Source organism: Dryobates pubescens, chromosome 20 (assembly GCF_014839835.1).
Source record: "Dryobates pubescens isolate bDryPub1 chromosome 20, bDryPub1.pri, whole genome shotgun sequence".
In the NCBI taxonomy this organism is placed as follows: domain Eukaryota; kingdom Metazoa; phylum Chordata; class Aves; order Piciformes; family Picidae; genus Dryobates; species Dryobates pubescens.
Window position 1 is genome coordinate 16,561,407 of NC_071631.1, and position 68,071 is coordinate 16,629,477.

At 54.8% G+C, this 68,071-nt stretch overlaps 2 protein-coding genes across 5 annotated transcripts; both read left to right on the plus strand.

The window, feature by feature from the left end:
* The first annotated feature begins 1,273 nt into the window (after positions 1-1,273).
* MXRA7 (matrix remodeling associated 7) lies at positions 1,274-32,971 on the plus strand. Of its 4 annotated transcripts, XM_054170358.1 has the most exons (6): positions 1,278-2,082; positions 9,278-9,371; positions 11,007-11,069; positions 17,034-17,133; positions 19,519-19,599; positions 26,708-28,060. In XM_054170358.1, the coding sequence occupies exons 1-5, from the start codon at positions 1,402-1,404 to the stop codon at positions 19,550-19,552; spliced, it is 972 nt and encodes a 323-aa protein (XP_054026333.1). In that variant the 5' UTR covers positions 1,278-1,401; the 3' UTR covers positions 19,553-19,599; positions 26,708-28,060. The 4 variants fall into 4 exon arrangements, with proteins under 4 accessions (XP_009896335.2, XP_054026331.1, XP_054026332.1 ...); XM_054170356.1 differs by lacking the exons at positions 19,519-19,599; positions 26,708-28,060 and adding an exon at positions 31,534-32,970 and having other exon boundaries at positions 1,275-2,082; XM_054170357.1 differs by lacking the exon at positions 19,519-19,599 and having other exon boundaries at positions 1,277-2,082.
* Positions 32,972-46,040: 13,069 nt separating this feature from the next.
* Positions 46,041-67,679, plus strand: ST6GALNAC1 (ST6 N-acetylgalactosaminide alpha-2,6-sialyltransferase 1; the record flags this gene model as incomplete). The annotated part of the gene is made up of 9 exons (XM_054171101.1): positions 46,041-46,057; positions 57,548-58,184; positions 62,426-62,594; positions 63,267-63,438; positions 63,780-63,918; positions 64,215-64,315; positions 65,101-65,190; positions 66,541-66,640; positions 67,454-67,679. Coding segments are annotated over 9 exons (1,596 nt in total), but the record flags the coding sequence as incomplete, so codon positions are not given.
* Between the last annotated feature and the right edge of the window lie 392 nt (positions 67,680-68,071).

Here is a 68,071-nt window from a genome sequence, read left to right on the forward strand (position 1 = left end):
CAAACTTTGGGAAGCTGGTGCTTTCACCCAGCTAAAGAGTGGATTTGGCCAGGAAGGGAGAAGAAGGGACCAAACACACCTCAAAAGCCAATGCTGAACGATAGAGTGCTGTGACACTAGCAGTCTGTTGATGCTCTGGCTGAGCTCCAGAGCAGCTCTGATGGTGGGGGCCCAGGAAATGCAGGAGCAGGGGAGATAAGCAGCGTGGCTGGTGTTACTAAGAATACAGTTTTCCATACGCTAACGATTGCTGCCTGATAGGATTACCCATAAAGACAAACCCCAGTGCGGATCATGGCTTCACTTCCTTCCTCTCACCCTGGGAATTTAATCCTTTCTTTGTTCCTGTTGTTTTTAGCCACTCAATAAAACCCTCTGCTCCCAGAGATGCCTCCAAAGCCTTTTCCCTGGAAGAAACTCCGGGGGCGGATTCCCATGTTCGCTCCTCTCGCGTGCAGCCAGGAGAAGGCTTCGTGCTGGTTTTACCCTGGCAGCAATAGCTTAGGCCTTCTAATTTCAGCCTGCTTTGTAAAAGGTTGGCTAATCCTCCCAGCAGTCTCAAGAGGCAGGAAATCCTTGGTGGCAGAGTCTGGAAGGACCTGACAAGCCCTGGGCCAGTCTCCCAGCTTGTGATGACTTTTGGGCACATCCCTGGTTTTGAGCCTCCCGTTTCTCAGATCCCCTCAGCAGTGAGATGCTCAGGAGAAGGCTCTCGAAGCCCAGCACTTAACCTGGCGGGTGTGACACCAGTCTATGGCATAAATGTGCTACTGTTACTGCCCACAGCTCCCCGGGAAGGCAAAGTGACGGTCTGGAGCCTGGCTTGGGTGTGCTGCCAGATGCTCCTCGCTGAGGAGAGTCAGGACAGCCCTTCTCCGGCCCTGCCAGCTCCTCTGCTGCCCAGCCAAGGGCTAACAAGGTGTTAAATGCTCATTAAACAGGAGGTGGAGGCCGGTGAGAGTCTCTCTGCAGCGCTCACCAGGCTGCAGCTGCCCGCGGGGAGCACCTCAGGAGACAGGAACCTCCCCAAGACACTCAGGAACCGTGCCAGTCCATGTGCTGAGCGGCTTGGGAGCCACTTTCTGGCTGCAGGGCTGTGTTTAATGAGCCCTTCCTGTCCCAGCCGGCCGTGCATCAGGCAGAGCTCCGCTGCTTGCAGGACCTTTTCTCCCAAATCCCACCTGTGGGTGCGGGCAGGGGGGGTGGCTCCGGCTGCGTGCGGGAGGTGGGTGCCGAGGGCTGGGAGCGGGGGGGGGGCCGGGGCTGTGGGCAGGGCCCAGGCAGATGACGCCGGGCAAAGCCGGCAGAGCCTGCCCAGCCCCGCCGCAGCCCCAGCGGGCTGGTCGCGCTCCCTCCGCGGCCGCGCAGTCGGGTCGAGGCGGGCTCCGGTAGCAGGGCAGGATGGACGTGGCCATGGACTTGTACCTGGCTGTCCCGCTGCTCTTCACCGTCCTGGCCATCGTCCTCGCCTCCGTCTTCGTGAGGCTGCGGAGGGGCGAAGGGGAGCCGGCGGCGGAGCGGCCCCGGGAGCCGGCAGCGGCTGAGCCGGCCCGGGAGGGAGAAGAGGCGGCCAAGGAGCCGGAGGAGGAAGGCAGCCGGGTGCCGGTGGAGGAGGTCGGGGCGGGAGAGAAGGGGAAGGAGGAAGCTGGAAAGCAGCAGGAGACAGCGGCGGCGGAGGTGGGCCCCGCGGCCGAGCCCAGCCCCGCGGCTCCCGAGAGCATCCCCCAGCAGCCGCCGGCCCCCGAGAGCGTCCCCCGCCAGCCGCCGGTTCCCGAGAGCATTCCCCGCCAGCCGCCGGCCCCCGAGAGCGTCCCCCGCCAGCCGCCGGTTCCCGAGAGCATCCCCCGCCAGCCGCCGGTCCCCGAGAGCGTCCCCCGCCAGCCGCCGGTTCCCGAGAGCATCCCCCGCCAGCCTCCGGCCCCCGAGAGCGTCCCCCGCCAGCCTCCGGCCCCCGAGAGCGTCCCCCGGCAGGCACCGATCCCCGAGAGCATCCCTCGGCAGCCACCGATCCCCGAGAGCATCCCTCGGCAGCCGCCCACCGAGCCTCGGGAGCCCGGTCACAGGGACGATGCGGAGAGCAAGGTAAGGCCGGCTCCCCACGGAGGCTTTTCCCGTCCCCCGGACCTGGGGGTGTGTCCCCGTCCCCCAAGCCGCAGTGTCCTTTCTCGGGTGCCTCTGTTCCCTGGGGTTTCCTTCTAAAAAGGGGGGGTTGTCCCAGCAGAAGCCGGCGTTTGCACTCCGCTGGGGACAAGCCCCTTGTCCCGAGAGTGGCAGTGTGTATGTGGGGGGCGTTGCAGGCTTCCTTTCACCACCACCCCCCACCAAGGTACACTGTTAAAAATGATCAAGACAGAGAAGATTCAAGGAAAGAGATGTGCACGTTGGTCAGAGCCTCTCCTGCTGCATATCCAGTTCCTGGGGGTCTTCTCCTCCCATGAGCTAATCTAGGTGCTGGGGGGACACATTTATTCTTCCTGTTTGCACCCTCTTTCTGTGAGCAGGCAGCAAACTGTGCCCTTGCTGGCTGTCCTGGCCTGCCCCAGGGGAAGAGGCTGCTCTCCCTTCTACCCCCAGCAGAACACTGACCCCAATCTCTGACCCTTGGCTGAACTGGGGGGGCTAAGGGGGGCAGTGGTGCCTATAAGCACCCAGTAAATCCTCCTCCAGCACCAGATCTTGTTTAAAAATAAAAGGGTGACCCAGCACCTGTGGAAGGAGCCTGCTCCATTCTTGTCCAGCTTGCCTGGGACTCAGTGACAACCTGAGGTGCCTCAGCTCCGTGTGTGGGTGCCTTTCCCTTGGGGTGACCTCCTGTCCCAGAGCAGGGGAGTCTCAGGACCTGGGGAGCTCTGCATGGTCTGTGTGTGGGCAGTGTGTCAGGTGGGGAGCACAGCCCCAGGGCCTGCTGGCTATTCTTAGCAGCATTTGTAAACCTCAAGGACTGCATCCATGCTTGTGGGCAGCCTGCAGACAGCCCCTGCCTTGGGGAGCATCTCCGCTGACTCACTGGATGGCCCTGGGCAGGTCTCAGGGGGTTGTGCACTCCCCTCTGTACTGTGATGCTCTGCAAGGCCTAGGGTGAGCCCTGAGCTGCTCTTGGGACTGGGACAGGGATCTGCCTCCCTGTGCTCCTCCTCACTTCCCCGGCTTGTTTCCAAGCCCCAAAGCTCTCCCTCTTTCCTTCCCAGTGCTCCTTGGCTGTGGGTATGACTCTTGAGCAGCCCCCTCCTTTGTCCCAGCATCCTGGAAGGCACATCTGTCTCTCTGTCCCCGTGATTTATTTGGTGCCTTTGAGTACCAGGATCTCTGTCAAGCTGGAGAGTCCCCGGGCCTCTGTTAGCCAGCTGGGTCCCAGCAAGGCCATCTCAGCAGCTAAGCTGGCCACCCAGCTGGAGCTACTCTGGAGCCTGGGGAGCACCCAGGGATCTCTGGTGAAAGCAGCTCTGGGGAGCTCTCTGATGAAGTGCAGCACCCCATTGGGACAGCTGACTGTTTCCAGTGTGCCAGAGCTCTGCTGTCTTGCTAGCTTGAGTCTTGGTAATGTTTCTCCTCCCTGCTGGCTGCTCTTCAGTCATGATTTTGAACAGGCATTACTGCAATGTTTGTCACCTTCAGAGATGGGCTCAGCAACTTTATCCCCACTCAGGCACAGGATTTCACTTTCCTGGAGGCACAGGGAGTGTTGTGTGCCCTAGGAGCCTGGCTGGGCTCTGCTGGACTGGGGTCTCTGCTGGACTGGGGTTTCTGCTGCACTGCCCTCAGCCCCTTACAGCAGAGCAGAAGCAACACCAGAGCTGTGAAGGGTGCTGGCCAGTTTTTCCTCCTGTATGGACAAGGCAGGATGAGTTGCCCTGGCCCTGAGCAGCATCTCTTTGGGAAGGACAGGAACCAAGTGGTGGCTGTGATCTGGGGGGTGGTAAGCAGTGGGAAGGGGGAGGGATGCTTCTTACTGCTGAGTAAGTGCCGGGGAGCGCCGGCCCGCGCGTGATCCCAGCGCTGCCAGGGCTGCTGGGCACAGGCTGGCAGTGCCGCGGGGCTGGGTGGCACGGCGGAGGCAGTACGTGCGGCTCCGGCAGCACCGCACACGTGAGCGCTGGGAGCGGCTCCCAGCCTGCTGCTCCAGGGGCTGAGCCGGCTGCTCCCGGGGCTGACCCTGCAGGCAGAGCCGGGGAGGCCATCCGCAGCTCTGCAGGGGCTCGCCTGGATTCCCTGCTTTTGCTCCCTGCAAATATCCTCCAAGTTGCTGCCTCCTCCTCCTCCTCCGGCACTGCTGAGGCCGAAGCCCGGCAGATGTGGCAGGCAGGGAGGGGGCTGGCCTTGGGCAGTGCTCTGCAGGCAGCCGCTGATGGAAGCGTGCCCGACCAGCCCCAGCTTGGCTCGGCCGAGGGCTGCGGTCCCCTGATGTGACTCAGCAGCTGAGGCTCCCAGACAACATCCTCCCGCAGGCTCGGGGCGCCTTGGTGCACCAGCAAGCAAAGCACAGTCCCTGAGCTTTCTCTCCTTGTTCTCTCCCCCCTCCTCCCTGCTCAGCTCGCACTGCGCCAGGCTGGGTCAGGCTCTCCGCAGCCATTAACCACTCGACCAAAATGCTGACGGATGAACCCTCTCAGGGACGGCATCCTTGCCGTGTTTAATGGCTGGCTGGAGCGGTGTGCCCCGCTGCCTTTTTCCTTCCCTCCCTTCCCCTTGCCTCTGCGAGCCAGTGTCTGCTGGGGCAGACACCTCTTGCCAGGGCAGGGTGTGGTGTGAAACCAGATGGTAAAATCCGTGTGGATTCCCTGCCCCTCTCTGGGAGGAACAGGGCTGTTGGGTGCCCATGGCCATACAACGAAGCAGTGACAGAGCAGGGAAAGGAGCCCAGGAGCCCTTGTTTCTGTTAACTGCTGGTAGTGGTTCCCCTTGTCTCTGCTGGCTCCCGTCAAGGAAAGAAAAGTTAATTAGTGTGTCACTGCCTGCTCTCATCCCCGTCCCCGGCTCGCTCATGGGGAAGGCAGCGCTGTCAAAGCGATCTGCTGCTGAAAAGCTGTTGGGTGGGAACGGCAGCGTCGCTGGAGCTGCCGAGCCCGGGACTCGGGAGGAACAGCCAGGAAACTTCAGCTCTGTAGGGAGTGCCTGTGTCCTGGAAATGGCAGGGACGGGACAGGGCTCTCAGTGCTGCTCCAGAGCTGTTGCTGGGATGCCATTCCGGCCAGGATGCTCTGGAGATGGGAAGGGTGAGTGGGCAGCGCCAGGCTCTCAGCCCTGCACAGCAGCCTGGCTGCTTTGCCAAGGGTTAACTGCAGCTGGTGGCTTCAAACAGTGCAGGGTCAGGTGGGTGACTGTGGGAGGAGAGGACAGCTCTGGAGGGGATCTGGTAAGGGGGTGTTAGCAGTGGGATGCCCAGCTCAGCCCAGCCTTTGTGAGGATGTCACCTGGATGGCAAGGGCAGGAAAGGAATGTCACCTGCCACCTCTGTAAAGCTCCTGATGCCTTTCCCCTATGCCTCCCACCCTTGTCTGTGTTTTCCTTGGGGCTCTCCATGCCTCTGGACACACCAGGCAGCAGAAGCACAAACCAGGCAGCTCCCAGCTGGGACCCTCTTTAAATGTAGGAAGTTAGCATCTCCCTCCCGGATACCTCCAGCCTGCCTTCCCTGTGCCTGAGGGGAGAGCGTGTCTAATTAGTCTGGCTTTAATTAGAGGCTATGCAGTCTGTCTCTGGGCTGGCACAGGAGCTCCAGTGTCCTAGAGTGTGGTGGGAAGGGACAAGGAAGATGTTCTTCCCCTCATGGGCCCCTGCCAGTGGGATGCAGGGCTCCACCTGGACCTGTAAGGGCGTGGGTGTGCCCCAACCCTCGCCCAGTGCAGCCAGGGGCAGTACCAGATGCATCATATGCCACAGTGGCTGACGTGGGGCACCTCCCCAGGCAGCCTGTGCACTGTGCTGCCCCTCCTCTGCATCCCAGCCGCGGGGCTGAAGCACAGGGCCGGCGCCGGGATGTGCTGCGGGGCACGGTTGTGCTGGGGCTTTACTTTGTGTCCTCTACAGCAGGTCTGGGAGGTCAGGCTGCTGCCTGCTCCCTTCTGAGCTGGTTACAGCCCCGGGAGCCTGCCCAGAGCTGGTGCGCTGTTGGAGCAGAGCCTGTGAGCACTCTGCCTGCTGAAATGTCCCCCCGTGTGGAGGCTGCTGGGTGAGCCTCCGATGTGAGGGCAGGCAAAGCCCCGAGGTGGCCATGGGAGGCAGCAAGAGATGTCCTGGTGCCTGTGGTGTTCATTTCCCAGAGGCTGGAGCCAAAAGGGGAGAGCAGAGGATGGCTGAGCTGGCTGGGTGCAATGCCTGGGGTGCTGCACCATGTGATGGTGCCCATGTGAGGGGTGGGTGCTGCTGAGCTGGGACTCCTCAGCCTGCCATGGGGCTCCTCACCCCACCATGGGACGTGCTGGTGTTCTCCTTAGCAGACTTGCTGCTCTCTGACCCCTCACCAAGGGCTGGGTGGCCACAGGGCTTCAACAGGGCTCTGGCCACTCTGTGGCTTGTCCTTGTCTGCTGCAGTGACAAGGGGACAGATGGGAGCACATGCTCCCCAAGCTTCGGTGGGGGTCAGACCTGCACAGTGCTGCCTCCACACAAGGTATGTCCCTGCCATGTACCCCAGGGCTGGCAGGACCACTGCCCAGGATAGGAAACTGCTCTGCCTCTGTAGCAGCTGGCAGGAGGATGGAGAGCCACAGCAGTGGGGTGAAAGGGATCTGCTGGTGTAGGAGATGCTTTGCTACATTCTGCCCAATATTCCTTCCTTCTCTAGCCCCCTTCCTTCTCTAGCCCCCTTCCTTCTCTTGCCCCCTTCCTTCTCTTGCCCCCTTCCTTCTCTTGCCCCCTTCCATCTCTAGCCCCCTTCCTTCTCTTGCCCCCTTTTCCTTTTCCAAGGCTTCTTTCTTCTCCTTTCCTCTTGGCTTTTCCCTTTCTGGCTGGCTCTCTCCTGTCTGCTTTCTTTCCCTCTTGCAACCTCTTGCATCAGGCTTTGGAGCAGAAAGTGCAGCCATAAATGGCAACACACAGGGCCTGGGAGTTTAATCCAAGATAATTTTCTCCCCTTGCTTTGCAGCCTGGGATCTTCCCCTTTCCTGGAGCTGGAGTGGAGCACTCATTTGCCTCCATCCTGCCAGGGTTGTTCCTTCAGCTAAGGACAGGGAGAGGGACACACCAGCCCCCATTGTGTCCCTTCTGAGAAGGGGAAATCCATTGCTCAGAGAGGTCTGTGCTGGGGATGGAGGAAACGGGAAGGAACTGGCCAGAAATGAGCTGAAAAGCAGATGAGGAGGTGCTGGGGAGCCCAGCCTCCATCTCCCATAGGCCTGGGAGAGGGCTCCTGTGGTGGCAGAGCCACGAGGGGGGAATGTGGGAGGACAGCACCAAGTTCTTGCATCTGAACTGTCTGTCCCTGGGTGACACAGGGCTGTCCATGGTCACTGCTTCCCATGCCTGAAGTGTCCCTGGAGGGCTTGTCCTTGCTCCTGCTTTGGTCCAAATCCCCCACTGCTGGAGTCAGCTTCATGCATGCACTTCTTGTTTGTTGGCTGTGGAAGCTGAAGGACAAAAGCCTGCCTCTGATGATCCCACAAATGTTTCAGCTCTGAAGCCAAGAGCTGCCAAAAGCCAAGACTGTATGTAAGGTGACTGACTTGCTGGGGTTTAACCCTGTGGTGCTGGGTTCTGGGCTCTCCAGAGGCTGTGCAGAGCAGTGATTCAGACCTGTGATGTGCTGTGGAGCAGGCTGGCTCCATCCTGCCCACCAACAGGAGCAGGCAGGGGGCTCAGGGCACATTCCTGGTCCTGTGTGGCCTCGGGGCCAGGCAGCTGCCTCTGAACATGTCCCCATGCAGCAGTGTGATCTTTGTTTGCTGCAGCAGCTGGCCTGGGCAGCCTGTGTCAAGTCTCCTCCAGATGCTCTGGGATAATGACGTGCGTGGGCTCCCTGCAGAGCTTCTTGCTGCCTTTTTTGTCATGCAGGGAAGCTCTCCTCGTCGGCTTGCAGCCACGGAGAGATGCTGGCTTGCAGGCTGAAGGTCAGAGCACTCGAGTCCCTGCTTCTCCAGCAGCTCCTGCTGCCTTCTAGCCCTGGCCCCACACTTGCCTTGCCCCCCACTACTCGAAATAGTCTCCTTGCATTGTCCTGGGCTGTGCTTCTTCTAGAAGAGCGGTGCCTGGGATGCCATTGTGTCCTCTTTGGTTGCCAAGTCTCCCAAGTGTGGTTCTAATGCCTTCCTCCTCCTCCATTTTTGGGCTGCAGGATGCTGCCCTCTTGCAGAGCATCCCGTGGGTCTTGCCCCGTGGCTGCAAGGAGAGCTGCCACAGCAGCAACCACAGCCATGGCTGGGCGGAGGAGCCCTGACGTCTGGGGACAGGCTGCCTGGGGGACTTGGGATGCTGTCCTGTCTGCCCCAGCTGCCAGGGGCTGTGGGCACAGCCAGGCTCAGGGTGGGGGGTGTATCCCTGCTGATGGCTTCTCAAGGCAGCCCAGAGGCTGCTCCCAGCCTGGCACTGGCGCCTCCCTGCAAGGCCGAGGGACGCAATGTCCCTGCTCCCTGCCCACGCACATCCTCCTCCACGGCTGCCCTCCTGGCACAGCCAGCAAAGGTTCAGCTGAGAAGGGTTTGGGCTGGGAAGGGGCAGGGGAAGGAAAGCTTTGTACTGGGGGAGAGGCTGATGTGGGGCTGAGAGGGCAGGGAGCTCTCAGTTCTGGGACTGCAGCTGAGGGACAGGAGAATTTCAAGGGGGTTGTTACCCTGCAACGGTGAAAGCAGCTGGCAGGGAACCCTGCAAGTGCTACAGAGCTGAGCACACTGTGCTGTGCTTCTCCCCTGCCTTCCTGCCAGCCCTCATCTGCTGCATCAGCATCCTGGGGAGCTGCCTCCAGCCCTGCCAGGACACTCAGACATCTGTGCCCGGTGCTGGCCGAGCTGCTCCCCCTCACCCGTGGCTCCTCACGTCCCAGTCCCATGGGCTGGGGCTCCTGCAGGGCCTGGAAGAGGCGAGATTGAGAGTGGGGATTAGGAAGAAACTCTTTCCAGTGAGGGTGGTGAGACACTGGAACAGGTTGCCCAGGGAGGTTATGGATACCCTCTCCCTGGATGTATTCAAGGCCAGGTTGGATGGGGCTGTGAACAACCTGGGCTGGTGGAAGCTGTCCCTGCCCATGGCAGGGGGGTTGGAACTGGATGATCTTTAAGGTCCCTTCCAACCCAACCCATTCTATGACTCTATGATTTGTGCCCAAAGGTTTTTTTCCTCTTTCCAGATACCACCTTTGGGTGCCTCACCTGGGTCCAGCCATGGGCACACAGGGCAAGTGGAGGATGGATGTGACCATGCAGCACTTTCCAGCAAGGAGGTGTGTGGGACAGAGAACCAGGGGGTGGCACAAGGGACAGTGCAGCTGGTGTCCCTGCAGGGCTGGGTCATCATCTGCTGGTAGCAGTGGCTGTGGAGAGGAGGACAAAGGTTGCCTGCTGCACTCCCCAGGGCAGGACTGGGTGGGCTCTTAATGGCTTGGTCCATTTAAAGCAGAGAGAAGCAGTGGTGAGGCTGCAGCTGTGCTGTGGGGTGTGCAGAGAATCAGTGGGGCCATGCCAAGGGAGCCTGGAGGCTGTGGCGGTGTGGCAGCAGCGGCTGCAAGCAGCCCTGGTGAGGCAGATGGAGGGGAGGTCGAGACTGGGGCTGCAGCATGGGGGGAAGGGAGGTGCTGGCATCTGCCTCTAAGCCATCCAAGCAGAAATATGTTGAGCTGCAGTGAGCTGGCTGCCACGAGGAAGGGCTTCCCAGCACAGCCGTGGCGTGTGGCAGTCGCCGGCCAGCCTGGCATCCCCGGCATCTCTGCTCCCATCAGATGGGTCTTCCTCTGGGCTGCAGAAGAGATGCCTGCCTTCCTCAGAGGTTTGGCACCCAGATTTTCTACTTCTTTCCACTGGGAAATGCTCAGTTTGTAATGCCTAGGCAGAGAACAGGTTAAAATATCCCTTCCTGTGCCTGGTGTCAGGTGTCCCTGGGGGCATCCTGGCTCCCAGGGAGATGTGATGGGAAACTGCTGCCCAGGCCTTGTGGCTGAGTCACCAGGGCTGAGCATCCCCTCCCTGCTCCCTCCCTGAGGCTGCTCCTGTGGGTGCTTTCCCCACTGCCAGCCACCCCCAGAGGAGAGCTGGGTGTCCGGTGGGAAGTGCCCAAGTTTGGAAGCGGTGCCCAAAATAGCGGTGGCTGTGGAGGGCGGGGGTCTGGGTGCCAGCTCCTTCTGGGGAGCTGCAGAACAGGGTGGCAAGAAGAAGCCAAAGGGCTGTGAATAATGCACATTCCTCACTGATGACAAACTAACCTACTTCTGGGCTGCAGGCTGTGCTCCAGCAGTTTATCTCCTGTGCATTGCGGAGCCAGCGCCCTGCTCTGCACAGCCTCCTGCTCAGATCATCCTCATCCCATGGAACCACAGAATGGTCAGGGCTGGAAGGGACCTCAAGGCTCAGCCAGTTCCAACCCCCCTGCCATGGCCAGGGACACCTCACACTACAGCAGGCTGCTCACAGCCACATCCAGCCTGGCTGCAAACACCTCCAGGGATGAGGCTTCCACCACCTCCCTGGGCAACCTGTGCCAGTCTCTCACCACCCTCCTGGGGAAGAACTTCTTCCTGACATCTTACCTGAATCTACCCATTTCTAGTGTTGCTCCATTCCCCCCTGTCCTATCACTCCCTGACACCCTCAAAAGTCCCTCCCCAGCTTTCCTGGAGCCCCCTTCAGAGCCTGGAAGGCCACAATAAGGTCCCTGCCACCGACTAGGGGAAGGGAACCAGACTAATGAATCTGACTCATTAACAAGGATCCTTTTGGCCTGTTCTGTGAAGGAGGCAGGGAAGGGGTACCCAGCCCTCACCCCAGTCTCTGCCTCCCTGTCCTGTGGGCTCTGGTGTCCCAGCCAAATGTGGGCTATTTAGCACAGCACCTTCTCCTCATGGCTGCTCTGGTTTTGGCTCCTCCAGGAGGAAGACCTGGACTCAGAAAATGAGAAGCTGGAGGTGAGAGAGCCGGAGGATGAGGATGGTGAGTACCAAGCAAGCCAGCACTCTGCAAGGAGGGCACAGGCAGGTCTGAGGGGCTGAATCCCAAAGTGCTTGGGGATGGTCTCCTTCCTCCAGGACGTTCCTACCCTGGCAGCTGCCCCTCTCTTGTTCCCCAGATGCCCTTGGGCTGTTTGCCACGGGGTAGCTTTGTGATGAAGCTGCCCCAAAAGCTCCTTGCTCACATCCAGGAGGATCTCCGGGGGCTTTAGTCAGAGCCATGTTTAACTGATTAGCCAATTAGTTGATTGGAAAATGATTAATTGACTAATTGGAGTGACAACTGCCATGCTTGTAAGAAAATGAAGCAGATGGTGCCATGCAAGAGCGTGTGTCTGGAGGGGCCTCTGCTCTCCCGAGTGGGCCTGGAGAAGCTGAGATGTCCCCAGGAGCCTCTGCCTGGGGGTGGCTGGGGGCAGGAGGAGAGCTGGGGGTGTTCCCCCTTCCCTGCCCCACTTCCCTGCTTGCTCTTTGTAAGGTGCTGTGTGGCAATCCCCAGCTCAGGAGGATTACTCCTAATGCCAGAGAATCAAATTGTAATCCTGGTGCTGTGCCCAGGAGGTGGAGGGAGCGCCGCTGGGGCGGGGGCTCCCGAGAGACACTCACCCCACCCTGCTGGGCTTCCTCACACCACTGCTGGTCAGGGGGGGACCAGGTGGGACTGCAGCAGAGCTGGTTTGAGAAGGGATGGATGTATCCTGCCCAGTGGGTGCTCAATAATGCTGCTCTGCCAGGGTCTGTCTCCTTCAGCCCTGCTTGAGAGCTGCTCCAGCGCTGTTATGCACACCCTGAGGTGGCTGTGTCTTGGCATCTGAAAGAGAAAGCTTCTGGCCATGAGTCACGGCTAGCCCAGCACCCTCCCTAAGCATCTCCTGCAGACAGCCACCAACTCCCCTTCTGAATCACTTGCACCATTTCTGAAATGCTTTATCACAGGACTGGACACAGTGATGACTCATCCTGAGGAGGAGGCAAATGGTGTGCCCTGGGAATAGCAGCAGTGCCCTGGCTCTGCTGGGGAACAGCCTCACTCCTCCCTTCATGGCCCTGCTGAGCACAGAATCATAGAACCAACCAGGTTGGAAAAGACCTCAGAGATCATCAAGTCCAACCTATTACCTAATCCCTCCTGACAACTAAACCATGGCTCCAAGTGCCACAGCCAAGCCTTTATTGAACACCTCCAGGGATGGGGACTCCACCACCTCCCTGGGCAGCACATTCCTGTGGCCAATTATTCTTTCTGGCAAGAACTTTCTCCTCACCTCCAGCCTAAACCTCCCCTGGCACAGCTTGAGACTGTGTCCTCTTGTTCTGGTGCTGGTTGCCTGGGAGAAGAGACCAACCCCCACCTGGCTGCAACCTCCCTTCGGGTAGTTGTAGAGAGCAAGGAGGTCTCCCCTGAGCCTCCTCTTCTCCAGGCTAAGCAACCCCAGCTCCCTCAGCCTCTCCTCACAGGGCTGTGCTCCAGACCCCTCCCCAGCCTCATTGCCCTTCTCTGGACACATTCAAGTCTCTCAATGTCCTTCTTAAATTGAGGAGCCCAGAACTTGCTCAGGTCCTGGCTCAGCTCAAGCCGCTGAGCTGCTGCCCGGTGAGCCCACAAGGAGAGAGGGATCACAGAGGCTCTGTCAGCAGCCTGGGAAGCTGCTGGAGTGGCCAAAACCACCAAAGCAACTTTCTCCCATTTTCAGACACAGTGGCTGGCAGGGAGCTGGCAGGGAGCGTGCTGGAGTGAGCACACTGAGGGGAGAGGCTGGGCTCTTGGGGCTGCTCTTGCGCTGCCGGCCCCGAGTCACAGCGCTGCCAACGTGAGGGCAGAGCCATCAGACACAAATGTTTTCCTTAATGGGAACCCAGGGAGGCTCGAAGTAGGTCACCTGGTGTTTCTGTGGTGGTTCTGCTGGCCATGTGAAATCCCAGCCTCCCCTTTTCTGTGCCTTCCTTGGAGCTGGTTTTCAGCCTGCAGAAGAAAGTTGCTGAGCTCTGAGAGCAGCCAGAGGGTTCCAAAGCCACAGCCTGGCTCCTCTTGCAGCCACAGCACGTGGGCAGGGAGATGGGTAGGTTCCTGTCCTCCCCCTCCCCTTATTCTTTTCTGGTGGGGTGACAATTAAACTGCCCTTCTGGGGGCAGGCAAACCCCCCCAGTCTCCACTGACTTGGCAGAAAAAAGCCCCGTGGGGGAAATGATCTCCATTGTCCTTGCAGCAGGCAAGGCAGACAAGAGGTGAGCAAACAGCTCCTGCTCTGCAGCAGGGTAAGAAACAGGATGTTACACCCTCTGCTTTTATTCTTTCCCTGAATATCTCCCAGAGCAGCAGGCAGCTGAGTTCTCTTTCCATGCACTACTCTGGCCACCCAAGGGGCTGATAAGCCGCAGCATTCCTGCTCGTTTCCAGCTGGCCAGGCTCCTTTGGCTGCCCCTTCCGAGGGTTTTTCCCACCAAGGGCAGTGGGACACGGCCAGGCTGACCCTCCAGGGCTGTGGGACTGGAGTGCTGGTGTTTGGACACTCGTGAAGGTGCTAGCAAAGGGCTTGCCTCATCGTTCCCCCGGGAGCTCCCACGGCAGTTGGGGATTAGAAGGCGGCTCCGGATCGGGAGCTAAGCAGCAATCCAACAGGAATCCACCAGGGTGTCTCAGGCGAGCTCCCCGAGTTTAGGGACATGGAGAAGGACACAGAACTCTTGGAGTGAGTCCAGAGGAGGGCCACAAAGATGGCCCAAGGGCTGGAGCACCTCTGCTATGAGGATAGGCTGAGGGAGCTGGGGGTGTTCGGCCCAGAGGGACCTTAGAGCTGCCTTCCAAAACCTGGAGGGATCCTACAGGAGGGCTGGAGAGGGACTTCCCATGAGGGTGTCTAGAGGCAGGGCAAGGGGGAATGGTTTGAAGCTGAGGGACAACAGGGTTAGCCTGAATCTTAGGAAGAAGTTCTTCAGTACAAGGGTGGTGACACTCTGGAATAGGCTGCCCAGGGAGTTTGTGGATGCCTCCTCCCTGAAGATGCTCAAGGCCAGGCTGGATGAGGCCTTGAGCAGCCAAGTCTAGTTGAGAGGTGTCCCTGCTCATGGTGGGGAGGCTGGAGTAGATGAGCTCTGAGGTTCCTTCCAACCTGAGCCATTCTGGGATTCTGTGGCATAGAGAGGCAGGAGGGACAGTGGGTATGAGCAGGGGGCACAGTGGGTATGAGCAGGGGGCACAGTGGGTACGAGCAGGGGGCACAGTGGGTATGAGCAGGGGGCACAGTGGGTATGAGCAGGGGGCACAGTGGGTACGAGCAGGGGGCACAGTGGGTATGAGCAGGGGGCACAGTGGGTATGAGCAGAGGGCACAGTGGGTATGAGCAGGAGGGACAGTGGGTATGAGCAGGGGGGACGGTGGGTATGTGCAGAGGGCACAGTGGGTATGAGCAGGAGGGACAGTGGGTATGAGCAGAGGGCACAGTGGGTATGAGCAGGAGGGACAGTGGGTATGAGCAGGGGGGACGGTGGGTATGAGCAGGAGGGACAGTGGGTATGAGCAGGGGGCACAGTGGGTATGAGCAGGGGGCACAGTGGGTATGAGCAGGAGGGACAGTGGGTATGAGCAGGGGGCACAGTGGGTATGAGCAGGGGGGACAGTGGGTATGTGCAGAGGGCACAGTGGGTATGAGCAGGGGGCACAGTGAGTATGTGCAGAGGGCACAGTGGGTACGTGCAGAGGGCACAGTGGGTACGTGCAGGGGGCACAGTGGGTATGAGCAGGGGGCACAGTGGGTACGTGCAGAGGGCACAGTGGGTATGAGCAGGGGGCACACTGGGTATGAGCAGGGGGCACAGTGGGTACATGCAGGGAGGAGGGTTCTGTTGAGCCCCCAGCCCGCTGCCATGGCTGCAGGCAGGCTCCACGTGCTGGCAGCAGTGACCTTGCAGTGGGTGGCACACTCAGTTCTGAGCAGACCTTGTTTTGCAGCTCTCACATTTCCCCACCCACAGCATGAGGCCCTGAGCAGCCTTTTGCACGGAGGTCCCCAAGGTCTGGCAGAGCTCTGGCGGCAGCTGAGGTGTGTAGGAGCTTGGGGTTGGGCAGATCACTAATCAAGCAACTGACCTTGGGCACAAGGAGAAAATCCTTGGGGGCTGTATTGAGTGGGAAAGAGAGGGAAGGAAGCTGCTGCTGCTGAACCCTCTGGGTGTGGGGAGGGGAGGAGAGGGGCTGGGGGGGGTCATTTTGGCAGGTAGAGGAGGAGAGGCTTCACAGGATCACAGAATTGCCTGGACTGGAAGTGACTTAAGATCACAGAGCGCAACCAGCAGCCTGACACTGACAAGTCCTTGACTAAACCACATCCCTCAGCACCACAACTACACAGCTCTTGAATGCCTCCAGGGATGGGGACTCCACCACTTTCCTGGGCAGCTTATTCCAATGCCTGAGAACCCTTTCAGTGAAGAATAACATCCAGCCTGAGCTTCCCCTGCTGCAACTGGAGGCCCTTTCCTCTTGTCCTATCACTTGCTACCTGGGAGAAGAGACTGACCCCCGCCTTCCCACCACCTCCTTGCAGGGAGTTGTAGAGAGTGAGAAGGTCTCCCCTCAGCCTCCTTGTCTCCAGACTAAATGAATCACCTCTAATGAAGATGGTGCCTGTAACAGCAGTGGGGAGGATTGGAAGGGGCTTCCTAGGTGGCTGGGGAAAGAGGTTGGGTCCGTGGTAAATGCACAAGGTGAGGCTTTTACTCCTGCCACACAATCTGGGGGAGTTTCACCACTTTGGGGGGCTTGCTGCTGCTGGGAGGCATCATCTTGGGTGCAATTGGTCAGGGCCCTGCAGATAACACATCATCCTCTTGTGGAGCCCCCGGAGGTATGCCCAGGGCTCTGAGGCTCGGGGGGAGCAGCAGATGTTTCTGGGTGGATGTGGAAACGGCGATGCCGGGCGGCTCGACGTGAAGCAGCTGAGTCCTGCAGTCCTTGGGAGATGGAAGCTGCCAGATAAGCAGCCCACAGATAACCACTGAAGGCAGCCTCTCTTCCTGGGCTGACCTCCCCTGCTGTTGTCTTCTCCCCTCTGCAGGGAGATAAAGCAGGGGAGAGGTTTCTAAAAGCAAACAGTGCTCGGACAAAATCCGATTGGAGAGGGATCAGCCTTGGCTCAGGGTCCATGAGCTTTGGTGCTCTAATTAGCACAGGGCTGAGGCTGGGGAGCTGGGTACGAGAGCACCCCAAGGCCTGGAGAAGCAGACCTCAGCTTCCTCTTCAGATCCATTGGTTGGTGAGAGAGGGACTTGGCCCCAGCTGTGTTGGTGCTCCTGGGGCTCCCTCGGCTCAGCATCACTTGGATTGGCAATGTGGTACCTCCTTTTTGCACACCCTTTGTCCAGGGCTGCAGGAAAGCTGCTGGGCTGCATGGCCTGGGACAGCTTTGCTCATGGCACCATCTGTGAGCCCCAGGCAAGGAAAAGGGCCCCTGGATGAGCGAGAGGGAGGGAGAAGGAATGCAAGTCCGGGGAGGAGAAGCAGAAAATGCTGTGAGCTAATCAGGAGAGGATTAGCATCTCTTGATAAGCCAAGATGGGCCTGCAGGGCTCTGAATCCAGGAAGAGCAAGAGGTGCCATGCTGCAGGATTCACCTCCATCTGCTTCCAGCAGGGCTGCTCGCTCACAGCGAGCCCTGCTCCTTCCGGACACAGCTGCAGCCTGGACTCCTGCTGTCCTCTGGCCACCAACTCCTTGGCTCTCCACTGCACCCCACACAGCCTCCCTGACCCTGCCCAGGCCTTCTGGAGAGGGGAGCTGGATGAGGAGAGGTGTTCTGGGGTGGCCACAGAGTTTGGGGTGGGTGTGCAGGAGCAGGGGCCAACAAGCAGCTCGAGGGACCGAGCCCACTGCTGCTGATGGCTGCTCTGCAAAGGTCTCTGGCTGATGTGATCTCTTGCTCTCCTTTCTCTCTCCCTCCCCCTTCTCCAGCTTCAGATGAGATGTTCTCTTTTAAATACAGTCCTGGAAAGCTGAGGGGGAACCAGTATAAGTCAATGATGACCAAAGAAGAGCTGGAGGAAGAGCAAAGGTAAGCTGAGTTTCCTTTCTCTTCTTGGTGGCCAGCAAGCTGGGTGTGTTCAGACCTCTCTTGCCTCTCCCCATACTGCTTTGGCAGCCTAGGGCTCAGCATCTTACAGTGCACACCTCTTCCACCCAGGAAGCTGAGGACAAATAAAGGCACATTGACTTAGGAGATGGAGACACTGTCTCCCTGTATACCTCTGGAGCTGTCCCAGCTCCCTTCTCTGAAGCCTTAGACCAAAATTTCCAGCTGATGCAAGCTGGTGTGGTTCCCCTGATCCCATGAGAACCACACTGACCTGGCTCAATCACCCCTTTACCTGTGGATGGCCTCCAGACTGAGGACATGGACATAGCCCAGAAATTCTGGAGCAGGCTGAGTGAATGTGGAGCTTTAGAGTTCACTGTGGTGGGGCTGAGCCTGGAAAGGTCTGGCCCCAGGGCTGGCTCCTCAGCTCTAAGTGGAGGGGCCTGCTGGAGATGAAGAAGTGTCCATCTCACACCTCCTCCTAAAGTTTCCTCCTGAGCCTGAGCCCTGCATGAAGAAAGGAAGAGCCTGTCCTGTTCTAGCTCACATTTCCCAGCCTATCCATGGGGAACCAACCCAACCCTGGCACCCCCAGCTGTGCAGCCCTGCCCAAGCCAGTCTGTGCTGTCAGTGGGAAGTTCCTGCCCACGTGTAGAAGGAGTCCTTCAGCCCACACTAAAGCAGAGGCATTAAACCCCCAGCCAAGGGCTTTGCCTTCCAAGCAGGCTGCTCCCCAGCAGATGTGTGCAGCTCACACCCCTTCCCTCTTGGGATTTCCCAGTGGTGGCTCAACAAGCCTGGGAGATGATGTTCTCTCCATTGCTGTCCCAAGGGCTGTGAGACCAAACTCCCTGCCCAGTGGTGTGCACACCTGGGAGCTTGCCAGCCCTTGCCCATGATGCCATGGTCTAAGCACCACCACAACTTCCATGGTGTAGAGGCCTTATGTGGGCCAAGTGGCAAGCTGAGCACAGCAGGGAAGGCAAAGGCTGGAGGGATCACACCTTGCCCCTGAGCCAAGCATGCTCCTGCTGGCAAGCCTTGCCCTGAGGCCCCTGGGCAACATCTCTGTGTTGCCAGGGGCTGGGCAGGGCTGTTCTCCATGGCATCAGCAGGGCATTGCAGGGCAGTGACAGTCCAGAGAGCTGACCCTGACACACTGTGGTCCTGGGAAAGACCCAGGTGGTGCAGAGGGCTCAGTGCAGGCTGCCTTCACTGGCAGAGCCTGCAGGCATTCTTGCCACCCCAAACCCAAGGAGACCTGTCTTCCCCTTCTCCCCTGGCTTCTTGGCTCCCAGCTGTCTTCAGAGCTTGGGCTTCGCCAGCCTTGCAGCACTGCCAGGAGCAGAGATCTACAAGGGCTGTATGCTCTGCAGTAGAAATGAGCTGTGGTTTCCTCTGGCACAGGGTGGATTCTGCATTAATGGCAGCAGGAAAAACGTTTGCTTGCTTTCTTTTGTGATGTCTTTATTGTGCCTGAAAGCCCCCAGCCCCTCAACTGCTGGGCAGGTGCCACTGTGTGTTTCACCTGGGGAGGGGGGTGGTGGTGGAATGAGCTGGGTGAATGTGAGAGGAAACCCATGGGGCTCAGTGGAAGTTGCTTTTCAGGATCCTGCTAAGCACCAACACCAGAAAATCTACCTGCAAGAGGCAAACTCAAACTCCCTGCACCAGCAGCTCCATCCGAAGCACCTGAGCAACTGCTGCTTGGGTTCCCAGGGCCAGCAGCCCTGCAGGGCTTGGGCTGGCTCCTCTGTGGCACCACACGCTCCTGCTGTCACCTGGGGACACTGAGGGGAGGCAGGGGTGTTGTGCTGAGGAGTGTAGCACAGGCTGTGGGGGGCGATGGAGCTTTGCTGGGCACCAGGGACCTCTCAGGCATCGCTGCCCAGGGCTGGAGCGCTGCCAGGGTAGGGCAGTGCTCCTGGAACTGATGGGCAACAGGTCCCATGGAGGCTCTGGGCAGTCTTTCACGCTGAGGGCCGCTGGCAGCTGTGTTTCTCCTCCTGCTCCTTTGTTTTCTTCTCTCCCATATTTGTGTTGTTCATTTCTCTTAAGGCAGCTTTGTGATTTTTTCATTTTTTTTGTTCCTGTGTGTCTTGCTTTGTTGCTGGCTTAATTTTTTTCCTCCCCAAACCTTCACTGCAGCATCAGCAGCTTCTCATTTCAGGCCTGGCAGGTGGTGCAAGGGGGCAGGGCTGCTGCCAGGTAAGCTCCCAGGCGAGCTGAGCGCAGCAGCTCAGCCCACTCCTGCATCCTTCTCCCTCATCAGTCCCAATCCCTCCTCCCAACTCCATGCACCCCCCCCTCCCCAACCATGCTGCTGATCTGCTGTGACCCAGGTTTGCCACCTTTATGTTGCAGGATTGAGCTGACCTCTGATCTCACATCTCTGTAGCAAGTACCTTAGGTCCTCGGCCACAAACATTCTTGCAAACCCTTTTGGTAAGGACGCTCTTTGCTAGCGGTAGTGCTACCCCTGGTAACATCTGCTCATGTGGTTTGGGGGGCTGGGGGAAGCTGGGCTTCATTTTCTGGGGTGGGGAGGCTTTGTTTCTGAGCTGTAGATGACTGCCTGCCCCACCTCCCCCCCCCCACCTCCCTTCCCTCTCCCTCTTCATGACAGATGAACGAGTCCATTCCCCTCTGCCTCCATCTCGCTTGCCACGAGTGCTCTGAGGGGAGCAGGCACTCCTGGTTCAGATGCTCAGCTCTTCCATCTTGGGTGCCTGAAGGGGGGCATCCCATGCCCACTTATGTTGATGGAGTTGGAGAAGCAGGGCTGCTGAGTGAGGGGGTTGTTAGTCCTAAACTGAGCCAGGCTTAGCCTTTGCTTTTGGGCTGTCACTCCTCCAGTTTCCCAACGGAGCAGCAGGTCCCCAGGTGAAGCAGCTTGGAGACCTTCTTGTGGCCTCCCAGGATCTGAAGGGGGCTACAAGAAAGTTGGTCCTTTTAAGGTGCCAGGGAGGGATAGGACTGGGAGCAAAACTAGAAATGGGGAGATTCAGATTGGATGTTAGGAAGAAGTTGTTCCCGTTGAGGGTGGTGAGACTGGCACAGGTTGCCCAGGGAGGTGCTAGAAGCCTCCTGCCTGGAGGTGTTTGCAGCCAGGCTGGATGTGGCTCTGGGCAGCCTGCTGTAGTGTGAGGTGTCCCAGCCCATGGCAGGGGGGTTGGAGCTGGCTGAGCCTTGAGGTCCCTTCCAGCCCTGACCATTCTATGATTCCATGTAAGCAACATCCCAGAAGTGCAAAAGGGTCCCCAGGGCTCCCTTGGGGCAGCTTGTGTTGATCAGTGATCTGAGTGTCAGGGCAGGGACTCTGATTTTTGGAGGTGCCATTCATTGAAAGAATCCCCTGCCTCTCCCAGGGCTTCAGGCAGGAGAGGACAGGCATGCAGCAGACTGAGTTATTTAACCACCACCCCACTTCTGCTCTAACCTGCATCACTCCAGAAGCTGTGCTTGTCTTGCCAAGTATTCATTTGAATCTTGTGGCTTCAAACTGGAGCTAAATCTGGACTGAAAGGGGAAAGAATGTGACCTTTACTGAGTGATGCAACTTCCTGCTTCTGGTTATATCAGTCTTAAAAAAACAGAGGGACTGCTCAGGGAGGGAGGAGAACAGCCAACCTAGCTGGCAAATGCATCTGCTCAGGTGGTGGCTGTGCTGGATCACACCTGGTGGGTCACCAGTACTGCTGGAACAGAAGCACATAGCATTTGCTCCCCTGGGGGAGAAGAAAAGCCTGGGCAGGAAGGGGAAGGGTGCAAGGGAAGGATGCAGCCCTTGCCCAAGCCAGCACAATGTCTCTCCCAAATCCTTCTCTTCTGCACCTGAGGCTTTTGGCCACCTCTTGCCAGCTGCAGCTGCCACAGAGCAAAGTCCTAGGGATGTGACTCAGCAGTGCATCTCATCCCAGTTCAGACAGGGCTGAGCTGTGCAGGCATGAGACACAGCCCACAGGGGCTGGCTGCTAGGTGTTGCTGACCTGGCTGGGTGCCTTGTGCAGATGAGGGAGGAAGAGGAAGGGCTCCCCAGTGTGCCTTCAGGGCCTATCCTACATGGATGGATCAAAGTGGTCTCTGCCAGGTGCTCTTCAAGCCTCCCTTGATGGTTAAAGAGGGCAGTGAGGTTTTTTAGTGAGTTAGGCAGGAGGATGACCAGGACTCTGTTGAGCACTGACAGCTGCAGCTGGGCTCCACTCACAGGAGAAGAGAAAACCATCATGGAGAGGACTCCCTCGAGTCTCTCTTTCCATGAGGCAGAGCAGGTCCCAGCCAAGTCTTGGCTGGCTTCAGTGATGCCAAGGGGTTGAGCTCCCTGTGCTCTGCACTTGCCACTCCTCACTAGGTGTGTTGGCTGGAGAAAGGAGAGCAGACCCCATCTGACAGTCCCTGGAAAGGTCTCTCCTCTCTGTCCTTTCTCTTGTTTCTGGCATTTAGGAAGAGGTGAGGGTGGAGAGTCAGAAGCTGCCCCATGGGGCCTCAGCTAGAACATCCAAGTGAATGGCACCCAACTGTTCAGACATGCTCTGCAGCTTGCAGGTGCACTCATGCTGATCCCCCAGAGCACAGCTCAGTCTCTGTAAGGCTAAGGAGAAGCTTGGGATTGACTGCCCAGATTCCCTGGCTAATGGGCTCAGTTCCAACAGCCATTTGTCCCATTCTAGGAGCAAATTCTCCTGCCTCTCAATCCTCTCATCCCCTGGGCCAGCCACGGGTGGGCTGAGGAGACACTGCTTGAATCCAGACTAGATTTAAGCCCCAGGCTGAACTGCAAGCTGGACTATTTTGCCAGGAGAACTGGATGGCTGTAAATCTCATGCTCAGTTCTTTTCTTGGTGGCAATTTAGCAATGGAAACTGGGTTCAGAGTGCCTCTTGGTGACGAGGCACTGAATAAAGCTGGGCTTGGATCCTGGAGATTCAGCAAGGCAGGGTGCCCTGGACAGACTGGCTCTAAGGAGTGGCAGTGAGGAGAGACCTTTCCCTGCTCTGACTGACATTCTGGAACAAAGTGGGGATGCAGCTGTGGCTTGAGGGAGGACCCTGCTGAAGTCTGGGTTTGAATGAGACAATGCTCGTGCTGACAGCTGTGGAGCATGCAGGGCAGGAAGCAGCTGCAGGGCTTTCATCATTGTGCTCATAGACTTGGACCTGGTTTGAACATCTCCACTGCTGCTCCTCAGAAAAAAGAAGTGGGTGGACTGGACTGGAGGAAGCTGCATTTCAGGAGAGCTCTCCATCAGCATCTGTCCCTGCCCACCCCCTGCATTGCCATCACACAGCCCTGGCTCGCTTGCTTGCTCCCTCCTCTGTGTAGCATGGGGGCTGGGCCTCTTTCTCCTCCCTTTCCCTCACCCCCAACCCAGCAGCTTTGCTGTCCTGTCCTGTCCTGTCCTGCCCTGTCCTGTCCAGCATGGTGCTTCTTTTTGACTGTGGGGAAGTGGTAAGTTTGGGCTTTCTTTGGGGGTTTATTGTTTGTTTGCTTCTCATCTTCTGCAGCACAATAGTCACCCTGGGCTGAGGGAGGAGTGAGCAGCAAGGGGCTGCAAAGCCTAGGGCCATGGGGACTCTTCAGGTCAGCCTGGCCACTGCTTCACTGCAGCCACCAGCCATGGGGATGGCACTGACTGCTGTCAGCCACAAAGCATGAGGCAGGACTCTTTCCCACCTGCCTCTTGTGGGGCAGGGGCACCGTGTGTCTGGGGGGCCCTACTGAGCTCCCTCGGCTCTGCTGCTCCCTCCCTAGGTGCCAGACCCTGCTTGTATGAGGAGGGAGGCTCCTGTGGCACAGTGCTGTGCCCTGCCTCCACCACAGCCCCAGGGAAAAACTCCTCTGACCTAGGAGAGGTCTATGAACTTGAGCTCTGGCCCTATTAATAGTGCATCTGATTGAGTCCCCATCTGAGTCCCCATGATGCCTCCCTGAGCAGAGGGAGTCCAGGAGGGCTCCTTTCCCACCTCCTCCTCTCCTATCCCACAGAGGAAGCTTTGGCAGACTCCACAGTAGCCTTTGCAGGGTGTGAGTCTCTGCCCCTACCCTGGCATGAGATTTCAGACCAGGCAGCAGCACTGCTTGAGCTCCTGGGTCTTTTATTTTGGCTCAGGTCCTGAATTGTCCTAGCTTGTGGCTGCTTCTCCATGTCTCCCTCACCCAACACTCACCACTTGTCTTCATCTGCTTCTGCTTAATGCCCTGCAGCATGGGCAGCTCGCTGCTCTCTATCTGCAAACCCTCTGGGTGCCTGGCTCTGCCTCTCCTGCAGCTCCTCTGTGGCTGGGGGACACAAGGGCTGCAGGGAGCTGGAGCATCACACTAGGCTGGGTACAAGCTGGTAGCCAGGGAGCTGGAGCACTCAAGCTGAGTGCCGGAGGGGAAAGCAGGCTGGAACATCCATGGCTTCCCCCACTGCTGCAGCGTGGGGCTGGGGAGGGCAAGAGTGTTACAAGGGCATGAACATAGCCCTGAAGGAGGTCATGGTGGCCTCTCAGCTGAGCTAGCTGGGAGCTGGAACCACCTTCCTGGCTGTGGCTGGGATATATGAGAGGCTGGAAACCACGGTGGGCAATGCCCGCTCTGGGGTGACACAGTCCCCAGCCTCAGTGGCTTCTCACCAGGCCCCATCCTAAAGGCAATGGGACTTGTGCTCCCTGGCCATGCAGGTTCCAGCAGCCTTGACTGCTCTCCTGGTGTTCCTGAGGAGCAGGAGGTACTCCCTGAGGCTGAGTACACCTTTCAACTTCTCTGTCCCACCAGAAGAGCTTCAGATTTGTGTTGCTAGAAGCTGCCTTTGGTACCTCTCACCCTTCTGCTCTGCTCTTTAAGCACTGGCTCTCTGCCCCTGTTCTGCATTTAAGTCTTCTCTGTGGTTTATCTGTTGGTGGAAGCAACTGGCCCATGCCTTTGGGACTGCCAGGAAAGCTTAGATTCAGCATTCCTCATATTCTTCCTGCCTTACCCCAGTCTTGGACAAGACTGGCTCGTGGTCACTCCCAGAAATGAGCTGGTAGCTGTCTGCATGGTAAAGCAGTGGGAAGCAGTGGTGATAGAACCATCCCCAGCAGGGAGGTGGGAGGCAACTGCCTGGGGAGAGCATGACCACCCACTGCCAGGGCTGCCCAGCATCCAGGGCCTTCCTTCATTGCTCTTGATCCTCAAGGGTCAATCCTGGCCTGTCTGCATTGGGTAAGAAGAGTCTGGAGCCAGACTGCTACCTGCTCTCCTTGCCAGGATTTCAGACCAGAGGTGCCAAGCTGAACTCCTTCTGCCTCTGCCAAGGGAAGGAGCTGGGAATGCTCCATGCTTCTGAAAATCAGCTGAGTGCAACTGGTCCTGAAAAGGGCTCAAGCAATTACCAGGAGAAAGATGCTCTGGAACCTCCTTAGAGTGGGTCAGGGCTCCTTTGGAAAGCTGTAAGTGTATGGATGGGCTACAGGATTTCCAGGCCTGCTGCAGATCTTACCCAAGAGATAAATGCATGTGGAATGCCACCAGCCCACTCCACTGGGCAGTGCTGGGATGCTGCTCTTGCTCCCAAAGGCAAGAAGTTTTGTGCCAACTCCAAGGCTGAGTTGGAGTGAGGTGAAGGCTTCTGAGGCTGCCAGAAGGACCTCCCTCCCCCTTTCCATGCTTCAAGGCAAAGCATGATCTTTTGAGATCTTCAGCACTGAGCCTCCCTCGTAATCCAGGATCTGCTCTTGTCTGAGCTCCTTCTCCTCCAGCTGTTCTTTGCCCAGAGCCATGCCCAGCTCACAGATCATACTGTTCACCCACCTGGCCCTCAGCTTGGCCCAGAGCAGAGAGACTTGGACAGTCTATACCTGAAGAAAGGATCCAAACTCTCAGCAAAAGACCCTAGCCTGGATTGGTTGATGTGCTGCTGGGTGAAGCCACAGTGATCAGGTCGACTTTGTCATCCAGGGTGAATGGGAAGGAGGGAAGAACCAAGGATAAGCAGTGGCTCAATGCTCTCAGCCTCCATCCCAAGCTAATTAAGTCTTTCAGCAGCAATGCCAGAGCTTCTCAGCCTGGAGGGTTTTATGGCCTTGATATCCCCAGTGATAGACTGCTTCATGCTCTTTAGTCTAATCCCCTTCACAGCTTGCTCCAGGAGCAGAAAGGGGTTTTTCTGTTGTGCAGATGGGGAATTTATGGCTCTGACGAACATCCTCCATTAAGTTCATGCTTGGTTTAAGATCTTCTCACCCCAGCTGTCAGCCTGGCCCTGTCCTGGAGGTGAGTATCCCTGTGAAGGGCCTCAGGCTGGAACTGAGCCTCGTCCACCCTCCCTCACATCTTTCCTTGCTCCTACTGCGTCATGCTGGAGGGGACCTCTCCTTCTGGGCCTCTGTGGCAGCAAGCCTGTGCCCTCAGGCACGAAATGTGATTCTGCTTGTGTGACTTGACAGGGTGATGGGGCCCACAGTGCCATGATCCACCCTGTACAGTTCCCTGTCTTCGTCCTAAGGGGCAGGCCACGGAGCTTCCACAGCGCTGCCTGTGTAACCCCCCTCCCATGGGAAGCTTCTCCTGCATCTCCCATCCAGGATCCTGGTGGTTGGCAGCACTTGTGAGGCTGCTGGAGGTGGGCAAGGGAGGCAGCAATGAGGCTGTAACTTGCCTTCATGCTGTGGTTGGCAGGAGCAGGGGGACTTTCAAACAGGGTTCAGGTGTTAGGGACAGTGACCCGACTGAGGTCAGGAGGAATCGGGCTGGGGTGCGCCTGGCCGTGTTTGTGAGTGCCCAAGCATTGTGTGTTGTAGCTTCCTTCTGCCTCATGCAGGCCTCTGTGTCCGTGGGCAGCTGCCCAACCTGCTGTCACCTGGCTCCTATGTGGATGGTTGGGCCATGAGAGGTGCTGGGGCAGCGAGGCCACAGTGTCTCAAAGGTCCAAGCTGAGAACAAGGGGCCACATCTCTTAGCCCTGGCGCCGCTCACAACATGCTGCAAGACCTCAGGGAGTGCTTAGATATCCATAAAACATAGCTAATCATCTCACCCTCCTTTCCTAGGACACTGGGAGAGCTTCCCATCAAAAGGAAGCCTTGTGATCTGCAGAGAGTCTGGGGGGTTTTGCCTCTTCACTGTAGGAGGACTGAGAAAGGCTGACCTGTTCAGGCACACTGCCCTGTGAAACCAGTACTCTTTCCCAGCTCTTCAGTGTGCAGCTGGGAAGAGGAATCTGGGCTGGAGAAGGGTGCCAACAGCCCAGGGAGGCTCTGCACAGGGCAGCTGAGGCTTCCAATTAGTTGGGCTTCTCCAGCTCTCACCAGTAGGTCAGGAGGGTTGTAGCAGATTGGTGCAGGATGAGAGGCTTTACACTTCTGATGGGGTACTATCCTGCTGCAGTTGATGAAGCAAAGTGTCTCCTCCTTAGAGGCCTGAGGTTTGCCAACAGACTTGCTCTGCCCCGAGGTGGGAAGCTGTCTTGTCTTCCCCCCACCACACACACTGAGTTTTCCCCCTTCTGGTTTATGTGAGTAATAACGAGCCATCTTGAGGGGTGAAAGGACTGAAATGATTTCTCTTCTCTCCCTGTTTCTCTTTGCAGAACTGAAGACTATATGAAGTTGTCCCTAGCCTCCTCCTAAAGGCATCCCTTGGCATCCTTAAAGGCTTGAGAGAAATACCAAAACCAACCAAACACACCCATAAGAGAAATCCATAAACCCTCAAAACTTGGGATCCCCTCTTGGTCTGAAGTTGAGTTCTTCAAAACCTCCCGTGGTGTCAAGTTTGAGGAGAACCTGTTGTGTGGTTCCATGGGCTGGGGCTGGGCCCAAGCAGGGACTTGAGTTGTGTTTGGGGGGGGCTGGGATGAACCTTCCTCCCTCTCCCCTAAACAGAACCCAAACTGGACACTAACAGTGCACAGCCAGTCTGTTAGTTGCGTTCATTACCATGCATTAGGTTTGCCATGAAACCTGGCTTGTTCCTTCCTTGGGGTGGGCCAACAACAGATCTTCTCCCAGACCAGCCTGGACCTTATACCAGACTAGCAAGTTAGTTCTCCCTGGGGCCAAACTCCTCTTCACTGTTGGGGGTGGGAGCTGCCTGTGATCTCAAATGTTGTACAATGCTGCTTTATTCTGAGGGGTGGAGGGACAAAGTGGGGTCCAAGTGAGGGATGGCAGATGGACTGACTCAGATACTGCTTCTGTAGTTATTTTAGCAGAGAGCTGATTCTGCAGGTAGAGAGAAGGCTTGGGAAGTGATGAAGATTGATAAGTTAACTGTTTTGCTTCTGGTGCTGGAGGCTTAGGAGACCACACTTTGGCTGCTGTTAATATCTGGATTCTCACTATTCCCTACTCCTGTTCCCAAGAGGAGAGACCCAAGGAGACAGCTAGAGCATTAGGGGTTCCTTCTGGCTCAGGATGAGAAAGGTGGGGCCCTGGAGGAGACCACCTCCCCATTCCTCTGCCTGCTTGCTGTTCCAGTGCCCTCTTCTCTTGCTACCCTGTGGCTTGTCCACCGGAGCCAGAGCTCAGCGTTGCTTCCTCATCTCTCACATCCAGATGAATTCGGCTGGGTGTGTATCCCTGCTTCAGACACAGCAGGTGTCACATCAAACCCAGCCAGTCTCTGAGAGTGAGAAGAGGGTCCAAGTCCTCTGGCAACGCTGTAGAAACACCAGGCTGGGTGAGGATGTGTCCTTCAAAGTTCCTCTGTCACTGCCGGACAGCTGCCTCTCAGCTAACGCTGCAAACATATCAGAAACCCCCAACAGGCTGCTTTTGGTTTCCCCTTTCTAATGGCTATGCAGACAATACTTGAAACCTTGCACACAGGTGTCCCTTCCAGCGCCTGGGGTTGGCAAACTCTTCATCAAAGGGCTCACTTAAAGAACAGCAGGAGGCTTCAGCTTTAGAAGAGGCTGGGGGCTGCCCCTTCCCGGCCGACAGCCGCGAGAGCGCAGCGGTACCTCGAGCGGATTCGGGCACCTCCGAACCCTCTGCTTCAACATCCCCCCACCCCGGTACAGCCACTGTCTGCCCTTGGTGCTGGCTGGCTGACTGTGTCCCAAGCACCCAACTATGCAAAGAATGCCTTATACATGTTGTGTTTAAGTTACCTGGCAATGTGTGCATCGAGCAAAGCCTGTAGTTGAGTCCAGATTTTTCTGCTTAGCGGCAGCGAGTCAAACTCTTTCTTCAACTCAAAAGGCTGGCTGGGTCTTGGCGGGGGGGGGTGGTTTTGTTTTGTTACTTTTGTTTGTTCTGTTTGTTTTGGTTTGTACCTGATGGTGGCTCTTCTGCAGAGGACTGTAACTCTAGTGGCTTGAATCTGTAAAAAACAAAAATTGCCTTTGTTTGGTCCAATAAACCTTTGAATAGTTTATGTGGTCTGCGGCTCGTGGTCCCTGCCTCCAGCTGCTTTCTCAAGGGGTGTGTGTTGAAAGCTCTGGGGTTTAGGTGAGAGGTGCCTTTCCCCCTCTAAATGATTCCACTGGCTTCCTTCACGACAGAGTCAGAACACTGATGAAAGTCAGGGTTGTTTTTTTCCCCCCCTGTATTTGTGCTGGAGCAATGCAGCAGGCTCCTGGTCATGCTCGGCTGCAGAGCAGTTAGGAACACTCCCGATGCAGAGCTCTTCTCAGGGTTTGGGAACCTGGATGTCTAGGAGCTCCTGAGCCAGAGATCTGCTCTCACACACCTATGCTTTGCTGCCCCAAACCTCCACTTGATTGTAAATGTCTTACAAGGGCCTAAGGGAGTTAAGTGTGCAAATTCAATTGCCTATCAAGAAGAATTAGGCTGCTTTGAAAAGCCTTAATTAATCTATTTTGTTCAGCAATGAGTAAAATCCTGTTTGCCCTCCTGAATCCAAATGGCTTTGAGGACTGCACTTGGGGGAGGGGAGAATGATTGTGAATGGAGTGGGTTTGGGCTGAAATGAGTAAGCAAAAAAACCACCACCAAACCAAGCTGGAGCACTAACAAGTGGCTTTGCAAGGTCACCTTTGATAGGAGAAGCTGCTTCTTTCTATCAGTGTCATGGTTTTGATTCCCTGCTCTTCCTTCCCAGGCTCGTTTCTCTCTCTTTATCTTTGTTTTGCTCTCCCTTTGTTGTTGTAGATTATGCAGCACAGAGCAGGAACAGCAGGAACAGCTTTTTTTTCCTTTCTGGTTTTGTTTTGTTTCCCCCAAATGCAGAGTCAGGATTTTTAAAGCTGAGGGGAGGGGGAAGCCAAAATGCATTGATGTCGTGCTAAGAACACCGGGGTGAACATCGCCTGTGATCTTGATTTTGGGGCTTTGGAGGCAAGGGAAGGGGCCTTTGGGGAGGTTTCAGCAGCGTTAATGTCTGTGAAATAATGAGCAAGGGATGCAGACCTGCATGGAGCACTCCCAGCTGGCAGGCATTGCAGGCAAAGCTGTGTATTGAATTTCTCCAGAGCAGCCTGGAAATGTGCCCACGGGTGCCCAGCGGTGATCTGAAATGAAATATTGATCACCGAGGACCATGCTTCCCCTCCTCTTGTCTGGAAAGGGCAGTGGCATGCACACACACACACAAAGTACAGAAGAGCCAGACAAACCCTGGTGTTTGACAGCCTGTGGCCACAGCTTTTGTAACCGAAAGATCCCACCTCATTATCAGGGTATGTCTGGCCTTAGGACAACTGCCTTTTAATTGCAATAGGAAAGAACTGGCAAATGAGCTTGCTTTTGCCAGGATCTGCTTGGGGCTTTTTCCTGCCCTGCCTGCTGCAGTGGTGATGAGAGGACAGCCTGCTGTTCCTGCTTCTCCTGGGGCTTAGTCCAGGAAAAGGGAAAACGCAGAACTCTCCGGCAGGAGCTCCACATGCGAAGGTTCCTCCCCCTTGTTCCTGTCTCCTTCCACTGATCTTGTCTGTGGTGGTGCTGCTTCTGATGTGTTGATGCTGTCCTCTCTTCTTTCCAAGCAAAGACTGTGCCCTGGTTTTGCCTGGCAATGAGTATTTCCAGCCCTCCTGTTGCTGGAACAGCCAAGGGCTTGTCCACACAGGAAGAGCAGGAAGCATACCCCAGGGTAACTGATGGCCTGCATTTAAATGGATCAATTACAGTGGATTAAAGTCCTGTGTGGAAAGCTGTGGCAAGGACAGAGGACTCTTGACAGGGTGAGCATGAGGAAGTAAAAGTCAGTGTCTTTCTAGCCCAGGAGAGGTGTAAAGATGCTAAACTAGCAGGAGGAGCTGGGACTGCAGCAGACCTGTGCTCTGAGCTGCTGAGCTATGGCTGACTTCTGTTCTGTCATTCCAGGAATTCTGGCCCCACAGTCAAGTAGGGGCCAAGTGAGCCTTGAAGTACTGGAAACTGCTCCTCCCTTGTTACAGCCATAAAGCACCACACCCTCATTAGTCCTTCTAATCTCACACAGGAGAGTTGGGCATGAGGTGTGCTAGGCCATACTGCAGTCTGAGCTCAGTCAGGTAAGGGATCTGGCAATGGGAATGTAGCAGCCCATGGCCACCCCCGACTAGGGCCAAGCTGCACATTTGTTTTGCCCTGAAAAATGAGAAAGCTGCATCAGTTCATGAGCTACCTGCAAACAACTGACCCTCCTGTGCTGCCCACATTTCTGTGTCTGAGTGATGCTCCCTAGCTGGATGACCAACATAAGCCCTCCCATAAAGCTTCCTCAAATCAAGCCCTGTGACAGATGTCAGTCTTTGTGCTGCATGCAGGACATACAATGGTGAACTGCTTCAGGGTAGGGAAAAAAACAGGGTATCATCTGTGATGGGGAGAAGGGAGTTAATCATTTACTGGGGAGCTTTCTAGGGATGGAAATCTGAGCTAGGTGGTCCCCTGGTCAAGCTCTGCCCACACAGACATCATCTTGTTGCTGGCCTGGCTACATGAGTCTATCTGTGGCAGATGAACTCTTGAATCAGAGCAAATTTCTGCCTGTGATCTTAGGCTCCAGTGGCTGATCAAAGCCATGTCCACACTAGGAAGTAGTCTGGTCTCTAACCTGTATCTCCAGAATGAAAGGACACTGCTTGCTGATGAAGATTAATCCAGTTTGATGATGGGAGTCTGCTAAACTGGGATGTGCTGGTCTCGTGAAATTCCACACCTCAAGTTATCTTTGAGACTTGGAGCATAGATAAGCCCCAAGGAGCTCCAAAGCTAGTGTTAAAGCTGTCTGGTTTATCTCCACACTTAAAGAACTGCACAGAGTTGTGCAGGATGATTGGATAGATGGGAAGGTGGAGGAAGAACCAGAGGCTATCTCTCTCTTATCTCACATGGGCAGATTTCCTGCAGCCAGTAAGGGTTGTAAAATGACCTCCATTTGGCTTCATGTTTCATTTGACCATGGTGTTCTTGCTCAATGTGCCTTCTGGGGACTGGCTATTCCTACTTCTCCTTTTCTTCTTGACAGGGTTCAGAGAGAGCAGCTGGCTGCCATCTTCAGGCTCATGAAGGAAAAAAGTGACACATTTGGAGAGATGTCTGAAGGAGACATGAAGGAGCAGCTCAGACTGTATGATATCTGACCATGCAGCCAGTGCTGTGCCCAAGCCATCTTGGCCCTTCTTATGCAGGACACTGGAGGCTGTAGTGCTATAAACATGTTTCAGTAGCTGTGTTGCAGTTCCAGTTTGTTTTGCAGGAAACTATAGGCCTGAGATATTTCAAAACACTTGTTTTCACCTTTCTTTTGTTGTTTTACCTTGAAGAGCTATCATGATATTTTCATCTCCTACAGAGTTGGGTTTTTTTACCTCTTTCTGGCTGGGTCCCAGGTCTCAGTTACACAAAGCAGTTCAACTCACAACTTTTTTCCTGGCCATGCTTTGTAAACATGAACTTTTAAACCTAGTCTTTAGTAGTTTGACATCTAAAGGAAACCAAAGATGATAGATGTAAAATGAATGTAAATCATAGGATCATAGAGTAACATGGGTTGGAAGGGATCTAAGGAGGTCTGTAAGCTCAACCTCCTGCTCAAAGCAGCATCAGTGGTGAGTCCAAGCCAGGTTACTCAGAGCTTTACCCTGTTGGGTCTTGAAAGCCTCCAAGGATGGAGACTGCACAATCTCTCTCCTGGCAGAGAGAATTCTGAACCTACAGATAGAAAACAAATAGCCAAAGGCAAGGCATTAATGCTCCTCACCATGCCATTCTCATCTCCTTGGAAGGAAAGCTCCATCCTCCTTCATGCTGACTCTTTGAAAGAAACCCGAGCTGGTTCCAGCTGACCTCGCTGAGCTCATCTTCACACCCGAGAAGACAGCAGCTAACACCAGCCTGGAAAGAGAAACATCTCTTCACCTCTTGACACTGGTAACAGTAGGAAAGAAGGGGTTTTTAAGCTGGATTTTTCACAGGGATGATTGTGCCCAGCTCAGATCCTGCTCTAATACAAAAGTGATGTGGGAAACTACACACTGAGGAAAGCTCCTGTGAATTTATCAAGCACTTGGAACGGTCTTGAAGCATCCTTGGATAAGAGCAGATCAATGAGCATTCCCAGTTAAAAGTGAATATCTTCTGGTGTACTTCCCTCTCCTGTGAAATCCTGTTAAATACTTTATGAGCAGGAAGGATTTTCTCAGTTTTAGTAACTGCTGACAAAGAGAGGCAATACTTTCTGACCCAGTTTTAGGGAATGATCTTAGGTTTGCTTAAACCTAAAGATTAGGTTTGCTTTGTTTTGTGCAATCCTTTCAAGTCTGGGAAGCCAAACATCTCACTATCTGGTCACTGTTTCCTACTACAATACATTCTGTAACCCCATACTATTTGGCTCTTAAGAATAATTTTATCTCCTAACTGTTTTCACTTAGACTCATACAATCATTTTGGTTGGAAGAGCTCTTTAAGATCACCAAGTCCAACCTGTGTGAAAATTACCTCTTCTTATTCAACATAAAGGGATTAAGTGGCATAAGGACTCCCATGATATCAAAACATCATGCTTCCCACATCCCTAAGCCACAATTTCCTTTGTCAAGCTGTGCAAAGAGAGAGAAATGTAGAAAATCTGTGCGTGGAATTTCTCCCTAGCTCAAAACCCAAAGCAGGATCTTTCCCAAAGCTCTTCCTGAAAGCAAGCACAGGAGAGCTAAGGTTGAGTTGATTTTGAGTCTTTGCCTTGCAGAATTTACAGTTTCTTTCCAAAATATTTTTTATATCTCTTCTTTTCCATTTGGGCCTTCCCCAAATAAGGAACATTTCAGGCTGGGAGGGGGGAGGGAATTTCCTCCAACTCCTCATCTCCACGTGATGCCAGCAATGCCAACACTGAATGAGGCAGAGCAGCTGGCACCAAACCTGTCCTGCTCATACCAACTCTGAGCAGTGTCACCAAAGTGTTAAGATGCTGGTGATGAGAACAGAGTGGTGAAAGACCTGTCAGATGAAGCTCAGTAGAAAACCCACTTCCCAAGACACGAAATAAAGAGATGTTTGGATGTAAAGCCCATGGGGTACAGTTGGTGCATTCTCCCTGTGTGTAGTTACCAGGCTGAGATGTTTGGATGCAAGCCCCATGGGGTACAGTTGGTGCATTCTCCCTGTGTGTAGTTACCAGGCTGAGATGTTTGGATGTAAGCCCCATGGGGTACAGTTGGTGCATTCTCTCTGTGTGTAGTTACCAGGCTGAGATGTTTGGATGTAAGCCCCATGGGGTACAGTTGGTGCATTCTCCCTGTGTGTAGTTACCAGGCTGAGATGTTTGGATGTAAGCCCCATGGGGTACAGTTGGTGCATTCTCCCTGTGTGTAGTTACCAGGCTGAGATGTTTGGATGTAAGCCCCATGGGGTACAGTTGGTGCATTCTCTCTGTGTGTAATTACAAGGCTGAGATGTTCGGATGTAAGCCCCATGCGGTGTGGTTGGTGCATCCTCCCTGTGCGTAGCTACCAGGCTGTAATAAAGAGGAGCCCACTGGACACGTCTGTGTGAGTCTGTGGATGGCGGCGGGGAGGGAGCTGCAGCCGACTCAAGCGGCCAGCTTCTCATTTCCTTTTCCCTCTGCACTCATCAATATTTATACAGGAAATGCTGCCAGTTGCTGTGGCTGCATCTCCCCTTCTGGGTATTGCCCTTTCAATAACACTGGCTGCGTTTCCTCGGCCTCATGCAGGGCCGCGGGGCACAGCCGCAGGAACGCACCTGGGAAGCAGGAGAGCGGGGGTCAGTGTGGGGGCCACTGGGGGAAACCCCTCTCCCCACGACAAGCTCTGGGACTGCAGGCATGAGCGGGAGGATCCCGAACCTGTCCTGGCGCTGAGGAAGCTCTCACGGCTTTTCATACCACGGAGGCCTGGTCTCCCGTGAGCACCAGTTCCAGTGCTACCCGCGGGAAGCGGCGGAGCACGGCCAGGGCCCGGCGCGCGGGTGGCCGCCACTACGGCCAGCAGCCCAGGGCCGGTTGCCATTGGACATACGTGTCCCCATTTGGCACCCGTACGGCAACCCTGAGCGGGACTGAATTGTCCCTGGCCGGCCCCCGTAGGAAGACGCCGTGTCAGGGGAGGGGCTGACAGCTACGCTGCCGAGACGCTACGCCATGACGTCACCCCGCGCGGGGCCTCACAGTGACATGGCGGCGTGGGGGCTGCGCTCGGCTGGGGCACAGCGGCCGGGAGGCCCTCGGCAGCCTCCTGGCAATGTCTGGGCAGCGGGTGTGCGGCAGCGCTCCTGGCCGCTCGGAAGCAGCCGTTGCGGTCCCTGTGAGGGGGCTGAGGCAGCGGGGGCAGACCTCACCTGCCAGCCCTCCGACAGGCAGCGGGCCGGGCTCCAGCTCTCTGAGGCATCAGAAATTAACCCTTGTATGCACCGATAGTTCTCTGCGGGTCTTTAGCCTGACACAGAGTCCACTGAAGTCGTCGGGACATTCGTTTCGGTGGGTTTGTGAGAGCAGGGGAGCTGTGAAGTAAGGTGACTGTGGGTTTAGCTGTTTTTTTAGTAAATCCATGTTTAGTGATGGGCTTGGGATCTGCCTGGGCTGGCCCCTTAGGAAATGGATCTTCTGTTCCTGTACCCAAAGCGTTACGAAGTGTGTGCTGCTGTCCTCACTGGCATGCTTGGCAAGAGTGGTTCATCCTTCATAACAGGGACGGAGCTGCTGGAGTGAGTCCAGAGGAGGGCCACAAAGGTGATCCAAGGGCTGGAGCACCTCTGCTATGAGGATAGGGTGAGTGAGCCTAGAGAAGACTCTAGGGGGAGCCTTATAGCTGCCGTTCCAATACCTAAAGGGATCCTACAGGAAGACTGGAGAGGGACTTCTTGTAAGGGTGCCTAGCAGTGGGACAAGAGGGAATGGTTTGAAGCTGAGGGAGAGTAGGTTTAGACTGGATGTTAGGAAGAGGCTTTTCAGTATGAGGGTTGTGAGACACGGGAACAGGTTGCTGAGGTAGGTTATGGATACCTCCTCCCTAGGGGTGCTCAGGGCCAGGTTGGATGAGGCCTTGCACAAACAGGTCTAATGAGAGGTGTCCCTGCCCATGGTGGTGGGGCTGGAGTAGCTGATCTCTAAGGTCCTTTCCAGCCTCAGCCATTCTGTCATTCTGTGATCCTAGATCTTTGCCAAGATATGTTGTAGCCAGATTTTTGCCCTGATGGTCTTACTCATGCTTGTTCCTGACATCCCACTGAGCATGGTTGGGGTGTTAGGACTGCAGATAAGGAGTAGATTGTGTTGTCCTGATCAAATCTTGGATAGATCCATGAGCATTTTGTTCTGGATCCTCAGTGTTCTTGGATGTCTTTCTCATTGAAGCTCAGGCAGTCTTTGGGCACCAAGCAAATCTGAAATTATTTGGTTGGGGAGGTGAAGACAGGAGAAAGAGAAAGTGGGCAGAATTCCCCTGCTTTGGCTCTGTAGGTAGCTTTGATAGGGATCACAAGTTGGAAGCTTTATTTACAGATAATTTAAACGAGCTTTTTTTCCATAGATTACCTCTGGAATTAGCAAAGTTTATCTCCAGTGCATTAGCAGTGCAGCAAAGTGAAGGCCAGCAGCAAGAGGGATTGTGCCAGTGAACCTGGTAAATGCATTCCAGCATGAAGGGGTGGATTTGCACTGTCCTTTCCTTGGAAGGAGGTGAAAATGATTGTGGCCCCATATACCCACTGCAGAGCATTTGCTTGTTGCATCTACAGGGTCATTTTCCATGGTGCTTTGCCCTCTGTGCTGCTGAGGGGAGTTGTGGCATCTTCTGCAAACTATTTGCATCTGCAACTACCTGCAACTGTTTTGCATGAATTCCTCAGGGGCATTGCTCAGAATGAATCAAAGGCAAAAGGCCTCATTAATATCCACCAGAGGAGGACAAGTGGGAGTTTCCAGGCCAGCTTTGGAGTTAGCACAGCACTAAATAATTCCACTCCTTCCCACCACTCCCCAGTCCCTTGTGTCTCTTAATTGCTGCGAGCAGGCTGCATGCATTTGGCAGGGAATTCAATCCACAGTCCCTGAATTTATGACAGGCTGGGCTTATTCCCCTAAGGAGTGGTGGGAGCAAAGTTCAAGCATCATGTTGTAGATAACCAATCCATGGTTAGGAATGTAATTTCCTCTGGGGAGTGAAATGATCAGTTCTGGAACTTGCAGTGGCTGCTGGCTGCAGGGGGTTGGTGCAGTCAGCAAGCAGCGAATGCGAAGCATAAAGCAGCTCCTGTTTTAAGCTTCATCTTTGTTACCACCCCACTTGTGTTGGTGAGTCACATTTTCATACAAGGACTGTAAAGGTCAGAGAGCTGTAGCTCCATAAACCCCTTGATGTTGTAGTCTTTCCCACCTGCATTTCTCTGGAGGTTGTCTGAGCTGCCTAACCTCTGGGGAAGTTTAGGCTGGAGGTGAGGAGAAAGTTCTTCACTGAGAGAGTTGTTAGCTATTGGGATGTGCTGCCCAGGGAGGTGGTGGAGTCACCATCCCTGGAGGGGTTCAAGAGGGGATTGGATATGGCACTTGGTGCCATGGTTCAGTCATGAGGTCTGTGGTGACAGGTTGGACTTGATGATCTTTGAGGTCTCTTCCAACCTTGGTGATTCTGTGGGGTGGTGGAAAGCAGACACTGGTGTCTGCTCCCTTCTGTTTGTGGCAGGTGAGTGGTCTGGTCTTTTCTTATCTCCACAATATGACTAAAGCTTTCCTCACAGGGTTGATAGGGACTTGGGCATACTCTAGGAGTTTGACCTTTCTGAATGTCAAGGGAAGCAGCAGAGTCTCACCTCTTGAGTGCATGTTCAGACTGTGTTGTTGGAAGCAGCGCTAGGTGGTCAGAACTCCCAAAGATGAGCTCAGGAGGTGGATGTGCAGTGCTGGCACTCTGGAATTGAGTCTGACTTTCTGCTAGGATGGGAACAGAGCAAAACATGGAAGACCTTCTGATACTTTTTTTTAAGCTTTGAGTAGAATCACAGAATGTTAGGGAGGTTGGAAGGGACCTCTGAGGATCATCAGGTCCAATCCCCCTGCCAAAGCAGGATGACCTAGGGCAGGTCACACAGGAACGCTTACAGGCAGGTTTTGAAAGTCTCCAGAGATGGAGCTTCCACAACCTCTCTGGGCAGCCTGCTCCAGGGCTCTGGGCACCCTTAGAGTAAAGAAATTTTTCCTCATCTTGAGGTGGAACCTCCTGTGTTCCAGTTGGTGTCCATTGCCCCTCATCCTATCACAGGGCAAGACTGACAAGAGAGTGTCTCCTCCTTGACTCCCACCCTTTAGATATTGATCAGATCCCCTCTCAGCTTTCTCTTCTCCAGACTAAACAGCCCCAGGGCTCTCAGCTTTTTCTCATTAGACTGATGTTCCTTTTCCTTAATCATCCTGATAGCCCTCTGGTGGACACTGGTGAATCTCCCTGTCCCTCTTGAACTGGGGATCTGAGCTAGGTGTTCATAGAAGGTGCAGTCAGAGATCATCAAGTCCAACCTATTACCTAATGCCTAACACCTCCTGACAACTGAACCATGGCTCCAAGTGCCACATCCAAGCTTTCTTTGAACACCTCCAGGGATGGTGGCTCCACCACCTCCCTGGACAGCACATTCTAATGGCCAATTACACTTTCTGGGAAGAACTTTCTCCTCACCTCCAGCCTAAACTTCCCCTGGGGCAGCTTGAGACTGTGTCCTCTTGTTCTGGTGCTGCTTGCCTGGGAGAAGAGACCAGCCCCAACCTGTCTACAACCTCCTTTCAGGAAACTGTAGAGAGCAACAAGGTCTCCCCAACTAGTACCTGGTCTTCCTGCACAAGGCACATTCCTCTTTGGTCACATATAAAAAGAAGGAGTTACACAGACACCCCACAAATACAGTCCTCAAAGGAGGACAGATGATGCAAGCAACATCCCAGTGACACACAGATCTATTTAGACATCAATTCCATCCAATTGCTGGATCCCAGCCAACAACTCTGGAACAGCTTTTCCCTTTCTGTGAAGGGGAAGCTCTCTGAGATGCTTTCTTAATTGCCAAAGTAGGTCAGGAAGGCAGTGACTGAGATAGGGCTGGGTAGGGGCTGAGTCACGGTGTGAGCAGCTGCCGGGAATGCTGCTTGCCTTTGTTAGCTGCCAGATCCCATTGGGAACAATAAACTGGCAAAGGGGAGGCTTTGCACCCTTGGTTTCATCCTCATTTGTCCCAAGTGAAAGGGATAATTGATTGGGTTTTTCCATGAGAGGGTGGTGGCAGAGGTGCTGGGGGGATTGTGGCTGCTGTCAAGCTCGAAGCCAAGACTTGCTAGGGATGCTGCTATAGAAGGAGATGGAACAGCCACCTGGCCTCAGCCTGGGCAATCAAAGCAGGCTGAACACATCTCCAAAAGTGGCAGTGTGAGCTGGGCCAGACGTGGCAGGGGAGGTTGTGTGCCTTCTCCAGTGGTCACCCTTGGCCTCGCTGTCCCCAGTAGTAAAATCCAAGCCTGAGGTACAATGGGGAGCCTCTAGAGGAGCCTGTAAGAAAGGTGGGGACACAGTTTTTAGCAGGGCCTGCTAGAACAGGACAAGGGGTGGTGGTTTGAAACTGAAAGGAAGATTGAGGCTAGGCACAAGGAAGGCACCTTTGACCACGAGGGTGGTGAGACATGGGCCCAGCTTGCCCAGGGAGCTGGTAGATGCCCCAGTCCTGGACTCATTCTAGGTGAGACTGTTGCTCTGAGCAATCTGCTCTAGCTGCAGATGTCCCTGCTGACTGCAGGGGTGTTGGACTGGATGACCTTTAGAGGTCCCTTCCAACCCAAACCATTCTAGGAGTCTTTGCCTCCTCTGGGTTCCAATTTTCCTCTTCTCCAGTGGTTAGGAGATTGCAGCCCCAGCGCAAGGCAAAGTAACACTGGGAGAGAGACAGTGCAGGGTAACTTGCTGCTGGCAGAGCTGCCTGGCAGTGCTCAGTGAGGTTCTTTGGAAGCTGTTTTTTGCCACTCTCCTGAACCCGCTCACGTTTTCTTACCCAAGGCTGCTGTAGATGCAGCCCTGAAGAGCTCAGAGCCGGTCTGAAGTTTCTATCCTGCATGTCTGGGAGGTAGTGGGAGAGGAGAGGAGAGGAGAGGCGAGGAGAGGCGAGTCCGAGTCACCCACTGGGTGGTGCTGTTGTTTCACGCAGGCAGCAGAGGGGTGCTGCATGGCTGCTGCTGCAGACTCGGAGCACTCTTGCTCCAGAGGCAATTAGGAAAGCTAGGCAGAGGCGTTTGCTCCTCAGCAGATCTCTCGCGGATCCTGCCTGATGGATCTGCCTGGCTGGCTGCTCCGGAGTGACTGTACTGTGCCCAGCAGGAGCAGGGAGGTGGTTGTCCCCCCGCACTCAGCACTGGGGAGGCCATCCGCACCTTGAGTATTGTGTTCAGATGCAAGAGAGGTGTGGAGCTGCTGGAGTGAGTGCAGAGGAGGGCAAGGAAGCTGGGGAAGGGCCTGGAGAATAAACCTCATGAAGAGTGACTGAGGGAGTTGGGGCTGTTGAGCTTGAAGAGGAGGAGGCTGAGGGGAACCCTCGTGGCTCTCTACAGCTACCTGAAAGGATGTTGTAGAGAGGCTGCTGCTGGTCTCTTCTCACAGGTGATTAGTGATAGAAAAGAGGGAACAGCCTCAAACTGCAACAGGGTAGGGTTTGCCTGGACATCAGGGAATTTTTTCTTCCCAGGAAGAGTGGTCAGACAATGGAGTGTGCTGCCCAGGGAGGAGGTTGGGTCACCAACCCTGGATGTGCTTAGAGGTCATTTAGATTTGCTGCTCGAGGATATGGCTTAGGGGTGAACTTTGTAGGGTTGGGTCTTTGCCAACCTGAGTGATTCTGTGACTACAGATGGGAGGTCTCCTGTTTCCTGAGCAATTCCTGCAGCACTACAGGCTGGGGTCAGAGTGGCTGGAGAGCAGCCAGGCAGAAAGGGACCTTGGGGGTACTGGTTGATAGGAGGCTGAACATGAGCCAGCAGTGTGCCCAGGTGGCCAAGAAGGCCAATGGCATCCTAGCCTGGATCAGGAACAGTGTGGCCAGCAGCAGCAGGGAAGTCATTCTGCCCTGTGCTCAGCACTGGTTAAGCCACACCTTGAGTCCTGTGTCCAGTTCTGGGCCCCTCAGTTTAGGAAAGATGTTGAGCTGCTGGAAGGTGTCCAGAGAAGGGCAACAAAGCTGGGGAGGGGTCTGGAGCACAGCCCTGTGAGGAGAGGCTGAGGGAGCTGGGGTTGCTTAGCCTGGAGAAGAGGAGGCTCAGGGGAGACCTTGCTCTCTACAACTCCCTGCAGGGAGGTTGTAGCCAGGTGGGGGTTGGTCTCTTCTCCCAGGCAACCAGCACCAGAACAAGAGGACACAGTCTCAAGCTGCACCAGGGGAGGTTTAGGCTGGATGTTGGGAAGAAATTCTTCCCAGAAGGAGAGATTGGCCATTGGAATGTGCTGTCCAGGGAGGTGGTGGAGTCACCATCCCTGGAGGTGTTTAGGAGGAGACTGGATGGGGTGCTTGGTGCCATGGTTTAGTAGTCATGAGGTGTTGGGTGATAGGTTGGACTCGATGATCTCAAAGGTCTTTTCCAACCTGGTTCCATTCCATTCCATTCCATTCCATTCCATTCCATTCCATTCCATTCCATTCCTCCTAATCAGGACCAGAATTAGTCCCCTCCATCCCCCAGCCCCCAAGCTGGAAGCTTTGTTTCACCTGTGGGATGAGTGTTTATTAGCTCAGTCAGGTGCAGTGAGCTGTCTAGGAGCTGCTGGAGGAAAAGCTGGTTTCCAGAGCCTGTGGTTACTCTTCTTGTGGAGGCAAACACATTCCTCTGACCAGACCACCTTCCCAGAGGCCAGACTTGAGTCTGAATTTTGTTTGCCTGCCACAACATTAGCTAGCTCAGCATCAGATAAGAGCTGCAACAGTTCTTTGTGACATACAGATCATTCTTCTAGTGTCCTTGTAACATTTTTTGGTCCTTATAACTCTCTCTCAAAGACAGAACTGCAATCCTCACCAGGGAGAGGACTCTGTAGATCATTGCCTCTGCAATTTGTCTTCCCTGTCAACACCCTTTCATTGGAATGGAAACCTTTGAATAGCAGCCTGTGTGGTGTCCAGGCTCTGCCTGTGGCTCAGTTGTTGGAGTTCTGCTCTTGGTAGTTGATGGAAGCAGAAATTAAGAGGCTGGGTCTAAGGAAAGGGGGGGGAGGGGGGTGGGAAGGGGGGGTTTAGTTTGTAGTGAGTGAAGAGAGGTGTGCTGGGTCAGTAACTCCTCTGCAAGGTGATGCTTTGACTTTTTAGTGTCTTCCAGCATCAGAGGCCTGACTGTCAGCTTCTTTCACTTCCCAGAGACCCCAAATTCCAGTGGCAGAGGAGAGCTCTGCAGAGAAAACTGCAACCTGCTGGCAGAATCTGACAGCCGTTGCCTGTGGAGCACAAAGCCCCACCCCAGTGTGAGGGTTCAGTGCAGGGTGGTGTCCTGTGTCACTGCCAGGGCTCTCATCCATTCTGTGGGCCTGCAGCAGTCAGGCCTGAGCTAATCCAGAGCTGTCCTGCAAGCATGGGTGACACAAAATGGGGTCTAGAGGCTGGGAGACGTGGTAGCTCCTCTTGATGCCAGTGACTGGTGTGTGAAGCAAATCCTGACTTCAGATGAATGACAGCATCACATTCATGCCTTAATCTCAGCTTGTTTGCACTCTGGGTAGTGGCTCCCTGTTGAAGCACAGCATCTTCCTAATCCCTTCTGTCATCCTGAAGTCCCTTTAGCTGCCACTCTGCGTGGAGTGTGTCCTTGCATGTCAGCAAGGGTGGGTTAAAAGTGCAGCTGTTGCCTTTCTGGGGGGAGAATCACAGCCCAGCAGCTCATGAAGATCACTGTGACCTGTGGAGGGACTAGGGACTTACTGAAAGTGTCCCTGGATGGATAAACCAGGGCTGCCTGGGGCAACAGGTTTGCAGGGAGGTGGAATCACAGTCTCACAGTATCACCAAGGTTGGAAGAGACCTCAAAGATCATCAAGTCCAACCTGTCACCACAGAGCTTATGACTAGACCATGGCACCAAGTGCCACAGCCAATCCCCTCTTGAACACCTCCAGGGATGGTGACTCCACCACCTCCCTGGGCAGCACATTCCAATGGCTAACAACTCTCTCAGGGAAGAACTTTCTCCTCACCTCAAGCCTAAACTTCCCCTGGTGCAACTTGAGACTGTGTCCTCTTGTTCTGGTGCTGGTTGCCTGGGAGAAGAGACCACCTCCCTCCTGGCCACAACCTCCCTTCAGGTAGTTGTAGAGAGCACTGAGGTCTCCCCTGAGCCTCCTCTTCTCCAGGCTAAGCAACCCCAGCTCCTTCAGCCTCTCCTCACAGGGCTGTGCTCAAGGCCTCTCTGCAGCCTTGTTGCCCTTCTCTGGACACCTTCAAGTGTCTCAATGTCCTTCCTAAACTGAGGGGCCCAGAACTGGACACAGTACTCAAGGTGTGGCCTAACCAGTGCAGAGTACAGGGGCACAATGACTTCCCTGCTCCTGCTGGCCATACTGTTCTTGATGCAGGCCAGGATGCCCTTGGCCTTCTTGGCCACCTGAGCACACTGCTGGCTCATGCTCAGCCAGCTGTCAATCATGACAAGACCTAGGCCTTGTCCTAGGCCTGATGTTTGTACTGAAAGGAAGAGCTTTGTCTTTGGCAGAATGGAGGAGTTAAAAGTTTCTGGGTGCTTCTCAGCTGTGTCCTGTGTGTGGTCAGAGTGGCTGGGAGGGAAACTCACACCTGTCAGCCTGGGAGCATGCTGTTTGCTTTGGGCTTTAGTTAAAAGCTCTCCTGGGTGTGTGTTTGTGCTGTTCAGTTTTGGTAGGCCAGGTGGATGTTGGCTGTTCCTCTTCCATGGGCTTTGTGGTGTTTGTTTCTCCCTGACAAGGTGAAGCTACTGGATGAGTTCCACAGGGTGGTGCCTGCAGGCTGTCAGTAGAGAGATCAGTGGAAACCGGATGGAGAAAACAGAGAGCCAGCTTCTCTCTGCACAGACCAGGCTGAAATCCTCACACCCACACACTTAAATCAACTTTGGAGTGCTGAAACTTGACTTCTGGCATGAGCAAAGAGGCTTCTATTTCAAGGCAGTGCTGCAAGAAAACTGTAGGTTGGGTTTCGCTGCTCCTTCCTCTGGTGTGGGCTGCTGCTGTGTCCTGTGCCTCCTCTGCTGGCCTTGGGGCAGGATAGAGCTGGGTGACCTTGGTGAGGAAGGGGAGTACAGCTGTGTGTGAACCCAGCAACCCTGAGACAGGAGCAGAAGCATGCCAAACCCTTGTGTTTAGGGGAGGATTTTATCTTCAAGAGGCTCCTGAACACCCAGGAGTGTTGGGGCGACCTTATTGTGGCCTTCCAGTATCTGAAGGGGGCCTCCAGGAAGGCTGGGGAGGGACTTCTCAGGATGTCAGGCAGTGATAGGACTAGGGGGAATGGAATGAAGCTGGAGGTGGGGAGATTCAGGCTGGATGTGAGGAGGAAGTTCTTCACCATGAGAGTGGTGAAGCCCTGGAATGGGTTGTCCCCCCAACCCTGGAGGTGTTTAAGCCCAGGCTGGATGAGGCTCTGGCCAGCCTGATCTAGTGTGGGGTGTCCCTGCCCATGGCAGGGGGGTTGCAACTAGATGATCCTTGTGGTCCCTTCCAACCCTGACTGATTCTGTGGGTCTGGGTTTGTGTGCAGAGCAAGGTACACTGTTAAACTGGGGTGGTGTGCAGACCAGGGCTGCACTGTTACATTGGCAGGGCTGTGAGACAGTTCCCTGAAATGGCCTGGGGAAGCTGCACACTGTCCTGTACACCTCCCTTCAAAAACTGCTGGCAGCCAGCTGAGGTAGGAAATGTCTCTTTGGCTGTTGGATTCAACACAGCATTCAGGAGGCTGGAAGCTCCATCAGTCCTCTGTGCTGCCCCTGAGATCTGTGAGGGACTCTGGTCCCAGGTTTCCCTTTCCCCCTGCATCTGTTCTCACAGATGAAACCTTCACAGCAGAGAGCAGAACTAGGGGAGAGAAATCTGATGTTGATGTAACTGGGAATACAACTTCCACAGAATCCCAGGGTGCCAGGTTGGACAGGACCCCAAGCTCCATCTGCTCCAAGCTTTCTAGGTGATAATGCAGTTGAAATGAGCTGGCTCAGCACCCTGTCAACCTCAGTCTTTAAAAGTGACCAGTGTAGAGCAATCCACTGCTTCCCTTGGGAGGTGATTCCAATGTCTGAGTGTTCTCTCTGTCTGACTTAGTGCAGCAGAGAGGAATTCCTGAGTGCTGCAAAGCCCCAGGAAGAAAACCCTGCACCAGTGGCTCTTGGGCCTGTGCACTGCTGAAACGCTCTGCCTGGGACCCAGTGCAGTCACAGCCCTGAGGATCCTGCTTGCTGTGGTGTGAGCAAGCCATTGACTCTTCTGAGGGCTGAGAACCTGTGCAGACAAACTTCTTCTGTTGCACTCTGTTGTCTCACCTGCAGCTCAGCAGAGATGCTGCAGGCTTTTGAGAAGCCCTTTCCTCGGTGTGAGGCTGCTGATGGAGCTGCTCCACTGCAGGTCCTGCTGGGCAGTGGCATCACTGCACACCCTGGGGTGCACAGACAGCCCAGTGGTGCCCTTGAAAGTCTGTAGCAGATAAGCTTGTGCCTGGGGTGTGTGCAGTGAGTGGCTGTTCACTTGAGGCCTGCACTCTTCATTTAGGCATGAATGGAAGTGCAGCTTCTGGATTCCCTGAGGTGTAAAACAGACCTCCTCAGCTGCTGGTATTAGAAGGGAGAGGCTGGCTGAATGGAGCCCACAAAAAGGCCTTGTGGAAGAGCTGTTTTCCAGTCCCTAGGCAATAAATTGGTTTGCAGGAACCCCAAGGCAAACCACATGAGAGGATGGGAAATGTTTTCCTTTCTGGACAGCTCAGAGGGCAAACCATGTGGCATTGCTCAAGTGAAATGCCACCTCTCTGTTCTCAAAGAGGAGCAGCCCGTGCCTGGTTTGGAGAGCTGGGAGTGAGGTAAAAGCTAATTCTCAACTCAAACTGTATTTTAGGGAGAACCTGAGCTTCCATCCATGCCACAGTGCACTCAGTTGAATGTGTTTGTGGGGCACTCAGCCTATCCAAATGGTTTTAAGAGTCCAGCCTCCTGAGCCCTAGGGAAGTCCTTTGGCAGTGGCAAAACCAACAGCCCACCTTAGCCTTGGGAGCTGCTGGAGCAGTGTGGCTTCAGCCCTCAGGACATTGTGATGGAGCCACCAGTGCCTAGGTGAAGCTGAAAATGCAAAGATGCCCACCTAGCTCTGGACAGAAGCTAGGCTGTTGGCACCATCCTGGTGATTAATTGCCTTTGACAGCTCTGCCTCCTGTCTGTTTATTCCAGAGCCCTCCTGTCAGCCAAGCGTGTGGCGCTGCGGCCGGACTCCTCACCTGCCTCTCAGCAGTGGCTGCCTCTCAGTGTCAGCTGGAGGAAACCCAGCAAGGTAACTTGCACATGCTTTAGGGTAAATGGCATCAAGTTTATAAAGCCAGGACCTGTTATTTGCTCTGGGACTACCAGCTGGGCTCCCAGACCAGCACAAGCAGTGGAAGAGTCATTTCCACAGCCCTTAATCCCCTGCAGAGCACTCGGTGTCCTCTGGCTCTTGATTATTTTGTGCATTTACTCTTCAGATATTAATTACTTTAGTTCACTGAGCTCCTGTTTACTTACAGTTCCAGTATCAGGGAGTAAACATGAACTCAAACATTGCCCAAGCTGGAAGGTGAGGTGGAGCAAAGGGGGAGCCCCAGCTGACGGTCAGCAGAGTGTGACGCAGTGGTGTAGATTACTTAGGGAGAGGGAGGGAAACCTCAATATCTTTGAGATAGACAAAGCCCAACCAACCTCTGCTTGGTTTGGATAGCACTGAAGCTTGGTGCTGCATGAGGTGGCCTTTGAAGATGTCTCTTCCAGCCTGTGTTGCTGTGGCCTGCTACAGAGGAGAGAGCTGCGAGGGCAAGCTAGTGGAGGTCAGCTGGCATCATAGAATCAATGAGGTTAAAAAAGACATCAAGTCCAACCTGTCACCCAACACCTCATGACTACTAAACCATGGCACCAAGTGCCACAGCCAGTCCCCTCTTGAACACCTCCAGGGATGGTGACTCCACCACCTCCCTGGGCAGCACATTCCAATGGCCAACAACTCTCTCTGGGAAGAACTTTCTCCTCACCTCCAGCCTAAACTTCCTCTGGGGCAGCTTGAGACTGTGTCCTCTTGTTCTGGTACTGATTGCCTGGGAGAAGAGACCAACCCCCTCCTAGCTACAGCCTCCCTTCAGGTAGTTGTAGAGAGCAATAAGGTCCCCCCTGAGCCTTCTCTTCTCCAGGCTAAGCAACCCCAGCTCCCTCAGCCTCTCCTCACAGGGCTGTGCTCAAGACCTCTCCCCAGCTTTGTTGCCCTTCTCTGGACACCTTCCAGCAACTCAACATCTTTCCTAAACTGAGGGGCCCAGAACTGGACACAGGACTCAAGGTGTGGCCTAACCAGTGCAGTATACAGGGGCAGAATGACTTCCCTGCTGCTGCTGGCCACACTGTTCCTGATGCAGGCCAGGATGCCATTGGCCTTCTTGGCCACCTGGGCCTCTCAGCCTGCCTGCAACTGTGTGACAGGAGTGTCCTTCTCAGAGATCTAAGGCCTGTGAGACAAACCCTGATTGACCAGATGCTAAGCTGCTCCCAGGGAACCAGGAGAGAATGGCTTGCTCTTCCTGAGCACAGGGATCTATAACAGCATCATGTGTGCTGCTCTTCTGCCCAGCAATTGCTTTGCCTGGGGTTTTCCCAGTGTGAGGTTGATAGGTGGTGTGCAGCTGGGCTGGCAGAGAGCTATCTTCTTTCCATGGCTGGCAAAAGCCTCTGCTGAGTTAGGAGGAGGAGGATGGAGATAAGCAGCACAGGACCCTCTGGGTATCTAAATAAAGCAGGAGAAGAAGTGTTAAACAGAAGACAATAGACAAAAGAGGGAGAAGGGAAGAATGTGACTTCCAGCAGCAAATTCATCCTGCTTCTCACAGGACCTTGAGGCCGTGCTAAAAATGTGGCTGCACTTCTCTGATGCATCTACCAGTCAGGGACAGGGAGAAAGGCACTGTGAGGCCACATTCCTTCCAAGTGGCAAGTCAGGGACAAAGTGATTTACACCACTCAAGAAGCAGGCTTCCTTTTGGCAGTCCTGTAGCACTTTTTACCCCAGAGGATGCCAACTGGCACATCTGTGTCCTGCCAGACCACAGGGGGGTGGCTTGCAGGTGTCAAGTCAGTGGGAAGAGTATGGGAAAGACCTTGAGCAGAAATGATTTTGTTTCTGGTTCTAAAATTAGTAGGTCCCCACACAGCTGTGAGTCTGTAACTGATAGCTGTGCAGGACCTGATTTCTGCAGCCAGACAACATGCCTGCATCTTCTGCCAGGCCTGTGGAGAGGGATCTGGCCTTTGTAATTGTTGTGTTTCTCTCCCTGGAGCAGTGGAGAGTCTTGGAATGCTCCTGCTCCTGGCAGCTCTCAGGGACAGGAGCTGGAGAGGCTGCTTTTCTGACAGGAGGCCAGCTAGCCATGTGTTCCATAAATTGCCACCTCACCTGTCTGCAGTCCTGGCCTGCTGCCTGGGGCAAGAGCTTCCTGAGAGATTCCTGGGCAAGGAGCAGAATATTTTCTTTCTTTCTTTCCATCAAGTACATTTTAAAAGGGGGGGAAAAAAAAAACCCAAACCCAAACAACCCAGACCATCCCTCAAGTGGTGGCAGTTGCCTCTCTGTCTGTCAGCCCTGGCATGCTACACTGGGCTTCCTGCTGGGGTGGCACAGACAAAAGGCTGTTGAGGGAGGCATTTGGATAATGGATCTCTGGTTCTTTCCAGCTTGTGTAACTCCAGTTGCCATTTCCAGCCATTGTTGCTGGGAGTGTATTTTTCCTTAAGTCTCTGAAATGAAGTGGCTCCTCAGGCTCCTCAGCTTGGTGTATCTGAGAGAAGAATGCTGAGACCCAGAGCCATTTCAGTGTGGCAGCTTCAGCAGGAGAGTGAGAGTGAGTGGTGAAGAGCTCAGGAAGCAAAAGGGCAGTGTGATGGCAGTGCTGGGCTGCTGCACTCAGTACAGAGGGGGTGGCACCTAGAGCTGTGGCCACTGGGGATATCCTCAATAGCTGAGTACTCACTGTGCTTACAGAGAGGCTGCAACAAGTTCCAGTGCCCAGAGGCTGTAATGGCATAAAGGCAGACCACATCTTGCTGCAGGCAAGGATTTGCCCTGGTAGGTGGGAGCTGGCTGGAGGAACTTGCCTGTGGTCCTGTTACTTTGTGGGAGAAGGAGAAATATTCCAGCTTGTCCCCACATCTGCTGCCACAACATAGATCCAAAGCAGTTTCTTTACTGTGGTGGGGCTGGATACCAAGCAGACAAAGCAGCAGTAATGAAAACCCAACCAGTTCTGCATTCTCAGCAGCTCTGCTCTGTGGACACAGAGGAGAAGCTTCCTAGTGTTGCCCCATAGCAGCCACTGTCTCCTCCTTCCTCTCCTGGCACATTTCAGCCCATGGAGAGCACAGACCCATGTGGCCTGGCTCCCTAAGCTGTTCCTCACCTCCTGCTGCAGTTCTCTGAGGCTTTGCTCTGTGGCAAAGCTGTGGGATATTCTTGCAGGGGCAGCAGCAGCAGCTGAAGTGGTTGCTTTGCCTCAGTAAATGCTGTTGTCTCAGGGTGTTCAGCATTGGGGATTGAAGCTTTGATGCAGAAGTGACTGGCCTGAAAATGACCACAGAGTGGTGAACTGAGGCAAGCTTGGCAGCTTGGGGGCCATAGGTTTTGGTTGGTGAAAGGCAAGCAAATAGCTGTGCAGAGTTTGCTCTTGTCATTTCTTTCCCCCCTGAATTCCCAGCCTGGAAGGATGTGCTGCTGGAGATGTCAGCTGAGCTGGCAGGGGAAGGAGGAGCCAAGCCTTTCCTAGCCAAGCCTGTGCTGGCTTAGCCTTTGCTAACCCACAGGCATGACCACTGAGCAGTTGACTGCTGCAGGCAGTGCCATTGTTTTTCTCTCTCAGTGCTCAGCTCATCCAAGCAGTGCTGTGGACAGGTCCAAACACCTCCAGCTTCTTCAGCAGCTCCTTATTCCCACAGGCTTCCAGCTCTGCTGTGGTGTGGACATCACTGAGAGCTATGTTTGTCCTACAGTGAAACTTGATCAATTTGTTCTTGTGGTGCCCTGTTCCATAGCCTAGAGCCATGGGAAGGTGGAAAGCACAAAGGGGACTGGCAGATAAACAAGGTTTGATGCACAGCCCTCTGGACAAGGTGCTCACAGGTAAATGTTTGGTGTAGTTGGAGCTCTGGCCAACACCCACAGCACACACAGCTAAAGATCTAATGGGGATGGAGTTTGTTGATGGAAAAAAACCCAACCAAACAACAAACTGGAAAGGCAAAGCTGCCTTTTATCTGCCCAGGATGTAACTAAGGATGTGCTTCAGTGGCATTAAATAGGCTATAGGAGATGGAACTGGCCTGACAGATAACCATCTCTGCTTGATGAGCCACGTGGAGTTTGCTTAACAAAAGAAAGTTGTGTTTTCACAGCACTGAAGAACAGAAGAGCTTCTGGTGTGGGCACTCCTGTTGGTAGCTGGAAGCAGTGGGCATAGAGCAGCAGTGCTGGGCTCAGAGTCTCTGCACCATGAGAAAGGCAGCAGCATCCTGGCCTGCATCAGGAACAGTGTGGCCAGCAGGAGCAGGGAGGTCATTCTGCCCCTGTACACTGCACTGGTTAGGCCACACCTTGAGTCCTGTGTCCAGTTCTGGGCTCCTCAATTCAAGAAGGACATTGAGACTCTTGAATGTGTCCAGAGAAGGGCAACAAGGCTGGGGAGAGGTCTGGAGCATAGCCCTGTGAGGAGAGGCTGAGGGAGCTGGGGTTGCTTAGCCTGGAGAAGAGGAGGCTCAGGGGAGACCTTATTGCTCTCTCCAACTACCTGAAGGGAGGCTGTAGCTAGGTGGGGGTTGGTCTCTTCTCCCAGGCAACCAGCACCAGAACAAGAGGATACAGTCTCAAGCTGTGCCAGGGGAGGTTTAGGCTGGAGGTGAGGAGAAAGTTCTTCCCAGAAAGAGTAATTGGCCCTTGGGATGTGCTGCCCAGGGAGGTGGTGGAGTCACTGTCCCTGGAGGTTTGGTTGTGGCACTTGAAGCCATGGTTTAGTTGTCAGGAGGTGTTAGGTAAGAGGTTGGACTTGGTGATCTCTGAGGTCTTTTCCAACCTGGCTGGTTCTATGACTTCCTGGGGTTGCTGGTAGGACTGCCAGGAAACATAGACAATGGCTCATCTGGAAAAGGAGGCTGGCACCCAGCCTGTGGCCCTTGAGAGGATGCCAGCCCTTGTGGTAGGTGCAGTCTTTGCTGATTATCTTCCTGTCTTTGGGCTGGGAGCCCTTTGTATCCCAAGAACCAGACTTCTTGTAGAGCTTCCTAAGAGAGCAGCTCTGCTCTTGGCCTCAGTTTTCACCAGGCCATCCCTGCAGGGTTGCAGTACATGCCCATTTCCCAATCTGCCCTCAGCTTTGAGGGAAGCAGCCTGGCTGCCTGAGCTCTGACAGGCTGATTTCTGCAGTGGGAGTGGAAGATGATGAAATACTACTCCAGGGAAGTGAAAGCCAGCACTCTGGTTTAGGTTTCCTTCCACCAAGAAGGTGAAAAGCTACATGTGTGTTTTACATAGCCAAGCCTGCCTTTGGCTAATGTGCTTGCCAGAGAGCTGGCTACTCCCCCAAGCACAGGCTTTCCTCACAAGCAGAGAGAGCTTTCCTTCTCTTCCTATCCCTTGTGCCTCTTGGTTTCACAGTCATGTGCCCTGGAGGAGGTTGAAGGACAATGTTTGCTGCCTCCAGAATTTACTCCATTCAATCCCAGCCTTGTGGTCTACAGACAGCTTCTTCCAAGCAGGGTGCCTGGAGGTGCTCAGGGCTTGAAAGAGGAAGGCTGAAGCGAAGCTGTTGCTGTGTGCTGCCTGCCAGTGCTTCAGGACTGATGCCTGTTCCTGTGGCTCAGTGCTGGGCTGTTTCAAGCAGTTCTCTGAAGCCATTCTTGAACTGAGTGGCCTAGAACTGGGCACAGTATTTCAGAGGAGGCCTCAGCAGGGCAGAGTAGAGGGGCAGGAGAACTTCTCTTGACCTACTAACCACAGCCCTTCTAATCCACCCCAGGATGCCATTGGCCTTCTTGGCCACAGGAGCACATTGCTGCCTCATGGTCCATCCTTCTGTCCATCAGGACCCCCAGCTCCCTTTCCCCTGTGCTGCTCACCACCAGGTCACTCCCCAGCCTATAGTGGTCCATGGAGTTGTTCTTTCCCAGATGCAGGACTTGTTCTTGTTGGATTTCATTTGGTTTCTCCCTACCTAACTCTCCAGCCTGCCCAGGTCTGGCTGGATGGCAGCACAGCCTTCAGGTGTGTCAGCCATTCCTCCCAGTTTTGTGTCACCAGCAAGCTTGTGACAGTGCCCTCTGTGCCCTCATGCAGGTCACTGATGAATACATTGACTGCTTGGGAGGTCTTGTGGGCCCAGAGCTGCTGCTTGCCCTCTGCACAGCCCAACCTGCAGCCCTCCTCTGGAGAACTGCCCAGAGCTGATGAGAGCTGCAGTGCTTAGTGTCCATGACTGCTCAGCAGATCTCCTCTGATTCTAGGCCCTGGCTGAGCAATGGTGCAATGTTCTGCCGTGGGCTGAGGCAGGGTTGCACCCTCAGCTGACAACCTCCCTTGTGTTTCTTCAAGGGCTTTTCAAACCTGCCTTTTGGTTGCATTTTCATCTCCTGGCTCCTCTGATAGCCAGTGCCTTGCCCTGAAATCCAGAGAGAGAAACTTGCCAGGAAGTTACTGCTGAGCCTTGTCCAGGGAATCCTTGCAGCTTCTTGCTGTGATGTGTGGAAGGGTACAGGGCAGGTGTGAAACCTATCAGCTGGCTTTCCTGTGACTTAAGGCAAACACCTTTGCTTTCCCTGTGTGTTCAGGAACTGTGTGAGTGCTGGCTCCTGAGATTTGTGATAGTGGCAACAAAAGCTTTCTTGTATCTCAGCTAAATTGTTGATAAGAGCTCCACAAAGGCAGCCTGGGTAGTGAGAGGCAATGTGGCTGTCTCCCCCAGAGCTGGCAGGGTTAATCTTTAACAGCTCCCCACGGCTTCTAGTAGCCCTTTGCACGTAGCACTGCAGCAGGTAAGCATTCCTCTGTCTGTAGTGTTCATCTCTGCTGCTGAGGAGGTGCAGCCTGGGCTGCCAAAGATCCATCAGAGGGCTGATTTTCCTGGAGAGGGTGCTATCCATACTGTGGAACGTGGGGTGGGGAGAGAGCTTGTGAGCTGCTAGCTGCTGATGAGAAGCAACACATCCTGAATGGGTCATGGCTCAGATCAAGTGCAGGGCCACCCCCTGGGCTTGTGGCAGGGATTCATTACCCTGGAGCCTTCTGGGTGGATGTGGCAGCAGTGAAGCTTTGTTTTGACTGCCCCTCTTGGTGAGCAAAGCCTGGCTGTCCTTTCCAAAGCCCAAGAGACCAGGGTCCCACTAAGGAGAGAAGTGAAGAGGGCAGTTGTCTGTCTGTCTGTCCATGGTATGAGAAACTTGAAGTGTGTTTTGCTCTTGTGTGGAATAAAAATGCAGCTGTGCCACATGGTCCCTTGAAACAGAATCACAGAAGCAACCAGGTTGGAAGAGACCTCAGAGATCATCAAGTCCAACCTATGACCTAACACCTCCTGACAACTAAACCATGGCTCCAAGTGCCTCAGCCAGCTCTAACCCCCCTGCCATGGCCAGGGACGCCTCCCTCCAGCCCAAGTTGCTCACAGCCACATCCAGCCTGGTCTTGAACATCTCCAGGGAGGAGGCAGCCACAGCCTCCCTGTGCCAGAGACTGCTAGAATCTTGCCTGAGCCCTTGGGCAGCTGGATGTCTGAGAGATAATGTCTTTGATTGTAACTGTGGCTGCTTCCACAATGCACTCAAATGTTCCCAGTGACCCTTCCAGCAGCTCAGAGGTGGGATGGTTTGCACTGGACTAACCTCATTAGGGGAAATACAGGAACCTTCCTCTGCTTTGCAGTAAAAGGCCTTTCTTCCCCCACTCTGTGTTGCAGTAAGCTTAGGGTGATCAAGGGGAACAGGGCAAAGCTGCTGTCTTGTCTGAGGAGCTGGATCTGAGTGCAGGGTGCCTGGCACTGTTGGGAGAGAGGGTGTGCACCTCCTGGTAGGGAACTCTGGAGAGAAGACCAGCCCACTCACCCAGCACACCTTTGGAAAGCACTGCCCAGCCAGCAGCTCTGGGCAGCAGCAGCACAGCCTCTGCTGCCCTCAGCCATCTCACCATGTGGGTTTGGAGGAGAAGGCTTCCCAAAATCCCCAGAGCTTTCCTGTGGTTCATTGTTATGGTAAACCTTTGTGTCTTCCTTGCTTATTTCAGCTCCTACTTGGGCTTGGCCAGGATGAGGATTTTCAGGTAAGAGACCTTTTGGTAGGCACTGCCTGGACAGAGGGCTTCTGCTCACTTCCTTTCTCTGTGTCTTTTTCCCCTGGCACTCACACTTCTGCTCTGAGTTAGGTGAGCACTTTGCTCTAGCAGCCCAGGTGGTGTGCAGTCAGAGCATGGTGCTTGAAGGAGCACAGTCAGACACTGGCTGCTCTCGGTGCTTCCTCCTGGAGCTGCTTGAGAAAGCAGCTTCTGCTTTACTACTGCTGCCTGCTTTCATCCTTTGGCACTACAGAGTATTTGCTTTTCCTGGTGCCTGCCTTCTGGACCTCATTCAGCCCTAGTGCAGACTGCACTGCTGGGGGGCAGAATTTGGTGGGATGCCTTTGAATCTGTAGCATCTTCAGGATCAGATTCCTAATGTGCAAATGGCTCCAGCTGTGCTGCGTGCTGAGAGAACAACGGCAGGCAGGCATGATCAAACAAGTCCATTGTTTCTGTAGGGATGGTCGAGTAGAGCCCTGCAAGAATGGATGTGGAGGTGCAGTAAAATGTCTCCAGCCCTGCTGGCAGGAACCACTGCTCCTTGCGTGAGCACAGCAGACACCTGAGCCTCCCCTCCCGGGAGCACAGCTCACAAAGGGCTTGGTGCCCTGTGCTGTGTAGAGGAAGCTCCACTCCTCAGCATCCTCCCCAGTCTTCTTGTGGTCCCAGTGAGCTCATCTGGCTCATCTTGGTGTGTGGGGGCAGGCAGGAGAGGCAAGGCTGGGCACAGCTACACTTGTGGAGGTGGAAGGAGTTTAGCTCAGCTCCGGTGACTTGAGAGCACAGGGTAAGGACAGCGATCAGTCTGGGAGGGGTCAGGATCTGCACAGGGGGAGGCAGGGGGAAGGAGAGAAGGAGGAGGTGAAAAGAAGTGCACTGCACTTGATCACAGAGCTCATCGGTGGCAGAGAGCTGGGACAAGCCCTGGCTCTCCATGCCCAGCTGCTTGAAGCCATTTTCACCCTGCTGGACATCTCTGGGTCCTTTGCAGCTTCAGTGAAACACAACCAGGCAGGAGCTGTGTGTGGGGATCTGTGTGTCAGTTCTGTCTCCCTGCTTTTATGTGTAACATAAAATACACAAAGCAGCATTTTTGTGGCTTTATCCTCTATTTGTCCTGGGGCTTTGTAAATGGAGAGGAAAATGACAGTAAACGTCGTTGAGCTGCTGCAGTTGTTTGCCAGCTGGACCCTAGAGCCTGAAACTTGATGAGCTGCTTCCACCCTTTGGGTTCAAAATGCTGGGCAGGAGAGGAGGGTCCTTTGTAGCCACGAAGGCTTGGCCAGGTGGGTCTGGCTGCAGGGAGCAAGGCTTGGGATGCAAAGGGCCCTGGGGTTTAGATATTGAGCTCCGTTTGGCACAGGATTTGAAATGAAAGCGTCGCAGAGCTGGGGTGGAATCCATGCCTTGCCAGACAGCACATGTAGGGAGCCTGGGCTGGGGAGGGGGTGGTGGTTTGTCAGCCTGTCCCCTCCCATTTGTTCCCTGCTCTTTGATTGCAACGTTTCAATCGGCTTTGAAAATAGGACAGAAAATCACCCAGGGACTGAAGATCTCTTTCCCGAGAGCGTGTGTAAAAAGCTTCCCTCTCGTCAGGCAGCAAACGGCAGCACAAGGTCCTACTACAGCAGAAAGCTGCTGCCTGAAACTGGTCCCGAGGAGAAGTAGAGGAAGGGCTGATAAAAGCATTTGCCACAAGCTGCTGTCCTCAGGAACGACGTTGGCAAGGTGCAAATATTTGTCTGACCCAAAGCGGTTTTTAAAGGCCTCCTTCGCCGATCGTTTCCCAATCGCTTCGGCGAGTGCCGCAGCGCCCTGAAGCGCCGGCAGCGCCTCCGCTCTTAGCTCCAGCCTGCTGCGTGCGGAGCTGCTGCCCTTTCCCCCGTGTCTCACCCGGGAAGCCGTGCGGAGCTGCGGCCCTTTCCCCCGTGTCTCACCCGGGAAGCCGTGCGGAGCTGCTGCCCTTTCCCCCGTGTCTCACCCGGGAAGCCGTGCGGAGCTGCTGCCCTTTCCCCCGTGTCTCACCCGGGAAGCCGTGCGGAGCTGCTGCCCTTTCCCCCGTGTCTCACCCGGGAAGCCGTGCGGAGCTGCTGCCCTTTCCCCCGTGTCTCACCCGGGAAGCCGTGCGGAGCTGCGGCCCTTTCCCCCGTGTCTCACCCGGGAAGCCGTGCGGAGCTGCTGCCCTTTCCCCCGTGTCTCACCCGGGAAGCCGTGCGGAGCTGCGGCCCTTTCCCCCGTGTCTCACCCGGGAAGCCGTGCGGAGCTGCGGCCCTTTCCCCCGTGTCTCACCCGGGAAGCCGTGCGGAGCTGCGGCCCTTTCCCCCGTGTCTCACCCGGGAAGCCGTGCCCAGCTCTGAAGCAAGTGCCTCATGCCAGGAGTGACCGCGAGTGGGGAATCGGCCCCGCGGCCGCCCTGCTCTGCCCGGAAAAGCTTGGGCTGAACCGAAAAGCTCAGCTGCAGAAGATGTGGCCCCTTCCCTTTGCCTGTCCCACCCTCCAGCCAGGTGCAGGTGGGAATGAATGGCTGGGACAAACCCCCACCACTCCTGCCTTGAGTTTGGGGGTTGGCTGTTTGTTTGGAGGGGTTTTTTTTTGGCTGGGTTTTAGCCCAGTCCTGCTGCAGGTGGCTCTGCTGCCTCTGACAGCTGTGTCCTCCCCTGACATCCTTGTACCTGCTCCTCTCAATCAGGCAATCAGAGGTGATTGCAGATGCAGAGGTTTTACATTTTTAAGCCTCAGAGTGCATTCTAGCAGCTCCAACGTGCTTGTCTTTAGCTGTGTACCTGGCAAGCGCTGCTTGATGCCATGGCATTAGCTGGCTGAGGGGGAGGAGGAGAGGAGAGAGTGCTTTGTGGCCCCAGGTGCTCAGGAAGTGATGTATGGTAACAAACTGAATTTCACTTCTTATTAGACCTCCCTTACTGAATTTGGTTCATCTCCATGCTCTGCTGCTGAAGCACTTGGCTCTGCTGGCAGAGAAGAGAGCCAGATGGCTGACTTCATGGTGTGTGCCATGTCCTCAACTCAGGAGCTCCAAACCACTCCTGCAGTGCTCTGGGGACGCTGCCAGGGGTCCTGCCCGGCGCTGGGCAAAGCTGTCCTCTGCTGGTTTGCAGTTACTGCTAGTGTGGATGTTCCAGGAGCCAAGTGCTGAAGAGGAGTGTGTGGCCTCTGGAGTTTGCTTAGTGGGCAGATAAGCTGCATTCAAGGCAGGATGCTGTGGGAAGTTGGATGATGCTTTGGTGGCAGCATTGAAATGGGATTCGCACAGCATCCTGCAGAAGCTTGGTGGCAGCTGCCAAGGCAAGTCCTCTGAGTGTGGTGGTTGTATGCAGTGGCTGCTCTGAAGCACAGAGAGGAGGGGCTCAGAGTCAAGAGCACTACAAATGGGCTGGAAGGTGCCCAGGGTTAAGTGGGAAGTGTTTGTGATGTGTCTGCTTTTCCTTTGATCACATCCAGGCAATGGAGCATTTTCCAACGTGCCCAAGGTCTGCTCCAAGCGGACACCCAAGAGCAGCAGGGTTTAAACTACTCTGATACTGAGAACTCAAGGAGCTTTGTAATGGTGACTTTGTGGAGAGGCATCACAAGGCTTGAACAAGATATGGCTGAGGGGACACCAAGATGGGAAGGAAAAGAGGAGCAGAAGAAAATGATGAAACAAGTTGCCAGGATGGAGGAAGCCAAGCAGAACCTGACTCTGAAACCACCTTTTGAGTTGGCAGGAATCGGAAAGACAACAGTGAAAACAACCCTTAGGGTACTGGGAAATGAGGAGAAAACAAGAGTGAGGCCAGCCCAGGGGGTGGAAGAAGCCAAAGAAAAGACAACAGTGAAACCACTTCCTAGGGTGGAGGGAGCCAAGGACAAGGCAACAGTGAAACCATTCTCTGCCCCGAAGGGAGCTGGTGGAAACAATCCATCCATGGACCATAGGAAGCCAACAGAGCCTCTTGCAGCAGTGAAAACTGCAAGACCTGTTCCTCAGCCTGCTGCAGTGGCAGAACAGAAGGAACTGAGGGCTGCTGACTTCAAAGCTGAGCCACAGTGGGATTTTGAGGACGAGTACGTGATGGACGCCTCATCTGCACCACCGGTATGTGTGACGGCCACCTCTGCTCACCAGCAATGATGCCTCCCTCTGACCTCCTTTTCTGCTGTCCCCTGGGCAGGTGTGGGCCCTTTGCAGTCAAGGTTGATCTCCAAGCTGGCAGGTCAGCTCATGGGTAGCTGCAGATGCTGCTGGGCCCCAGAGAGGGAAACCTGTGAGTGCGACCCAGTTAGCCTGGCCGGTCCTCCACCATGCTTGAGCATGGGAACCAACTGCAGCTGCACACATTTCCATGGCTGCCTTTGAAAGTCAGCCTCAGCAGCCCTTTCTGGAGCTCAGGTGCATGAGAAGCTGGGGAAAATACCTCTCCTAGATGTGCTACAAGGTTGGCCCCCCCAAGGCTGATGTATTGCACGGGGGCACACAGTGCAGCGTAGGTCCTCCCTGTGCTGTGGCAGCCCTGGTTGGGTCACAGCCAGCCTTGTGGTGCCTGCGGGCAGGCATTGGGGGGCTTGGCACTACGTGGCAGCTATCATACAGGTGTCCCATTTCTCACCTGATCTGCTGAAAACCTCCATTCCTGTGAAGATTCAGGTTTACAGCCCCCAGTTTTGCCTTGATCTCTGTTTCATGCAGCCCAGTTAAAGAGAAGGAGCAGGGTCATGGTGAGGGAGCAGGACCAGGAGGGTCTCCACGGGCTTGTTGCCCAAAGTCTAAAGCCTTGGCAGCAGTGACAGCTCTGCTGTGCCAGGCTGTGAAGAATGCCCCTGGCAGTGATGGTGAGGAGGGTCTGAGTGCACAGGAAGAGAGAAGGTGGAAGGAAAGAGGTCAGGTGAGGACTGGCAAGCGTGTAGCTGCCTGCTCCGGAGACAGCAGGGTGGGGACCTGTCTCATTTCGAAGGTTTTCTCTCAGTGTTGGCACAACTTCAACTATGTGGACCTGTGTGCCCCAGTGGGGAAACCCTGGTTAAAAAGTAACATTTTAACTGCTCTGCTGGGCTCTTATCAACCAGAGGAGAGTCTTGCCAGCTGACCTTTTCCACCCTGTGTGCAGACACCTGCAGCGAGATCTTTACCTGCTCCCAGCCGCAGGGCTGGGATGGTCCCAGCGTGTCAGGGTGCTTTTCCTGCTGTGCATTGAGCCACCAGCAGAGCAGAGCAAGCACTCCACGACTGAGCTGGCCTTCAGCAAGTCTTGCCTTGTTCCCCTTCACTAGGAGCAGCTGTAGGCCTGGTCAGCCCAGGTGAAGTGTTTTGGTAGAGGTGGAGGTGAGAATCTCGCTTGCACCTGTCCAGCACTTGCACAGCTACAGCTTCAGAGTTCTCTTCCAGATCCTGTCTGTTGGGAATGTTGCTCTGAAGGTCAGTTCTTGTGATCCCCTCTGCCTGTGTAGGTCATGGCACTGATGTGATCTTCCAAAACCATTCAGTCTGACCATATTTTTGACTTTCCCTTTTCAGCTCTGAGGGTTTGGAAGTGGTTTGAAACGAGATTCGAGCATCTCATGGTCGCTCAGGTCCAAAACCATGTCAGGCTGGATGTTAGGAAGAAGTTCTTCACAGAGAAAGTGATTGGCCATTGGAATGGGCTGCCCAGGGAGGCAATGGAGTTGCCATCCCTGGAGATCTTCAAGAAGAGACTGGATGAGACACTTAGTGCCATGGTCTAGTTGATTGGATAGGGCTGGGTGATAGGTTGGACTGGGTGATAGGTTGGACTGGATGATCTTGGAGGTCTCTTCCAAGCTGGTTGATTCTATGATTCTGGTGCCCACCATCAGGTTGTCTTGAGAGCCAAGAGACTGAAAGTCTGTCTCTTCATTTCCTTTCTTGCACTGAACTCTTGTTCTGACCGTATTTCTGACTCTGCCTTTTTAGCTCTGAGGGTTTGGAAGTAATTTGAAATGAAATTTGAGCATCTCATGGTTACTCAGGTCCAAGAACAGGGCCTTTAGGCAAAGTTCTCAGCAAGCAGATGGGACAGGTGGTGGTGCACAGAATCATAGAATCATAACCTTGTTAGGCTTGGAAGGGACCTCAAGGCTCAGCCAGTTCCAACCCCACACCTCACACTAGATCAGGTTGCTCACAGCCACATCCAGCCTGGCCTTCAAAACCTCCAGGCATGAGGCTTCCCCCACCTCCCTGGGCAACCTGTGCCAGTGTCTCACCACCCTCATGGGGAAGAGCTTCCTAACATCCAATCTGAATCTCCCCATTTCTAGTTTTTTTCCATCCTCTCCTTATCAGCACTGTCTCTGTCCCTCATCTGCTGCTAACTTTGTAAAACTCACCTGGAGCAGCTTACCCTGACACCCCTCTTGCTTGGACAGGTGGGTGACCCTCTCTAGAGTCTTTCTTCATGGATGTAAGTGGCCTGCCACATGCTGTCCCCTCTTCTCATCTGATGAGCCACAGAGCACATGCAGCCAGCTCAGAAGTGCAGAGCAGGAGCTGGCAGAGAAATGTGAGACAACAGTTTGCAGCAGGAAGCTGAGAACCTCTCTGACTGTAGCTGAGGCTGCAGAGCAGCTGGTGTGCAGAACAGCTGAGACAGAGGGGAAAACCCTTCCTCAGCACAGGAAAGAGCAGCAAATGCACACAGAAAGGTGAAGATGTGGATCCAGACATGACATGTTGGGTCTCACTCCCAGACCTGATCTCTAGTTCTGCAGAGAGAGGGTGGGGGAGTAAAGAGAAGCATTCCCACCTCCTTCATGTCCTCCAGTTCCTCTGGTTCCTCCAGGCTTGACAGGAGGCTTGGTTCCATGGTTTAGTTGATTAGGTGGTGTTGGATGATAGGTTGGACACGATGATCTTGAAGGTCTCTTCCAACCTGGTTTATTCTATTCTATTCTGTTCTGTTCTGTTCTGTTCTGTTCTGTTCTATTCTGTTCTGTTCTGTTCTGTTCTGTTCTGTTCTGTTCTGTTCTGTTCTGTTCTGTTCTATTCTATTCTATTCTATTCTACTGATCCAGTCTTGCTGTGGTGGCAGAAGCACCAAGCCTTGGACAGCTTGAGCAGGAAGGGAATGTCTCTGTCTCTGGACATGAAGTGTACTGCAGCTGAGATTATGCCAACATGAAACCCTCCACAGTGCTCTTCTGGTTGCACTCCTGCTGTGAGAGGCAGGATGAGGGCTGTCTCCTCAGGCTGTGACCAGGTTGTTGTCCTCACCCATAGAAGAGAGCCCAGCTCAGCTGTGGAGCACACAGCAAGGCTTTGGCAATGGCATCTGGTCATGGCTGGGGGTCCACTTGATGTCCTGTTTTGTCTCTCAGTAGGTCTTGCAGTAGGTGTTCAGAGAAGATGTGTAACAAAATAGAGCCCAGGTTGACTCAGTGGAAAATCCAGCCCAGGGGAGTTGTTTGCTCTCCATCTACACACCCAGCCCAGCTCCTGCCAGCTGCAGTGATACCTCTTGAGTTACAGGACAAGCTGGCTTGGGTTCCCTTCTCAGGCCCCTGCAGCTCTGTGAGTCATGTATGACGTTAAAGAAGCTTTTTCTTACCCTTCAAAGGACTGATAACGGTGAGCTGATCTCCTGTGCTCCTCAGGGTGTTGCTGATCACACAGTCACAGAATGGCAGGGGTTGGAAGGGACCTCCAGAGCTCATTGAGTCCAACCCCCCTGCCAAAGCAGGATCACCTAGGGCAGGCCACACAGGAGCACATCCTGGTGGGCCTTGAAAGTCTCCGGAGGAGACTCCACAACCTCTCTGGGCAGCCTGCTCCAGGGCTCTGTCACCTTCACACCCAAGAAGCTTTTCCTCCTGTTGAGGTGGAACCCCCTGTGTTCCAGTTTGTGTCCATTGCCCCTCATCTTATCACAGGACACCACTGAAAAGAGATTGGCCCCTTCTTGCCACCCACCCTTCCCATATTTGTAGGCAGCTGTGCTCTCTGAAGGCCAGGACCTTGCGAGGCGTGTTGCCAGCAGGGCTGGAGCCTTGTTTGGCAGGTTTAGGTTAGAACTCCTGCAAACATCCATTTGTGTCAGTTAACAAAGCCCAAGGCCAGTAAAACCTGTGAGCATCACAGGCCTGTTCTCAACAGGAGAGTCTCAGAGACATGGAGTCACTCTTGGCTTCCTTGGGGGTGACTTTCCACCAGCCACTTTCTGGGGTAGCGCAGAAACGATGATGGTGGTGCTGGGGAGAGTGGGCGATGTGGCACTGGAGTTTCTCTGCTTCTTCCTGGCACCCCAGTACAGGCACTGGCACTCCCTCAGGCCCATCAGCTCCCTGCTCATCAGGCCTTCCTGCTGTCTTTCTGTGTTTGCCAAGACCTGCTCCGAATCGGTGAGGGCCAGGGCTGCCAGGTCAGCGTGGCTGCGAGACCGCTTCCTGCCCAACATCAGGCTCTTCACCGACAGCAGCTGCTTCAGCCAGCAGGAGTGGCACCGCCTGCAGCACTTCGTGCCTCCCTATGGCTTCATGGAGCTGAATTACTCACGTGAGTCCCTCAGGGCATGTCAGGATGGGACCAGCCAATGCCCAGCAGGAGCCTTCTGCCAAGTGGCTGGAGGTTTGCTGCAGCTCACATTAAGAAGGACACTGAGAGACTTGAATGTGTCCAGAGAAGGGCAGCGAGGCTGGGGAGGGGTCTGGAGCACAGCCCTGTGAGCAGAGGCTGAGGGAGCTGAGGTTGGTTAGCCTGGAGAAGAGGAGGCTCAGGGGAGACCTTCTTGCTCTCTCCAACTACCTGAAGGGAGGTTGTAGCCAGGTGAGGGTTGGTCTCTTCTCCCAGGCAAGCAGCACCAGAACAAGAGGACACAGTCTCAAGCTGTGCCAGGGGAGGTTTAGGCTGGAGGTGAGGAGAAAGCTCTTCACCGAGAGAGTAATTAGCCCTTGGGATGTGCTGCCCAAGGAGGGGTGGAGTCACCATCCCTGGAGGTGCTCAAAAAAGGCTTGGCTGTGGCACTTGGATCCATGGTTCAGTTGTCAGGAGGTGTTAGGTTTTAGGTAAGAGGTTGGACTTGATGATCTCTGAGGTCTGTTCCAGCCTGGTTGATTCTGTGATCTCAGAGGCATCAGGCTAGATGGGAGTCGTGGTGCAAACTCTGGTGGTTTCACTGTCCGTCCTGAAGGCTCTTGGTGCTGACTCTCCACCATGTGTGCTCCTCAGTGGTGAAGGAGGTCATGTCCCTGCTGCCCCCCAGCCCCCAGCAGCAGCTGCTGCTGAGCTCCAGCGAGAGCAGCAGGGCGAGGTGCGTGAGCTGCGCCGTGGTGGGGAACGGAGGCATCCTCAACAACTCCGGCGTGGGCCAGGAGATCGACTCCCACCACTATGTGTTCCGGTAAGGCAGGCTTCCTGCTGGGGAGGTGCACAGCTTCTGCACAGCTGGACTGCAGCTCCACAGCTTCCCCTCTTCTGGTGCTGCTCTGGCTCCCGAGTGCCCCAATGACTGCAGGCAGGAGGAGGTGAAACGCCGCAGGGGAACCGGCGAGTTCTCACCGCACCGGAAGGAGCCATAGAGAGCCCTCTCCAACGCAGGGGCTCTCTGGCAGATCAAGAGGTGTAGCTCATAGTGGGCCTGATCCTGCCTTCCTCCAGGCTAATGCTGTCTTTCTAAACAGGGATGTGGGGATTTTCCAGGCTTCCCTGCTGACTCTGCTCCCCTTTCGTTCCCCTGGCCAGGGTGAGTGGAGCTGTAATCAAAGGTTACGAGAAGGATGTGGGCACAAAAACCTCCTTTTATGGATTCACAGCCTACTCCCTGGTGTCCTCTCTCCAGATCCTGGGGCACAGAGGGTTCAGCAAAATCCCAGGAGGAAAAGTAAGTTGAGGGGGGTTGGAACTGGCTGATCCTTGAGGTCCCTTCCAGCCCTGCCAGTGTTATGATTCTATGATTTGCAGTAGCAAGCTGCAGTCCAGCCCCAGGCTTTTGGCCTGGAGAAGTAAGTAGCTGCACACCAGGTGTTAGTCTGCATTCTGCTCCTCTGGGGTAGTTGGAAGCTGCAGAGCCAAGCTGTGTGTGTGAGGAGCTCAGTGAGCCTGGATGCCTGCTTGCTTTTTGCTGTCAGAGGTTGTGTCTCTCCTGTGCCACTCACTGATGCTCCCTTGTTTTCTTAGCATGTCAGGTACATTCACTTCCTGGAGGGAGCTAGAGACTACGAGTGGCTGAGGGCTCTTCTGCTGAACAAGAACATCAGGAAAGGATTCTTGAACCACAGGTAAAGCAAACTGGCCCCACCTCTGCACCCTGCAGTGTGGAGCTCTTTGTTGTGCTCTCTTCCTCTCCATGGTGTTCAGCCCCACTGAGGAGCAAAGCCAGGCCAAAGCCTCCCTCCCTGGCAGATTTGCCTGGGGAAACACCTTGGTTCTTCACAGCTCTGAGGAGCTGTAACCAGTACACCTCCTTCCCTGGGGAGCTGGTTTCAAGGAGGTGTGGCCAGAGCTTGGAGGTAGCTTTGTGGTGCTCTGGGGTCAACAGGTACTGTTGTTTGGTCTGGTGTCTGTCCCTGGTGGATGAAGGCCTGGTTCTACCAATTCTAGTCTGAATCCCAGTGTGGTGGGGGTTGGAAGGGACCTCTGGAAATCATCTAGTCCAATACTGAAGCAGGATCAGCCAGAGCAGATTGCCCAAGATCACATCCAGGCAGGTTTGGAACCTCTCCAGAGGAGGAGGCTCCACAACCTCTCTGGGCAGCCTGCTCCAGGCCTCCAGCACCCTCACAGCACAGAAGATTTCCCTCATGCTTAGGAGGACCTTGCTGTGTTCCAGCTTGTGCCCATTGCCCCTTGTGATGTGCACACTTGCTTCTGATATTCCTGTCCCCTGTCTTTCCTCCCTGATCTCTTCCTCTGCTGTGCACACAGGTTCTGGAGGCTTTGTCCTCATCTGAACAATAGCAGTGCTTGTGGTTCTTCTCTTGCCAGCAGGTGTGTCAGGGCTGGTGCTCTGTGGCTGTGGTGAGAAGCAGGAGCCTGTCCTGACCCTTCCCATTCCTGTCCTTAGGCAGAAGCCTCGGGAGAGATTTGATGAAGATTTCACCATGGACAAATACCTGGTGGCTCACCCTGATTTCCTCAGATACATGAAGAACAGGTGAGCTGGGGGTTGTGTGCTCTGAGGGCCTTATTCTTTCTCACCAGCACCATCTCTCTGTCCCTGGGCTCTCTCCTCCCAGCTCACTCCCTTCTAACTGCAGCTGAGCTCCACCAGCAGACTGGGGCTGAGCCTCACCAGTGGGCAGCCAGTGTGGTGCTGCAGGGGGATGTAGGTGTCCAGCAGCTGTGAGCTGGAGAGGCAACAGCTGTTGGACAGTTTGGCTTTCTGCAGCCAAAAGAGGTCCTGGTCCACAGCTTGAGCTGTGTGAAGAGTGTTGCTGATGTGCCAGAGGAGTTCATCTAGTTCAGGACCAGCCTTTTTTTCCTGCAGCCCATTGCTTAGCACCTTGGAGGAAGGCTCTGTCACAGCCCTTCTCTCCCAAGATCCCTCCTTGGTTTGGGAGGTTGCTTGTGCCCTCAAACCTGCTAGTAGGCACTTCTTCAGGACCCCAGGTGCCAGGCCTGCCTGCTCTTCTTTGCCTCTCCACTCCTTTTCACAAGCCTGCTGGACAGTTCCTGTAGGATCTGCCAGTCATGTGCCACACATGGCCAAGAGCTGTAGGAAGAAGAGCTCCTGTTGTGCCCTGCTTTGGCTGTTTACCCTTCAGCCTTCTTCAGAGCCAAGTTGTGGCTTCTGTGAGAGAAGGCAAAAGCAGTGCCAGATGGCTTGCCCCTCCCCGCTCTTTCTGCTGTCTCCCCTCTGACTTGGATTCTTTCCAAGGCCAAGAGGACTCAAATGGTCTTTTTTTCCTGTTCTGGACTCCTACCTTCCTAACAACTGCTGGAATAAACCACTACAGCTCCTTTTGTGTCCTTCCCCTGCACCCTTTCCTGTGTCTCATTTCACTCCTAAATTTGGATGGGGAGCAGGATGTACTCCAAGGAGCTTCAAAGCCTCTTCTGCACTGCAAGGCAAAGGACAGATTTAAGAGTAGGCTTTAACCTACCAGACCCTTTCATCCACCTCCTCTTCATTCCCACTGCCTCCAACCTATCACTTCCATAAATCATAGAATCACAGAGCTGTCAGGGTTGGAAGGGACCTCAAGGGTCAGCCAGTTCCAACCCCCCTGCCATGGGCAGGGCCACCTCACAGTAGAGCAGGTTGCTCAGAAGCTGGGGCAGAGCTGGGCTTAGGTTGCAGTGCAGGTGCTGGAGCATTCTGGGCTGGCCTTGTGCTGCATGCAGCAGTGCCCACAGCTGTGGGCAAGCTCCTGGCTGCTCTGAAATAGCCACAAGCTGCTAACAAGGAGGGAAGATAGCCCAGAGGTCAGAGTGGTGCCCAGCTTGAAGCAGCACACCCAGCAAGCTGCCCTGGGCATGGGTTTTTTTTCCTCTTCTGCTGCAGGTTTTTAAAATCTCAAAGTCTGAGCAAGCCCTACTGGAGGCTGTACAGACCCACAACAGGAGCATTCCTGCTGCTCACTGCCCTCCACCTCTGTGACCAGGTAAGGCACAATGGTTCTTGCACCCAGCCCTGGATGGAAAAGGGTGGGGGGTGGTGTTTGAAAATGGGGCAGAGCAGGGGTGGCTCCAAGCCTGCCTTGAGGCTGTTTGGGCTCTTCTCAGCCCTGAAGGAGCTGATTGAAGAGAGACAGCCCCAAAATAGTTCCCATAGGGGTGGTGAAGCTGCTGTGGCCTGGGAGCTGTCCTGCCTCCGAGGGAGGCAGAGAGAGGACAGCAGAGCTTGTCAGAGAGCAGTGTCCAGAGAAGGGCTGGAGCACCTCTGCTGTGAGGACAGACTGGGGGACTTGGGGCTGTTCAGTCTGGAGAAGTGAAGGCTCCAAGGAGACTGAATTGTGGCCTTCCAGGATCTGAAGGGGGCTACAAGAAAGCTGGGGAGGGACTTCTGAGGGTGTCAGGGAGTAATAGGACTGGGGGGGATGGAGCAAAACTAGAAGTGGGGAGATTCAGATTGGGTGTTAGGAAGATCTTCCCCACGAGGGTGGTGAGAGACTGGCACAGGTTGCCCAGGGAGGTGGTGGAAGCTTCATGCCTGGAGGGTTTTAAGGCCAGGCTGGATGTGGCTGTGAGCAACCTGCTCTGGTGTGAGGTGTCCCTGGCCATGGCAGGGGAGTTGGAACTGGCTGAGCCTTGAGGTCCCTTCCAGCCCTGACAAGTCTGTGATTCTCTGGGGCCAGTCTTCATAGTCTGGTCCTTCTGGAGGAAGGAGGCCTGCCTGGCATCCTGTGCTCCCTCCTGCTTGGGAGCTGTGCCCTGCATTTCTCTTGGGTCCCTGCATGCTTGGTGCCTCCCCCCAGGTGAGTGCCTATGGCTACATCACGGAGGGCCACGAGAGGTACTCGGACCACTACTACGACAGGACCTGGAAGCGGCTCATCTTCTACACCAACCATGACTTCAACCTGGAGAAGCAGGTGTGGAAGAGGCTTCATGATGAGAGCATCATCAAGCTCTACCAGAGATCCTGAGTGTGTGGCAAGGGCCACTGCCTGGGACATCCCCACCCCACCTCACTGGGAGCGGAAGAGGACGGCCAGAGGCTTGGTCGGCTCCGGCCTTGCAGGCGCACCTCAGCCCTCCTTCAGCCACCTCTGCTCTCTCACAACCTTTCTGCCAACGTGCAAGTGCCACACAGCAGAAGAGACAGCAAGAAAATGCAGCACATCAACCAAAAAAGTCCCACCTGGCTGTGCTGCAGGAGTGCTGGTGATGGTTGTAGGCACTGGTGCTGGGAGAGGAGAGCCCAGGGTGAATCAGGTCTGGTGTCCTGCATCTTCATCCAGGTTTTCTCTCTTTGCTAGGAGGTGCTCCTCAGCCTGGAGCTGCTCCTGTTCTGGGTGGATCCTCTCCAATAGTGGTGTCCTCCATAGAGTTGGGTGTGCTGGCTAAGGAAGCTCCCTCTGCAGGCAGTGGAT

Bases quoted from the DNA above. Each gene is read 5' to 3' on its own strand.
- MXRA7 (XM_054170356.1), top strand. From the start codon at position 1,402: ATGGACGTGGCCATGGACTTGTACCTGGCTGTCCCGCTGCTCTTCACC. The intron at 2,083-9,277 runs GTAAGGCCGGCT...TCCTCTTTCCAG, and splicing joins GGGACGATGCGGAGAGCAAG to ATACCACCTTTGGGTGCCTC. The intron at 17,134-31,533 runs GTAAGCTGAGTT...TCTTCTTGACAG, and splicing joins GAGCTGGAGGAAGAGCAAAG to GGTTCAGAGAGAGCAGCTGG.